This window comes from Vespa crabro, chromosome 5 (assembly GCF_910589235.1).
Source record: "Vespa crabro chromosome 5, iyVesCrab1.2, whole genome shotgun sequence".
Lineage (NCBI taxonomy): Eukaryota > Metazoa > Arthropoda > Insecta > Hymenoptera > Vespidae > Vespa > Vespa crabro.
The window spans coordinates 7529082-7601170 of NC_060959.1; the positions used below are offsets into that span (position 1 = coordinate 7529082).

At 32.4% G+C, this 72089-nt stretch overlaps 5 protein-coding genes across 9 annotated transcripts in view; 3 read left to right on the forward strand and 2 right to left on the reverse strand.

Moving 5' to 3' along the window:
* The window catches only part of LOC124424469 (homeobox protein dve-1), a 51386-nt gene extending 49013 nt beyond the window's left edge, over nt 1-2373 (forward strand). For all 4 annotated transcript variants that reach the window (XM_046963559.1, XM_046963560.1, XM_046963561.1 and 1 more), the window contains exons 6-8: nt 8-556; nt 1015-1395; nt 1856-2373. In XM_046963559.1, coding sequence (XP_046819515.1) covers nt 8-556; nt 1015-1395; nt 1856-2032 — 1107 coding nt within the window. In that variant the 3' untranslated portion in view covers nt 2033-2373. The remainder of the gene's footprint in view (nt 1-7; nt 557-1014; nt 1396-1855) is intronic.
* A 16061-nt stretch (nt 2374-18434) lies between these two features.
* On the forward strand, nt 18435-23754 carry LOC124424135 (protein artichoke). Its single transcript, XM_046962732.1, has 6 exons — nt 18435-18840; nt 18996-19299; nt 19379-19607; nt 19665-20260; nt 20348-20765; nt 20985-23754. Exons 1-6 carry the CDS (start codon nt 18655-18657, stop codon nt 21607-21609), a joined length of 2358 nt encoding a protein of 785 aa, XP_046818688.1. The 5' UTR covers nt 18435-18654; the 3' UTR covers nt 21610-23754.
* Nucleotides 22535-47010, reverse strand: LOC124424136 (protein windpipe). Its single transcript, XM_046962733.1, has 3 exons — nt 46621-47010; nt 29036-29082; nt 22535-26939 (listed from the first exon to the last, which is right to left on the reverse strand). Exon 3 carries the CDS (start codon nt 26920-26922, stop codon nt 24853-24855), a length of 2070 nt encoding a protein of 689 aa, XP_046818689.1. The 5' UTR covers nt 26923-26939; nt 29036-29082; nt 46621-47010; the 3' UTR covers nt 22535-24852.
* Nucleotides 47011-65730: 18720 nt separating this feature from the next.
* LOC124424260 (glycerate kinase-like) lies at nt 65731-69594 on the forward strand. The gene is made up of 2 exons (XM_046963042.1): nt 65731-68293; nt 68375-69594. The coding sequence occupies exon 1, from the start codon at nt 66198-66200 to the stop codon at nt 68235-68237; it is 2040 nt and encodes a 679-aa protein (XP_046818998.1). The 5' UTR covers nt 65731-66197; the 3' UTR covers nt 68238-68293; nt 68375-69594.
* A 381-nt stretch (nt 69595-69975) lies between these two features.
* LOC124424259 (KAT8 regulatory NSL complex subunit 1) overlaps nt 69976-72089 on the reverse strand; it is a 5745-nt gene continuing 3631 nt past the window's right edge. The window contains exons 5-12 of one of the 2 annotated variants that reach the window (XM_046963041.1): nt 71855-72083; nt 71648-71755; nt 71478-71553; nt 71236-71395; nt 70957-71153; nt 70725-70856; nt 70587-70596; nt 69976-70284 (exon numbers count right to left, since the gene is read on the reverse strand). In XM_046963041.1, coding sequence (XP_046818997.1) covers nt 70262-70284; nt 70587-70596; nt 70725-70856; nt 70957-71153; nt 71236-71395; nt 71478-71553; nt 71648-71755; nt 71855-72083 — 935 coding nt within the window. In that variant the 3' untranslated portion in view covers nt 69976-70261. The remainder of the gene's footprint in view (nt 70285-70586; nt 70597-70724; nt 70857-70956; nt 71154-71235; nt 71396-71477; nt 71554-71647; nt 71756-71854; nt 72084-72089) is intronic. The other variant, XM_046963040.1, reaches the window with a different exon arrangement.

The following is a 72089-nucleotide window of genomic DNA, read 5'->3' on the forward strand; positions in this document are numbered from 1 at the left end:
GCCGTAGATGACACTGTTGTCGCTCTGTAGAGGCGGCAACGATCTGTCGGAGGAGACCAAGAGGAATTTTGAGTCTTGGCTACAGCAACAACAATTGGGTCTTGGTCTGAATCCGATCGTACCATCCTCGAATCATCATCATCATCATACTCAAAGTCCTCAGCCAGATGGTAGCGGACCAATTGGCGCTGGGAGTGGTGCAATTGGGCCACCACATCCAGCCCTTTTACAATACTCTCATAAAACACGTATGAGAACTAGCTTCGATCCAGAACTCGAGTTACCACGACTTCAACGTTGGTTCGGTGAGAATCAGCATCCAACACGACAACAAATACAACATTACGTGACGGAATTAAATTCGTTGGAGTCACGACGGGGTAGAAAACCATTGGACGTGAACAACGTCGTTTATTGGTTTAAAAACGCAAGGGCTGCTCAAAAGAGAGCTGAGACTAGGGGTGTCAACGGTTACAGTCCACCAGGACTGAGTCCAAGAGGCGCCAGTATTGTTAGTGAAGATTGTTCCGACGAGGAGGAAGACTCTAGGCATCAGGTATAATATTCTAATTAACTTTTATATAAGGGATCATAAAAGCTGAACAAATTATTTTTACTCTTTTAGGACATATGTGTGTATAATGATATATATAGATATCGTCAGATATAATAAATAATTTTAATATAACCATTTGATCGATATTCACTCTTTAAATCAATCTAATTAAACGAAGAAAATTTATTTCCAAATTGATTCACTCTTATTTATTCATAATTATTTAGACATCTTTGTTTCTTATGATTATCGTGTATCACTATAACCTCACGGTCGGTAAACGTGGTTTATTTCTTTTCTTTCCTGAGCTCGTAGTTAACAATCCTTAGCTTCTATAATGAATTAGCTCGGCCCAAGTCTGGTCGGTTGCTTTTGAAACGATGAATTTACGATCATTTCGAATAGCCTCTATTAAAAGTCGGCTTCTCAGACACTCTCGTCTCGTCCATTTGCTTCAGTCGACGTCACCATCGCCCTGCCCACCTAGTAGCCCACCGGTCGGTCCATTGTCCTTGACTACACGACCAGAGGATCAACAACCGCCACCTTCGACGCCATCTTTGGTCAAACAAGAGGACACCAGAGTATCATCTGGTTCCGAGGACGAAGAGGCTAGACCGACTGGTCCTCTTCCACCAGGATTTTCATTAGTACCCAGTCCAATGTTTGGACACGGCATTATGTACATGTCACATTATTTGCCACCACGTGGACCAGCTGGATGTCCGACGAGTATGCTCGACGAAAGGAGAAAGAGAAATCGGACATTCATTGATCCCGTGACGGAAGTACCCAGGCTCGAGACTTGGTTCACTCACAATACTCATCCGAGCCATGCGGTACGTTTCATTTTATTATGATCGATGATATTGACATATATTTTTCACATTCAAAAATAATACGAATCTCTAAACGTTTGGTTGATTAAATTTAGTTAAAACGGCAGGTTATATTTTTGTAACAATTCATTCATTTCGAGCAACTCAAACAAATTGTTACATTGGAACGATCTTTCATTAATTGAATCGAAAATTTGAAAAATTCTCAGAGCAATTTAAACACTTTTAACATTGTTGTTGGATTTCATCTGAAGAACTAGAATCAATTTATAATATTTAATTTTAATCGAAGTATACGTTAACGTTTAATAATTTGAAAATAATCCAATTAACATAATTAATTAATGCGTCTTTATATCTTCATATAAAATTAATAAATGATATATTAAAGAGGGATATCTCAAATTTGTAAAAATGTTTGAATGTGATTTTAAAAGAGTATATTATGATCGATTCGCAGCTCATTCTCAAGTACACGGAGGAATTAAATCGAATGCCCTATCGTCAGAAATTTCCACGATTGGAGCCGAAGAACGTGCAGTTTTGGTTCAAGAATCGTAGGGCCAAATGTAAGCGATTGAAGATGGCCTTATTCGAAGGAGAGTCACCTCAACAACATCCATACCACGCAGATTAGTTCCTTTTACCTTAATCGCATTAAACTAGAGACACTCAGCTCAACTCTACTGAAGAAGAAGCAGAAGAAGAAGAAAAAGAAGGAGGAGAAAGAGGAGGATAAGGAGGAGGAAGAGGAGGACGAGAAAGGATTCGTGAAGAAACTCAAACGAATGCGAATCGTGTTGTTATAAGAAAAAAAAAAAAAAAGCCGAATACTCGAATGCACTATTACTTTGATCGTGTCGACACGCTGTCGGCCATCTTTATTGTAATTATATCGCGTAATGATTAATATAATTAACATGGAATTTGATCAATGTAAATACGAGAACGATGTCGAATAAATCTGTATGTCACGATCGATCGTCTACTTTCAGTGACATCTTTATCATATATTCCATTAAAGAATTTCCATCACATGCTGGAGGTTCAACGATTATATAGAGTAAGTATGTATATCATTAGAAAAAATAATTACATTTTATTAAGTTACTTCACGAGATGAATATTCAATTGATAATATTCAAATGTTATTTTCGATTGAAAATTGCAATAAGTAAATTATATAAATCAAATATTGTTTCTTCTTTCATGTTTAAACTTTAAATATCACATTTATATATCTGTCTCTTTCAAAAAATATTCTTAATTCGACATAATTTTTAACTATCAAACAAGATACAGAGATAATAATAAAAAACGATGAAAGACAATCGATAAATATATAGACCTGTTCTTACAACAGATAATTATCAAAGTCGATAAATTGTTAAGGTTCCTCTCATAAGAGTTATTATATTTGTTTAATTTTGAACCAACGCGAAGAAGAGAGACGTATGCACATATTATATATATATATATACGTATGTACGTATGCATACATATATCTTTACACAAATAGGTACGTGTCGATACCGTCTTCAAGTTTGTCCTCGCACAAAGGACAACCACCGACCGAAATCTCGTCCCTAAGAGATAAGACAACGGAGCTGTCATCGAAACAACCCTAACTCAAGCGTCACGACGATCAATGAATACTTCTCTACAAATGAGAATCAGAGAATGTTTCTATCGATGTAACCACGTTCAACTTATTACATATACACATAGTACGAGAATTTCACGATAATAAGAGACTACTATTTTCTACGTTGCTTTGTTGTATCACTTTAAATTCTCCAATATTTTCCCATTTATAAATATTACATTAATACTTAAACATTTCAATAAAATAAAGAATAATAAAGAAAAGAAGAAAAAGAAATATTTAAAAGAGATCAGTGAAAATTTATTTCTATTGAAATAATTCAATATTATAAGATACGAATAGGATTATACAAATGACCTATTTATTTAAATTTCAATAAATCGATAATAATCGACGTATTATTTTTGTTAACTTTATTTTTGTACTTTGCCGATATCGTTAAATTTCAGATATTACTACATTTTCAATGATCTTCTCGTAAATAGGAAGACAAGATAGAGGACAAAATAAATCTCGTTCTTATCTGTCAATAGACGAACACAGGTACGTTCTATCTTTTCACTTCGTTCAAGTGGGTAGTGACGCACAAAGATGACGAAAGGGATATCGTCGTCAACGACGACTATGATATATATACTCAGAGAGGATAGGTCCTTCTGGATGCCAGTTGAGAGCGTCCCAGATTTAATGAACGTAGGAGGATTTGTCCAATTAAAACGTCTTACAAGGATCCATTTGGAACCGAGGCTCGTTCCGTTCGCAAAACATCGAATCACGACTTTGCCACGACCCGCCTCTTCTTATCCCTCGACTATGCAGGTATTATATATAATACATTTGACGGTTATCCCCCTTGTTATCGTTATCGAGTCTCCGCCTTTCGTAGAAACCAAGAATATTATCGAGAGGAACGAAAGAATCGTTTCCATGAAAATATATAGAAACGTTTATGAAAACGAGACTCTCATTAGATATTTCGATTTTTATCTTCACTCCTTTCATTTTTCTTTCTTTTTTTCTCTCCCCTCCCCTCTCTCTTTCTCTTTCATTTCATCGCATTTATATTATCACTAATTGCACCTTCATAAATAAATTCCTCCAATCTTCCTCACGAATTCGTTAAATATAAAAATATAATAAGTTAATCGTAATCTTGATATCATATATTCATGAAAGTCCATTCTTTTGCAATACGAATTAAAATAAATATATATATATATATATAAGTATATCAAACATTTAATGAAGAAAATCTTATCTGTGAATTCTTAAAAAACGAAAATCACGTGATTCAACTCTGACAGGTAATCGCGAAGAAAAAAATAAAAAAAAAAAAAAAATAAAAAAAGGAAAGGAAAAGAAAACCGAGAGACAGTGAAATCTTAATCCCATCGAAATAAGGGGCGGGAGAAGGAGAGAAAAGAAAGGTAAAAAAAAAAGAAATAGAAGAAAAAGGGTAGAAGAAGCATCGAGGAGTGGTCGAATGGATAAGCAAAAATGAGAGCAACGTCGAAAAGGAGTGTATAAGGCGAATCATGACGAAGAAAAGCGAAAAGATCGTCGTACTCGTCGTCATCGTCGTCGTAGTCGTCGTCGTCGTTGTAGTCGTCGAAGAAGAAGAAGAAGAAGAGGAGGAAGTGGTAGAAGAGGACGAAAAAGTGGCGAGAAGGGAAGAGGAGTGAAAGGGAAGCGGGAGTGATGATGGAGGAGGGGCTTCTCATGCAAAATCTAAAAGTCAGCAACCTCGAGGATCATCCCTCTATCTGATCTTAATTTGTCAGCCGTTACGAGCATTTTCGAGCGCGTTCACGCAGATGATAAATCGGCACGACGTATAAACGGTTCGCCTTTTCTTCCTCGTAAAAGTGTCGTCTCTTACGGGCTGGCCTCTATTGGGAAACGAATTAATTAGCGAGAATATAAGAAAGAAAGAAAGAAAAAAAAAATGAAGGAGTAGGAGAAGGAGTTGGAGAAGGGAGAAGGTAGAAGAGAAGTAGGAGAATAAAGAAAAAAAGATGAGAGTGGAGTGGGAATAGGAGGAGTCAATTCTTATCGGCGTATTTCGCGAGTTCAAACTCTCTCTTTCTCTCTCTCTCTCTTTCTCTCTCTCTTTCTCTCGAGAAATTTTCGGTGGATACGATATGCGAACGGGAAGAGATAGAAAGAGATAGATAGATAGATAGAGAGAAAGAAAGAGAGAGAGAAAGGCAGAGAAAGAGAGAGAGAGAGAGAGAGAGAGAGAGAGAGAGAGAGAGAGTACGTCTCGTTCGTAAGGGAGCATTGTGTGCGCTTCGGCATTCATAGGACGTTCTTATCTTCCTATCCGGAGAGCTGTCAGCAAAGTTCCTGAATAATAATGGAGCGTGAGAGACAGAAGAAGAAAGAGAGAGAAAGAGAGAGAGAGAGAGAGAGAGAAAATGCGTCGAAAGAGAAGAAGAGGAAGAGCTCGCGGCGTTCTCTCCTATCAGCCGGCTAGGATATGCCTAACTATTCTGTTTCAAAACGCTTGCCGGACGTTTCGCCATAGATAATGTTGTCCAGGATGGTTAGATTGTTGGATACGACCGATAAGACGACCAAAAAACTATCTCAACGTAGCTGTTACGAACAAGAGCGAGTCGATTACGTCGAAACTCGCTTCAGATTGTTACTTTACGAGGAATACCTATGCCTTTTGAAGTTTCACATCAAACGAATATGCCAGATATTATTATGACTAAGAGAAAGAGGAAACAAAAGAGATAGAGAGAGAGAGAGAGAGAGATATGAGAAAAATTTTGAAAATTATAAATATGAATAAATTCAAATAATAATTTAAAATATCTCTCTCTCTCTTTCTCTTTTTTCTAAAAATGAACAAAATTATATCTTATATAAAGAAAATTTGTTCTAATCAAAATGTATATATACATATATTCAATTTTATTAGATATTTTATTAAACTATACGAATCCATATATCGCGTTTTTTCTTTTGTTATTTAAAGGACTATTAGGGATTATTAAATTTATAAGGACTATTAAATTTATAACATAAGAAAATTTCATCCGCACACTCACGAACATATAGATCGATGAATTTTCGAAAAATTAAAAAAATGATAAAAATCGAAAAGGCTAACAGGTTCGTCGATAAAATTCCAATTTCCGGCTATCACAGCGACTTATAAAAAGATTTATAATATATTGTACTCCCTTGCGAAATTTCAAGCTAAATAAAAGATAGGTAAAGGTTGAGAACGTTATCACGAAGGGTCGCCGAGAAGGCAAAGAAAACAACGAGGATGAAAGAGAGGGAGTCCAGGGAGAGTTAAGAGACTGAATCACGAAGGAGTACGAGAAATCGGGAGTTCGCAAATTAGCCGCAGGATTGGCCTCATAATCCTTGAGGGATGCGAAGCGTTTATTTCTCTCTTTCTCTCTCCCTCCCTCTCCCTCTCTCTCTTTCTCTCTTTCTCTCTCTCTCTCTCTCTCTCTTTCTCTCTATCTATTTCTCTCTCACTCACTCTTTTTCTTTTCGCCTCCCTTCAGCTTTTTTCCTCAAGGGTGGTAGATGAGGTCGTATAAACGGACTCACTTCATGGCCCTATCTTACCTCTCTCTTTCTCTCTCGCACTCTTTCTCGTTCTTTCATTCTTTAATCCCTCCCTCCTCGAATTACTAGCAACGACCGTAGTAAAAATTATGATCACCGAGAAAAGGATCGGACGAGGAGATCAACGATTGAAAGTAATGAGCCGTGTGATAGGAGAGAAGAACCCAAGAGAAGAAGAGAGAGAAAAAGAGCAGACCGTTTAATCCATAAGTTGGGACTAATTAATCCCGTTAATTTAACACTACCGTCCGAGGTATCCCTTGAACAGGAACATTTACGTCAATTTCACGTACGACGATACGTGGCTCGTATTACATATTTCGGAAAGGAACGAGTAAGAAGATAAACCAATCAGAAGGTTAAATGCCCTCGAATACGTACGAGGAGATGCCTTAATTGATCTATAGCGAAAGATTAAATGGATTAGACGTTCATGGTTAAGCCTAAATGGTAAGACGGCTATGATTTATAAGACAAAATAACTTTAACAACGTTTTCTTATTTCGATACTAAAAACAAATGATTGGCTTACTAAAAAATACTATAAAATAGATAATCAGAAATAAGATAATAAGAATATTGTCGTTTGATTGTTTTTCTATGATCTAAATAGATACCTTATATATCTACTTATGAAGAAACGAAAAAGAAAAAAAAAGCCAAGAATATACTTGAGATCATGGTTAAAGAATAGGGGGATCCCTTAATTGATCTACGGCTAAATATTACACGATCGAGCGCAACGTTAAGCTCAGTAAAGTGGTCACTTCTTAATCGGTCATTCGGCACGATCTATCGTAGAAGTAGAGAAAGAGAAGGATCATACCACTTAGCTCGTTCACTCTTGCCAAAGAGTAGATAGATAGGTAGGTAGGTGGGTAGGTAGGTAGGTAGGTAGGTAGGTAGGTAGGTATAGAGAAGGTCTTTTCGCGACCGTAAATAAAAGAAATCCTTGTAATGGCTTTTGCCGAAGAACCTCCTCCTTCATTCGTCCATCTCACTCTCTTTCTCATGGACCGGTTATTAAGCCCTAAGGCAGGAAGAGAGAGAGAGAGAGAGAGAGAGAGAGAGAGAGAGAGGCATTCAAGTACTCACCCTACTACTATGGCCCTGAAGGGTGAAACGTATCGAAGGTTCACGTTGGTAGGCTCGCAACGCTCTCTCGTCCACTTGCCGGCAGCAAGCTCGCTTAATTCCTTAACCCTTATAGACTTTGAGAAAATTTAGGGAGCTCCGTTCTTGGCGAGCCGATGTGGGACGCGTATAAACTGCCGCGGGTAGGAAGTGGAAGAACGAAGAGAGACAAAGATAGAGAGATATAGGGATAGAGGGAAAGAGAGAGGAAGAGATAAATAGAGAGACAGAGAGAGAGAGAATGAAGGAGAAGCAGGAATACCAGGTGCTCCTGGGATCTTGGCGGCATCTTACGCCCGGACGATACATAATTTATGTCGCGCTCTGCCGGGCTTAAGACAGTATTAAGATCGAGCGAGCACCGACGCGAGTCCTTTACCTCTCTCTCCCACTCCATACAGGATTCAAGCTTTCTTTTTCTTCTGCTTTTTTCCGGATCCTTCAAAATCGAGTTAAGTTATCTCTTTCTTAAATCAAAATTGGATAATCCCGATTTTTAAAAATGGATAATCCCGAATTTTTCTGTGAGCAAGTCGAACGATTTTTCTTTTTTTCTTTTTTTTTTTTTTTTTTTTTATATCCATTACGATTGATTTCATTTTTCTTTGATCATAGTCGAATGAACGAAATCGTTTGCTGCGTTTCTTTATATCGACGAGATTTAAAATGTTATAGAAGGAAGATTTTTCTTTCTTTCATTTAATTAAAGCTTAATTGCATTTGGAACAAATATAAATTTGTTCGTTAAAATGATAAAATAAAAGAATTTCGATCGATCATTCGATAAACCACCGTAAGAATTATCGTAAGATATCGACAAATATTTTCTATTTCATGAGTCCGTAATCGCGAACGAATTTCGAGATATCACTTTTTAGTCCTTTTCATTGGAGATCAGAAGAAATTCCATAGGGCTTAAGGTCGGTGCCGAAAGGAGATCAGGATTCGAAGGAAAAGCCGTGCTGATACGATAGCACTGGCCTCTTAGCCTTTTTATGGTCTGCCAAACAGAATCCTTCTTCCTACTTCGCGTACATCGTCGTGTCCTTTTGATCCGATACACGCGTACCTTTTGCGGGAAGGGAGAAAGAGAGAAATAGAAAGAGAGAGAAAGAGAGAGAGAGAGAGAGAGAAAAGATGAAAAGCTCGAAGTCGTCGTAACCTCGTACACGCCGAATCGTGGAAGGATCAGGGATATTACGGACATATTTCCTCTTGGGTAGACTCGACTCGATCTTTCTTAGCGGCATGTTTATTCAACGTGGGATTTAAAGCCGGCAAGCATAATAATATCCATCTCACGTTATCACCGAGAACGTTAAATTAACTTTACGATCGTCCTGCGAGTTCGTAAAATTATTATCAAAACGGAACGTTTACGACCATTTTCTCTTAATGCTAAGAAACATCTTCGTATGTATGACAAAATAAATGTACATAAATATATATATATATATATATATATATATATATATATATATATATATGTATATATGTATATATACATGTGTATATATAAAAATAAATAAATATATATATATAATGCCTATGTATATACGTATATGTGTGTGTGTGTGTATAGATATATTATATAAAAATATCTAGATCTTTCGTAAAATTTGACGAGAACAGACGGCCAAGAAAGACCCCCTATAGGATTATCGAAGAGAATTCTGTCGGTAAGGATTCTCGTCCAACGAGGAAGAAAAAAATAAAAATAAAAAAGGAGGAAAAATACAAATAAAAAACGAAGGAAAAGAGAAGGAGGAAAAGAAGAGGAAGAAGAAGAAGAAGAAGAAGAAGAAGAAGGAGGAGGAGGAGGAGGAGGAGAAAAAGAAGAAAGAGGAGAAAGAGGAAGGTAGAAAAAATAATTGAAAATTTTCAAACGGTCAGAGAGAACTTTTGTGGGATGGGAGGGAGGAAGGGAGCGGTGGGGGTTGTGCAGGGGGCGGGGGGGGGAGGGTAAAACCGGCAAGTAGTTGGAGGAGGTAGTCTTGGCTGGGCGACTTGCGATAAAGCAAAGAACCCGCGCTAAATACTTACATAAATCTGTATTGCCTTGCGCAGCACGAGAGAAGCTTATACTACACCCACACATACGCACACGTAGACGCGTGGCAATAGAGAAGGAGAGAGAGTTGGCCGGCTACATCCCCCACCACGATGGGATTCGTTCTCTCGAGAAATTTCGATGAGTTCTATCTTAAAGGCGATTCCAATGAAATTGTCTTTCGAAACAATGATGGATCATCTTTTACCTCTCTTCTTTTATTTTCTTTTTTTTTTCCTTTTTTTTTTTTTTTTGTTTTTTCTTCTTTGCATTCCATCATAAATTCAAGATTTTCTTTCCATTTGCAAAAGATTCGTTTGATATAAAAAAAAAAAAAAAAAAAAAAAAAAAATAGAAAAACGAGAACAAAAAAAGAAAAATTTCATATGTCATAGTTTCATCAAGTTTAATATGGCTTGAAACAATTGTTAAGGAAATATAAAATAGATCATCGTTTGTTCTATCTGTATTGTAAATTGAAAGTTTTCTTCGAACTTCGAAAATTCTAAACATCATACATGATTAATCTCCATTCTAACATGACTATTACACAACTTACTCCACATATACGTCTAATATTATTTACATACACAAGAGATTCATAAATAGTAAAATCCAAAACGATCGATGACATATATACATACAGAAAGTGGAGGGTGATCGCGTTTTAGGTATGCTGATAGTAGATAGGGTCTCTTATGGGAATCGTTCGATTGATAAAAGTAAAAAAGAAATAATAAGTAAAAAATGTGAAAAACTGATATAAAAAGAAAACAAAACAAAAAAAAAAGAAAAGAAGAAAGATAAGAAAAAAAAGAAAAACTATTAAGCCTTATGGCTCTCTGTGAATAAATAAATCTTTCCGTTCACCGGCAGTTAAACGTATTAATTATTAAACCAAGCGAGAAAGGAAGATACAATGAAAGAAAAATAATATGAAGGAAAAGAAATAAATAAAAGGAAGAATAAGAAGAAGCAGAAGAAAAAGAGGGGGCGGGTGAATGTAAGGGAGTGGAGGAAAGGTCTCGCGAGGAGGAACGCGAGGATAGGAAAAGGGGGTTGGGTTTGAGGTTTTCGCAGGATTCGCGGCTGCCGGAGCAATAAATCTGCCGGGTATATCTGAGCTCATGAATGTTATTAAGATACAACCCCCCGCGTGCTGAGCGCGGGAATAGTAAGATGCACGGGTGGGTGTGTGCGTGCGCGCGCGTATTTGTGACTACGTATCCAGTGTAGGAAGATATAGAGTAGGAGAGAAAGACAGAGATAGAGAAAGGGAGAGAGAGAGAGAGAGAGAGAGAGAGAGAGAGAGAGAGATGTGAATGAAGAAGAAGAAGAAGAAGCGGGGAAAGGAAGTAGCTCGTGTAAGATCGCTAGCTCCTGGCAGGACGAGCCAGAGCAGGACTAAGGAGAAGAGTAGGGATGGGGGTTAGAGAGCAACGATGGAAGAACAGAAAAGAGTAGCGACCGGGAGAAACGGTTATGAAGAAATACCGCCACCGGTAATCCCACCATAGATCACTGCTTCTACTGGCCGCCTCTTCTGTCTTCTCCTTCTTCTTCTTTTCCTTCTTCTTCTTCTTCACCTTCTTTTTCTTCTTATTCTTTTCCTCCTTCATGTCGTAATATCGTGGACTTAACGTGCGTCGACATCGTGTAGAAAGTTCGTAAGGCGAATATCATATCGATTAGAGAAAGAATCCTCGTCAAAGATAAAAAAAAAAATAAAAAATAAAAAAAATATATATATATATAAATGTATGTGTATAACTATACGTACATGGTTATGATTCTTGATTAACCTAAGATTTAGCAACGTCTTGGAGATATGTACGTAGCTATCTCACGAGCTAGCTCTCACATTGCAGAGGGTTAATTAATTGAACTTTCTCGAAGGAAATGGACCGTGTCCTTTAACATCAAAGAAGATACTCTCGGGGTTTGTCCCTAGCTCTTTCTCTCTCTCTCTCTCTCTCACTCTCTCTCTATCTATCTATCTATCTATCTCTTAGTCTATCTGTCTGTCAAAGTTCTCGTCCTGCTTGCCAATTAATAAAGGGCCAATAATATATTTGTTCAGAATCCGTCGTCTTATTTCGTAAAGAGCAAACAAACATCGTACGTAGTTCTCATAAATCGTACACGATTTCTATTTAATCAGTGGTATAAGATATAATTATAAAGTAAAAAAATTAAATGAACGATAAATATTACGTCGATTATAAAGAAAAAAAAAAAAAAGAAAAAAAAACAAGTAATTACACGATCAAAAATATCCGGATTTCTTTTTCAAACGATCCTCCTCGTTTCCGAAGTTGGCTCGTCATCGTACGGTCCACGATAACGAGTTACAGAAGGATGAACATGAGATTGTGGTGGTAATGATAGCGATGGTAGTAGTGTAACAGAAAGGGAGGAACGACTGTATCACACAACAACATATAATGTGTAAGCCCGAAGGGTGGTTTATGTATCGCCAAGGCAAGATATCCGATGATTTAGCTGTGCTCTCGGGGCTGCTCTAGCAAAGGAAGAGGAAAGGGGGCGGAGGGGAGGGAGGAGGAAAGAAGGAGAACCAAGTCTTCTTATCTCGCGGCTGGCCGCAGTAACCGTGGTGTAATCTTTTATTAATTCGCCGACTTACGAAATTTATCGTGGCTTTTGTTTACCAGAAGACGGCACGTTGTCTTAAATCTCACGAATATAACAGAGCTCGGTTCCTCTTCTTTGCATTATCTTGAGACAATCTCTTTTGGCGAGAAACTATAAAGGGGGAAAAAAAAAAAGAAGAGAGAAAAAAGGAAGAAATAAAAAGAAAAAAGGAATTCGTTCGAGCCACTCGCAAGGTTATTTTTCTTTTGCGAAACAGGAAGAAGAAGAAGAAAGAGAAAAAAAAAGAAAAAGAAAAAGAAAGAAAGAAAAAAGAATCGTCTAAATAATTCAAAGATATTCAACTAATTCGAAGAAAGTGAAGTAAGTCGAAGCAAAGTGGTATTGTCCTTAATCGTTTGGCATTTGCCAAACGTGAATGAGGGTGAGAAAAAGGGATGGGGTTAGACGAGCTAGGTCTACGAGTCTCGCGAGACTTTTCGGTATGTACAAAATTCCATGGCATATACGCGAATTCCATATAACGGTGCCGGAATGGCGCTATATTATTATTAGAGTCCCTTAAGTCTAAGAGCCTTAAATCTGCGATAAGTTATGGGCACCCCTCGCGCTACCCCGCACACCACCGGTCTCCTCCTTACCTTCCCCTTCCGAACCCCATCCCCCTTCTCCTTCTCCTTCATCTCCATCCTTCCTCCTCTTTCCTCCTTCCGCACCTTATACCATTTCCCTGTAATATCTTAGTCTACGACGGCGCTTCTTCGGCCTTTATCTCGCATACATTATACGCCCCCGAACGGGCTGGTCTACGGTACTGAGAAAGAAGGGGTAGGAAAGGAGGTATACGGTTGAAAAGGGGGTCGAAGGGTAATTGAAAGTAACTGCTACCACAGAAGCTAACCTAATCCTGTCTATTCTAATCAAGATGAACCTATGGGGATCATCTCTTATATTTCCACTTTCATATCTACATTTTTTTTCTCACGATGACTTTATCTCTTATGGATCATCGTTCGTCGACGAATATATTCGGGAGAATGAAAAAGAAGATTTTTTTTTATTTAAGAATGAATGAAAAAAAATCTGCTTTAAAGAATATATTAAAGGATTTGTCATTTAATTTTTAATTATACGTCGGTGTATCACAATTTGGAAAAAAAGGGGAAAATTAAAAGAAAAATAGATCGCGTGTTATTATTAATTTTTCTACGAGATTAAACGATTATTAATGTTAACAGTTCATTAATATACCTTCTTTTTTATGATTGGTAATGTAATATATCAATCGATGAAACAATTAAAAAAAAAAAAAAAGAAAGAATTGCTTTTAAATACCTATAAAGAATAGTCTTGCTAATGTAACGCCTGTAACACCGTTTCACCGTGCGACATTGGAGTCGAACGATCCTCGCGGATGAGCATATTTCACGGCGCTATCTGCAAGCACTCCGTGCGCATCCGAGGTGTTCGTAAAGAGTCGAAAAGATGGCGGTCGTACGGCTTGTGGGCAACGTGCCAATCTTGCTCGATGTTTTTTACGGCCGTGATAAGCGCCACTGTCCTCTTACCCCCACCCTCAGTTCCTACCAAAGAGAAACCTACCACACAACCACAACCAGACACCAACCCCTCGCGAACGCTGAACACCACTCGAAGAAAACGGTTACGAATGTAATCTTTACCTCTGCTTCGCGCCTTAATGGACGTTTCCTCGTTGACAGCTCGAAGCCCAAGAAACGTCGAGCTCGTTCGTGTGTCTTTGACGTAGGATGCCTTCTCTCGTTTATGGCAGCGAGGAACGAAAAAGTGCGATAAGCTTTCGAGAAGGACGTTTATGTAGACGCAAATACACACATATAAATACCTATATACAATATATGTGTATACATATATATATATATACATTCGTAATATCAACTGGAATAATGGCTGCTGCTACTATCCCCACTCCACTATTCCCACTCCCTCTTGTCTACATCGACATCGAACGAGCACCGCGATTTATACTTTTCCACCTTCTCCCAAGATCAGACTATTTAAACTTGCACCATGCTTATCCTACCTCCATGTTTCCATTTCCTATCAGCTCGATTAACTTTCCTTTCCATGCGACATGTTCTAAACATTTACGAACCCTTAAGTCGCGAATACATAACATCGCCGAGACCTCGAGCCACGACAAGCTCAAGGAGCTTAAAACTTTTATCTATCTTCGTTGATGAATGTCGATCGACGTTCACTCGAGCCAAAAGCCCTAAAATAAAATCTTGATTCTCGATGATCGCGTTGAAAGAACAGCCTGTCGTTGGACTTAACTGTGAACTCGAATATGGGATTTGATCAAGACACCGAAAAAGAGACAGAGAGAGAGAGAGAGAGAGAGAGAGAGAGAGAGAGAGAGAGAGAGAGATGGATCAGGAAGGGTGTCGTAGACGAGTTGCACACGACGATTAGACAATACGACGGAAACGTGACGAGAACGCTGAGGTTTTGCCAAGCATCGAGATTCTCATCCTCTTCTGGATGCTTTGGGAGTTCCGACAGATGTGCCTGGTATCACCCGGAAAATACGCGTGCGCGCGCGAGCGCAAGCAACGAAGGCGACGCTTTATCCTTACGGGGCGCCTCCGTGTTCCTGATCTTGTTAAGGATGCACTGAACCACGAATAGCCGGTATTCATTCGCGTTTCAACGGGAGACTTACCTGTTTAAGCCATCCCCACAACGTCGGTATTATTAACGTTCAGTCAGCGTTTAGTCGGACTAACTTCGAATATTTCACGTTTTCTCCGAGAAACCTTATATATCGTTGTCTTTAGACAAGAAAATTATAAATTTTTAATTACTATTTAATAACGACAATTAACGAGCATTTACAAACTTGTTTAATATAAATTATTAAAATTCGAAAGAAAACTATAGAATCTTTTAACTGCAATTATTGTTATTTCGAATTATTTTTCAAATCAAACTAATAAAGAAAACAATTGAAAATCAAACAGGTACATTAAATTAATTGGATTATTAATTTATCGATTATCGATTAATATCTCATATTATTTTGTTTCATTTAGAACACGTTCAAAGTGCACGTTTAATAATCGTGTAAAAAAGAACTCTACGTGGTTTGTTTTATCATTTGAATAATTATCGATTATTATCTCTAATTTGACATCGTGATTTCGAGCTTTTATTTTATAATAGTTGACAAAGTTTATACTTTTAGAAAATCTTTTTTCATAAAAGCAAACATTTTGAAGGACTAATAAATTCGAACGTCGATTATTTTGATAACGCGAGCCATACTAAGTCCCATTGTGATACTACCTTAATTCAAGACAAAAGAGTACGCATGAGTAACGAAAAAGCGAAGGAGAGAGTTCATTGAATTTGATTTAGAAACATGCCAGAGCAATTACGAGTACGCATTTCGGAAGACGTTCTCTGTCTCTTTCTCTCTCGCACACAAATACACGCGATCCCTTTTCTAGAAGATATAAAAGGTGACGTAAGGGAAGGGGAGGACATACATAGGGAGCTTGATTTCGGGTTTTGTACGAGACTCCGCGATGGCGTTGAAGCCAACAAAAGATAAGCCGTTATTTATAACCCAACTTAAGGGGGTTGAGAGATCACGGGGATGGCGGCTCCAAGAAGAGAATGAAATTATTTTCGAATCTCGACTAGAGTTTCGAGTAACTCGCACACGAATTCAACATTTTCATTCTTAGAAATGATAAAAGAAGAAAGAAAAAGAAGAAAAATAAAAAGAAAGAAAGCAATAGAAAAATATTGTGTCTGACCTTCGGTTCATTTGGCAGACCAAAAGTTAAATCTCAGGAAAATGTCAATAAGAACAAAAAAAAAAAAGAAAAAAAAAAAGAAAAAGAACAGGAATATGAAGAAAAGGGAAAAAAAAGCATGATAAAGATCTTCAATGCTCGTACCTCCCGTTCTTACGAGATTCAGTGATGCATGCTCGAGAAATTTAAGAAGAACCGGAGAAAATATCGAAAGATTCACGTTCGCTGGTAAAAAGGGGTGGGGTTGAGGTGTCCCGAGTAGAAGCTCTGGCAGTGCCGCGCGCGCTTCAGCTGGTGGGGGTAGAGGATGAGGGCTGGATGAGGGTAAGAGGAGTGGGAGGTCGTCGCTGCAGAGAACGTGCATCCCCGTCAAGTTAGGTGTGGTAGTGGTGATGGTGGTGGTGGTGGTGGTGGTGGTCGTGAGCTGGCTCCTCGAACTGATCAATACCTGAAACACCGCGAGGTATCGTCCCGTTATTTCCGGTCTCCCAGCGAGACCGGAAATGAAGGCGTTAAAAATATATACCTAACTTCGTCCTATATATACATATATATATATATATATATATATATATGTATATATATGTATATATATATAGAAAGAGATATATAGAGACTGGTAGCAAGGACCAAGAATTTCTACTTGGCTACGACAGCGAACGAAGACATTATATATCCTTCCTTCGTTGCTAACGTGGCTGGCCTCAATAGTCCTGCACCGATAGAATCAGAAAGAGTAAGAGAATGGGAGGGAGGGAGAGAGAGAGAGAGAGAGAGAGAGAGAGAGAGAGAGAAGATGAGAGAATTCTAGGTCTTCTTATTGTGTTAGATGGAATCCTGACAGTATACTAGAAAATATGAAAAAAGAAAAAAAATTTTTCAATCTCAAGAGAAATTCATTTATATACAAAAATATTCCTAGGGATAACCTAAAGAAAAAATTTTTATGAATTCGATAAAATTTCAATTTGTTAGGACTTATTTCTTCGTGAAAGGAATAAAAAATTTGAGAGGAAAGAAATAAAATCATTTCCAGCTTAACTCCCACCAAGTTTTGTCGGCATAAACATCAGGAATTTGAGGGCGTGACCAAGAGTCCGGTATAGAAGTTCGGATTTGCGAAATCGTTGCGAAGGGGTTGGTTTAATATCAACAGGTAGAGCAAGCCCGTTCTCGTCCCCACCGGATAAGCTGAGGGTTAAGCGCCGGCGCTAGCTAAACCTCTGGCACCCTCCCTGGAGGGTGTGACCTACTCTTCCCATTGGCCCGAGTGGACGTGTGAAAAAGAGAGAGTTCCTGTAGTCCTGCGCGGATAAGACCTTTTTAAATCTTTTGCCTTTCATAGAGGGTGGAGCCTTTCTCTTGACAATTTTTTTTTTTTTTCTTCATATTTTCATTAATGAAACAACTTGTCTCATCGTTCAATGTTATATAACAGTGTTAATGTTATATAATAACAGAAGGAAACGAAGATTAGACTAAATCTCGATTCGATGAGTTTTAAAATAATTTAAAGAAATGAATGAATAAAACTCATTCCTTCTCTTTCGCGATTTTTCTTTCAAGCAAAAGAAAAAAAATGTCGTTGGAAATTTATCCTAATCTATGCTACACACACGTTATCGATCTAATCCTCAGAAGTAGCTATTACCTCGGAAAGGAAAAAAAAAAAAAAAGAAAAACTGGAAAAAAGAAGAGTATCGAAGTAGATGCTTCTGTCGGATCGACGTAGAAACGAAGAGGTAGGAAAAAGGAGAAGAAAAGGTCGTAATATAGCGACGGTAAAATAGTAGAAGGGGAAAATATCCGCATGGGTCAGCCAAGAGAGGCTTATACCGAAGAACCGAGCAGCCTCAATATCGGCTTTCGGAATGCTTCAGGTATTTATCTAATGTCTTATATTTTCCACAGGACTGCATCATTCGAATTTCCATTTTTAAAGGTTTTACAAACGAACCGTTTTCTGTATCAGCAGTGGAGAACTACCGGCAACGAAACGTAGGCACTCCGTTGAAGAAAAGGAAACGATCGAAAGAGTTTTTAGATTTTGTAAGTTAAGTAAATCCTTCTCAATTAGATTTTTAAAAGAAAGGCGAGAAACAGGAAAAGAGAAAAAAGGATGATTTTCATAACGCCCGCTCTTTCTATTTCTTCTTATCAGAGGGAATAATCGCGCCATTACACATTGCCTTGGTTATCTTACGGAGATATCGTAGCAACGTACCTCACTCATTACTTATCAAAGATAAGTCCTCAGTAGTTTTCAGAATTGTTCACAGAACTGTCGGGCCAGGTCAGTCATTGATCGGCTTCAATTTTCACAGAACTTTGAATAAATCTTACGACGGAAGAAAATGTGATATCTTTTGACCGATAGAAAATTATATTTCTATGGTGATAAAAGTTAACGATGGTGTCGATGAAAATTTCATTACTTTTGAACACGTGGCCGTAAGACGAAGATGGAATTCAGAAAAATGATGAGCCTATTTGTGATTCATTTCCTAGTGATTTACCACCTACAAACTTTACCACTAGCTCACGGTTTTTGCCCCGTTAAATGTTTGTGCTACTTCGGTCGACGCCCAAGAACTGTCATGTGTTCGAAACAGGGTCTGACGAAATTTCCATCGAATGTAACCGACATTGTGAGTTTTCCCTTTAAAATATAATATAATATTAATCATGATGTTAATTCATCCAATAAATTTAATTGTAGTATATAGATATAGTGAATAAAAAATAGTTTCATTTCGTTTACCACACGACATTATATTAATTTAATCGGTTCGTTATTCCGCAGGTAGAACATTTGGATTTGTCGAATAATCTGTTGACAGAGATCACGGATGATATAGAACGCTTCAAAGATCTACAATATCTAAACTTAGCTAGAAACCAATTACATTCCTTACCAAACGGTATAGGAAACTTGAATAATTTACGTAAATTAGATCTCTCAGAAAATAATATCAACGATATAATCGATATAGCAGCTATCAATCGACTACCTTCTTTGATGATCATCTACTTATCTAAAAATCCTATAACAGAATTAAAAAACTTGAATAATAGTGTCCTCCAAGCGGTAGAAGCGAGTTACTGTGGTAAAATATTTAATTACTTGCACTTGTAAACGTTATTTTACATCTGTACGTTTTCTCAAATTTTTCTTTTCTTTTTTAGCGATAAAACAGATCGACGATAAAACGTTAAAAGGATTGCCAGATTTGATGAGCCTAAGCTTAAGAGGAAATCCATTGAAAACGATTCGAAGGCCATTTAGCAAGAAGTTACGATGGTTAGACATGTCCCATTGTCTTTTGAATTATTTAAGTCCTGATACTTTCAGTGGTTTCTCAGTTCTAGAGGAATTACGTCTGAATAATAATCCTATGCTCGTTTATAGTACAAGGTAAGCATTTAATTCTGAACAATGATAAAGTCGTATCATTATTTTTAACATTCCTAGGCATTCTACTCTGCAACACTTGAATTTGAGACAACTGGATGTTTCAAATTGTAATTTGGACAGACCAGGTCTCCATGGTTTGCCATTGTTAACGCATGCGAGATTATCTCGAAATGTAATACGTCTACTTCCAAATCGAATTTTTGCAAGAAACAGACAACTAACTCATCTATTTTTAAATTCAAATGGTATAGAACATTTGAATATAAGTACCTTTGAAGGACTGGTGAAACTTCATCATCTGGATCTATCAGCGAACGCTCTTGAGTTAATCAACTCTTCAATGTTTTTTGACAATATTGAACTTAAATCGCTCAATCTCTCTTATAATAACCTGTATCAATTTCCAAATGTGACGTCGGCTTTGACGTCTTTAGATTTATCTTTCAATTTCATAGAAACTTTCGAAAGGAATTCTTTGAACCGTATGTCCAAAATAAAAAGTTTAAACCTAAGTGATAATTGGCTACAACGTTTACCCAATGGATTACAATCCTCGACTTTGACAATGCTAAATATACGAAGAAATAGACTCATGGAATTAAATAACAGTAGTTTCGTAGAATTACCTGCACTTGAAAGAATCGACGTTTCAGGTAAGTCTACAGAATGATGCAGAGAATTACTCCGAATTATTTAGATTATTTCTACTTATAATAATTATTCAATTATAATGACGCTAGGTAATCGTCTAACTGAAGCGATCGATCCAAGTATTTTTCAAAACAATATCAAATTAAAAACCATTCTACTTGAGGATAATCCATGGCGTTGCGATTGCATGCAATTATACTTAACTTTTCAATATTTGACCAATCCACCTGCAAAAACGTTGTCTTACTCTCTGATCTGTCAGAGTCCAGCAAACGTCTCCGATTACTCTTGGGAGAGTGCCTGCTATAATGTTTGGAACGGACAGCTTGTCTACAGTAATAACAGAATGTGGGGTTTTTTTTTGATATGCGTGTTCGTCCTGATTGTTTTAGTGGGTACAGTCACGTCCATCAAACATTCGATCAAAATGAAGAGACGAGCTATCGTAGAAAGACGTCGTATCGATAGAATGCAGGGCATTGAAAGACTAAGACTCTTACAACTTAGGTAACTTTCTTCTTTCCTTCCTACTTTAAATCGCGATACTGTTTTACCTACTGAGATTTTTATCCTTTTTTATCGACAGTTGATCATTATTTCCTACTTTAACTACAATTAGTAATACAGAAAACTGTCTTACCTTAGGAGTAAAACTCAAATTAACATTAATTCCTTTTAAAAATGAATTTGTCGAATGATTTTGATCGATAACGATTCAATTGACAGGAATCAAGAGAGACAGGAAATTTCGGAGCAACCACCTGAGCCAAGAATTCATCCTTTAGAATTGATCGGACCTCCAAGTTATGAGGAGGCTGTACAGATGCCAAGACTGACGCACTCATTGGATACATTAAACGAAATTTCTGTAGAGAATATTAGCTTGACTAGACTAGGCTCTGTCGATAATCTACAAAACAAGAGAAAAAGATCGAGAAGATCGAGAAAGAGAATCCAAAGCGAAGACAATTTATTGAGAAGAGAAGAGCGTAGAGTTGAAAGACTAAGAAGAGAAAGAAGTAACTCAGCTGGTAACGTTTCTGAAAACGAACAAGGACTACGAATGACGAATTCCACAAGGTCTAGGTCTTCGTCCACTCGTCGACAGAGAAGGACAAATGCTATAGAAGAACTCGATGAGTCTGGTGGTAGTAGTAAAAGTCGGCCGAGACCGCAAACACCAAGTACTAAAAAGAAAAAACGTAGAACAACGATTAGAGACGGACATTCGACGGACGATGAGGATTCCGACATCCAACAAATCGCTAAGAACAGGTCGATCGTCATTAGAGATCTACGGAGGGAGCCAAGAAGTGGATATAGGGAGGCTCAAACTGAATGTGAATCTTAAGACTCAACGAAGTTAAATGTCCATGATGTTGTAATACTTTGTATATTATTTTTATTAAAAACCTTTAAAATTCTCGACTCTGTATTTTCCTTGTTATAGATAAGAAAAAAAGGGATTACTATGGTTGAACAAAAAATTCAATATGATTTCTAAGCACTGATTTAAAATAAACCCACAGTTTAAATCCTGAGATTATAGTAGATACGAATCTCGTAGTGATACTTTAAAACTCACATAGCATACCTTAGCGTAACATCGAATTACTAGGTTAGCCGTAACGAATAGGTGTACTCGCGGAATCATAGCAATTTGTTAGTAACCTTCCGAGCTGTGTAAAATACTGCATTTCTACGATATGCGCAACTATTAATTTCAAATATAATTATATATCAAGATATCGAAGAGAGAAAGACGAGATGGTAATCAGAATGGCATTCATATAATATCCAAGATAAGATGCAAATTATTCATTTCTTCCACGTTATGATAATATTTCATAGATTAAATTCGTTATTCTTAACAAGATAATTCGATTTACAAATTGTATGTTACTTTGATATTATGTAAAACATTTATTATCAATTTTCACTAATCATTCTTCTCTTTTTCTTTTCATCTTATTTTATTATATTTTATTTTATTTTATTTTTTTTTTTTATTTTCTTCTTTTTCTTTTTATTATAGTCGGCTTATGCTAATCACAAATTAACTAATATTTTCTTTCATATTCATACCATAATTACATCTTATCGTTTTTATATACAAAAAAAAACGTATTCTAACATTCGAAGTTATATATATATATGTGTGCGTGTGCGTGTGCGTGTGTGTGTGTGTGTGTGTGTGTGTGTGTGTGTGTCTAAATGTATTTTTCTCAATGTAAACGAGACAGAACCTTTCGTTTCGTTTTATTAAACACATTAAATATAAATAAAATCTTCACATGTATTTATTGGGTCATATACTTTCATATTACTTATCGTCCGAAAGAGTCTAAAAAAGCAAATTATTCCGATGCAATTAACATGAAGGGATTATAAATCGTTCATATACATTCTTAAATTATTCATCGTTCTTTGTACGACGTTGTTCACAAAAGTAGGCACCGTATTTCTAACGAATGATTACCTATAAATTTTATATTTACGCAACCATAATACGTTCATAGAATGTATAATGCATAATAATACATAATATATAATAATTATAATTATAATTATAATTATAATAATAATAATAATAATGATAATAATAATAATAATAATAATAATAATAATAATAATAATAATAATAATAATAATAATATAATCAGCTTATTTGGCTCACATACGTAAATACAAACGATCTTTGATTGATATTATGAAATACTAATGACAAAAACTTACTTATAAACTTCACGTATAGGTAATTAATTCTGACGAACATTCGCAATTCTTAATATTTAATTGAATTAAACTAATCATTAAAATTCGCATAAAGCTCGTACCTTATAGACTCTATCGTAGATCTTTTCTATTAAATTACCTTGTAATATCGACGAATAAATAATTGTAATAGTCGACAGATAAGGGAAAGCGCGTATTGTCCATTAGCAAATAATTTTATACGTAATATTTTCTCTCTCTCTCTCTTTCTCTCTCTCTCTCTCTCTCTTTCTCTCTTTTTTCTCTCTCACTATATTATATACATATATATATATATATATATATATATATATATATATATATATATAAATAATTATAAATGGTATAAACAATAGAAGCGTGTTATAATGATTTCGATTATGATAGATATGACGCTGTCGGATAATACATACGTTTATCTAACACATCGTATACTTTAAATGTAACGAATTAGTTGTTTAACGAATATCAGATTTTATCTGAATTTCGAGTGACTGAGCTGAATCGATGGATATACGTAAATATTAAATAGATTATCATATACATCAATCGTATTGTTGTAGCTTTAATTACACAACTTGGTGAAATCTCGATGGACATTGTGATAATTAGTCTGGCAATTGATTACGGACGCGCACTCCATGCGTATTCAAGTTTATAATCGATAATAGGCCTTAGTTTATTCGTTAAATTAATCTCAACACACTTAAGAAAAAGGAAAGAGGAAAAATAAAGAAGAATATAACGGTAAGTAAAAATAAAAGAGGAAGAAGAAGTAGAAGAAGAAGAAGAACAGAATTGAAAGGTTGTATCTTATTGACAATTAAAGTTTGACAGGTTAATTATGCATCGATCGACTAGCAATTACAGTTTTGTCCATTCGCACTGATAAGAAAATCAAGAAAATTACTAACTCTAATTTAAGTTCTAATATCTAGGTCATCACGCATTTATATCAAATATCAAACGATTTGCCGTTCGTTCGATCGTTCAACGTCAAGAATTACGAATTTCTTTCGAAGCGTACGATGTAAAAAAGAAAGAAAGAGAAAAAAAAAGAAAGAAAAGGAGAAGAAGAAAAAGAAGAAGAAGAAAAAAAAAAGAATTATTATGGCAGGCTTGGAATGTACCCCCTTGACGAAAAATACGCAAGGTAAGAGCTAAAATAACGATTTCGTATGTGTCATCCCTAGTTCTAAATTCTCTCGCACTTCATCTCGAAAAGGATTTCTCAGGATACTTCGAATAGGATCTAAGATCTGTGAATGAGACTGACTGACTAGTGTACTAGTACAACTAGAACTTCTTCACAAATCTCGTATACGACAGATACGTCTGGTTTTTTCGTTTCTTTTTTCTTTTCGCTTTCTTTTTTTTTTCCTTTTCGTTCTTTTGTCCCTTCTTTTTTTGTTTTGTGTGTGCGTGTGCGTTTTTTTTTTCTTTCGTTGCAATTTATCAATATCATCGAAGAAGAGAACGAACAAAAAGAAAAAAAAAAAAAAAAAGAAAGAAAAGAAAAAGATATGTACAAGTCCTATTAATTTGTGCTCACTCTTCGTGTCCTCGTCGTGTCGTAAAATTGAAAATAGTCCCGCTAGAACGAATATTCGAGTAATATTTGTTCGGAACGTCTTATAATACGTCAACAAATTTTCGATATCTCGTCGTATTTCAAAAATGGCCCTGACACGTAGGACCTAGGAACCAACCAATCGCATTGTCCGCATACACTTCCTTGAGTCACTTGACGTTACTCGGTATTCATTATTTTTTCCATTTCTTTACGTAATTAGTCTGATCCTTCGTTAAGTGACACGATTCAATAATCTGGAAGGTCGTTTCACGGTGTCTTGACTAGATTATCACCAACGGACGTTCGCGTTATGAGTATAGGCGTTTTCGGGACGCTATCTGGATTCTCTTGAAGAGTAATTTTTACTCTCTGAGCTCCAGGACTCAAGGGTGGACCATTTGTTTCTGAAAGACGCGGACTGGTCGTTCTTGCTGATTCCACGGGACTCGTCCTCGCTGAAAATGATTCATCTTTTGAGGATATCGAATCCTGCAAAGCCTCTTGAATAGGCTTCGTTTCTTCCAGTGTACCCAATACCTTTCTTGGAGGTTTCACGGGATCCGTGTTATCTGTTTGATCCTGATGACCATTCTGACCTCTCATTCTCTCCTGAGACCCCATAGATTCTTTTGTGTCTTCGTGTTCGATCGTACTATCGACCAATGGCACATTTTCCGGATTACCGTTCGATGCTATTTTCGGTTGCACTTGATTACCCGTATCTAAAAGAGACTTCTGCATATCCTTCATCTCGGTACCATTCTCAACATCACCTCGTTTCCTTTTCTTCCTACAAAAGTCGCCCTTGTAAGCTGCGAATCCTATCAAAGCCGCAAGAATGATCAACAAAGCAGCCAAGACAACGTAAGAACCCATTCCCTTTTTAGATTGTCTGGCTGGTGATACCTCCGCTAATTCATCGTTTCTACTAGAGACTTCGGCTGGTCCGGCTGGTTCGGCACGGATCGTACCTAATTTCGACATGTCGTCGGCTTCGTTAACTTCTACCAATTCTGGACCAATTGTTGAAGAAGAGGCAGTTGGAATGGTCGCAGTTGTTGCTTTCGTTATCAACTTTGTAACGGGCACCTCTTCAGTTTCATGGAAAGTTTTCGTTGGCGATGCATCTATGAATTCTTCTTCTTCGAGGCTAGGCTCTTCCTTATTTTCGGTAGCAGTTGACCCAGTAAATACACCAAAGATCATATCGATAATGCTTTCGGTAGAAGTAGTTTTCGTCGGCGTATAAATCAATTTTTCATCGGTTTCCTCATCATTGTGAGACAGTATATCAAAACCAGAACCATCTAAACCAGAACCTTCGTCTCCCGATCCTTCAATGGGATAAAATAAACTATCCTTCACTGGCTTTTTCAATGACATTTCAGTAGTAAACTTTTGTTTCTGTTCCTCGGAATCAAAGAACAACTCGTCGGATTCCTTCACAAATTTTTCAACAGACGATTCGGTTGATACTATTGGATATAAAGTTTCATTAATAATGGGAATAATTTCTGTTGTTACCATAGATGCAGTCGTTGATGGTTCCACGCTGGACAATTGTTTTATATCCGGAACTGGGGTCTCGACCTCTTGAACTGGTATTTTTTCGGAACTTTCCACAATATCTTGAAACTCGTCATCGGCATCTGCCTCGTCAAAAACATCACCAGAACCCCCGTCTCCTGATCCTTGGTATGGTTGATCACCTAACATCTCTTTATCATCCTGCTCCTCTTTGCAAATCCTCTGTGTTTCCAATTTCAAAAGCGACGAACCTTTCCAACTATTCGGACCAACACAAATGATCTTCTTCGACAACTTGACACCTCTCGTTATCAACAAGTTTCTTGCGAGTAAAGTTGCACAATTACATTGAAGCGGATTCCCATGAATATCCAAATGTTTCAGATTCTTCAAACGTAACAATACAACTGGGAACTGAGCGATATTATTCTTTCGAAGATTCAAACTACGTAACTCGTGTAATCCCTCTAACGATGACAAGTTCAGGTGTTCCAATCTGTTATTCGATAAGTCGAGACTCTTCAAGTTGGCCAACATTCGAAAAGTATCAGGTTTTATTCTTTTCAAATCGCCATCAGACAAATCCAAATGTTTGAGATTAGTTAAATTCTTAAAAATCTCCGGATCCAAGGTGCCGTCGATCTTTGTTACTTTCAACGATTCCAATTGAAAGGCATCGATGTATTTGACGTCTTCTAATTTTTGACATTGCGCCTCCGTTTCGTTCTCCAAGTAGCACAGACAATTCGTCAAGCTCGAACTATGTAGAATAATGAGGAGGAACGAGATGAAGCTCCCTACTGTCTTCATTTTTTTGTCTGATCTATCTGCAACGAAGAAGAAATCTTCGATTACGTTCGTTTTTGGAACAGTCTTTCAAAATTACATATCGATCGTTACATACAATCAAAAACAATTGCAATGCATATAATAAGATTTTAACGTTTATATGAGTTTATGAGAAAGATGATTGATTGAATATATAATTAACTCATCGTCAAAAAGCGTAATCGTATATCATTGATAAGCTATATGAACATGATGATCTTCGTGATTCCTATCAGTGCCATGATTATCGTTGCCTGGGTGATTGTCAATATAGGTCTTGCGATAAGAGGTAATTCACTTTCATTATAACGGGATGAGAAAGTAATGCTAAGAAATTGTAGGAACGAATTATAAAGAAAGTAAAAAAAAAAAAAAAAGAAAAAAGAAGAAAAGAAATCCAAATGTGATTCATGATCGATCTTGATATTCTATCAACGAATCTCCCTTTAATCGACGAAATATCTTTTTAAGCGATGCAAAGTATCATCATTATGTCTTATTACACCTCGTGTTAAACATTTTCGTGTAGTCATCGTCGCTGAACGAGAAGAAGAAAAAAAAAAAGAGAAAAAAAAAGACTGCTTTTAGATTCGACTTGCCAGTTAAGTGCGAATCATCCTACCATACATTCCGTATATAAATGGAGCAGTTTAAAAATGCAGAAGTAATATGGAAAAAAAAAAGGTGAGATGTAAACGGAAGCTGGAGTGAAAAAAAGAAGGAAGAAAGTATGAAAATAAAACAGAGAGAAAGAGAGAGAGAGAGAGAGAGAGAGAGAGAGAGAGAGAGTGAGAGAGTGAGTGAGTGAAATCGAGGAAGGAAGAGAAGATACAAAGTATTATTTGCATCTTTTTTACATACTGTTCTCGTCCGGTCAGTGACGTCATACCGGTGATTCCCATGCAACGCATTACGAGGATATTTCGAAAAAAGACATCGCTTCACGCACGAGGAAACACGATCGTTGAACTCTCCCGATCGATCGCGCGATCCTATCGATCGTGAAATTTCCAGCAACTTTGTACATAGGCGTATATGTATCGTAAAACAGTCATATTCAATTTGAACGTTATCGAACTTTTAGAATTCTTTCCAAATGTTCATCATTATTCGAACGATATGACAATAGAAATTCATAATTACTTTAAGCAACGAATATTGCACAATGAATTATGGAAAAACCAAACGACCATGAAATTTATTATATTTTGTTTTTTTTTTGTCTTTTTTTTTGTTTTTTTTTTTTTTTTTTTGTTTTTTTCTTTATAAAAAAAATATACATATTATATATTCAAGGACTAAAAACCAATGCAATATTTTTTTTTTTTTAAATCGTAAGATTGTTTCAAGATCGTCGTAACTTTTCTTAAATTCTTGACTTCGAATCTAATAGAATAAATTGAAAAGCTCGCAAAAGAGATAATGAAATTCTCGTGCCTACGTGCAAGTAGGTAGATAGGACGGACATAGGCATACGTGGTATCACGTGTCTACGAAAAGTATTACTTAATCTCGTCGAGCCGAGCGTGTCCGTTCGATTAACGAGCTTTTCTCACCGTCCTTCGTTTTACCCACGTTCGAAGGCCTCGATTGCGTGCTCGCGTGCGCATGTACGTATGCAGTCGTAATACACGGGAACCGTGTGTACCCGTACTGTCTATTTCTACGGTTAATTTGCAAACAGACGCGTTGTTTAATAGAACTTAAGTAGGTACGAGCTACGACGCAAAGCAGTCGTAGCATTTTGCGAGAACGTGTAGGCGTTGGCAGGTCATGGCCAATAGCTTTGAGATTTCAATGCACAGCTCCGATATACGTAGGAGCATCAACCGGGAAGGATTTACTGATATTAATAAAAAAAAAATTGTCCACTGAGTAACATAATGAATAAGAGAAGAAAAAAAAGAAAAAGAAAAAAAAAGGGGAAAAAAAAAGATATATATATATATATATAGGAAAGAAGATCATTTTCATATATCATTTCGACTACGACGATAACAACGACGACGACAACAATACAGGACGAAAATTGATAAGGGGGGGGGGGTGGAGGAGGAGGAGGAAAGAAAAGAAAAAAAGCCCATAGGATACTTACGACTTATTTACTCAGACGTCACATCAACAGCATCGCATCGAAAGCATCTGCAATAAATAAAGATATATCTTCGTTAAAAGTTTATTCTCGATAAAGCTTCATACATTGGGAAGTCGTCAATGTTTAAAGCAAAAAATTCACGAGACGTGATCCACGTGTTATAGAGAAGGATCTCAAGAGATCTTAAGCGAGCGATCAGACACGCTCGGCGGACGTGGTACTTTGTAAGAAAATAAATCGTAAGATCCCGACTCCAGATACCAAGACGTTTTTATGAAAGTTTCTTTACTTCAGAATCACGCCAATAATTTTCGTTACCTTCTTCTTAACTTCTCTTAGAGTACTACTTTTTCTTTGAAAAGCCCAGCAAAGAGGATCATTATGATCTACGTCATATCAACGTTCAAGCCTCGAAAGTAGCCACTCCGAGTCTTTAATCAAGGAACAATTTTCGGTATGCCTCAACCTCCCCCCACCCCACCCACTCCCCTTCCTCGCACGCCCCCACCGTCATTATATTATATATTTTAAAAAATTCCATAGACCAACAAGAAAGTGTAATGTCCTTCCTTTCTCTCTCTCTCTCTCTCTCTCTTTCTCTCTCTAACATTCCATCGACGATTACGAGCCATTTTTTTTAATCTTTCAATTTATAGAATCTCGCAATATAGGAGAGAGCAACGTTACTTGCAAGTTCGGTATCGTGAAGTTAAATGAAGAATGAAAAAAAAAAAAGAAATAAAAAAATAAAAATAAAAATTGGCATAGAAAAAAATAATTCGCATTTAAAACTCAACTCAACGCAACCATTACGATTATTTACTAAAAGTCTTAAGTAAATGTTTGACGAAGTTCCATTAAAGCAAAGCGTCTCTGGAATTCTTGGCAATACCAGTTGTAGAATCTAATCGTTGCCTAGTCATCGTCTAAACGTGCAATCACCAATCTCTAACTAACTTTTACTAGGCCAGGTCGAACACATTACGTGCGACGAGGTAACTCATTTTTTTTTCTTTCGCCTTCTTTTTTCTTTTTCTTCGTTTTTTTTCTATTTTTTTTTTTTTTTTTTTTTTTTTTTTTTTTTTTATATATCTTTCTTCTTGCTTTTACCTCACGGTACAGGCTACGGCATATCTCATCTTTCACGAACAAGCCACATCAAAATGTCCTTCGTTCTCTTACACACATATATACTTATATAGTTATGTATATTCACGATCTATGTTGCTAACGTATATATGTATAGGTATGTATAGATATACCTATCGTATGTTTCTGTCTTTCTGAGTCTGAGGGGCAACGTACCCGATATTATCACGCTAACGCACACCTTCCTAACGCTTTATCCCACTTCGATATTCAATTGATTTTTTACTTTCAAAATGTCCATTTAATTTCTATCAAAAAGAGAACTTCTTTATCCAATACCGATTGAATCTAATTGTTAATCAGAAAAAAAAAAGAAAAGAAACAAAGGATCTATATAATCTGTTATCAATATTATCAAACGAATGAATAGAATGAATGAGAATGTGAACGAAAATGATTCAAAGTCGTAATGAGCATGACGAGAAGAAGGAACGTGTACGGCCGCTTTGGACTCGTTTTTTGCTTGTTCTCTGCTTAACGGTATCCAACACGGCCTCGTGGTCCAGTTCGTCGCACGTTACGGAAGAGTCGGCAATTCCAGAAATCATTCCGGGAGGTCGTATACCTTCCTGGAGTCTGGACAAGGAAGTTGAAAGTGACCTCGTCGAATACATACGAAAAAATCTCATTAATACGTTAAAATCGAATGATCGATCAATGACTTCGCACGATGATAATTGTGTGATATCGTTTTTTCTTTTTTCTTTTTTTTTTTGTTTTTCTATATCTATTTTGTTCATTCTTATTTGCAAATAAAATTTGTTGTTTCATTGCGAAAAAAGAAAAAAAGAAATAATATGACAAAGGTTACATTACATTTGAAAATCTTATTTTCAGATTCTTTAGAAATGTCTGATTTATCTTTACAATGTAAATAAATTTGTCGTAAAATTATATTATTATTAATTCGAGAATATCAACGAGATTATTATTTGTTAGAAGTTAAATTGTGTTTAATATTGACATTTAAAAATGTATTAAACGTATATATTATAATTTCGTTAAAATTTTATTTTCAGGTTATTTTAGGATCGATCTTTTGTAACATTTCTAAAGAATATCGTCAAAAACTTTTTGTAAAGGTGAATACACGTATCATGAATAATGATGAATAATGATTGAGCGAAGAAAATGATCGAATTCAAAATGGTTTCATATAAATAATTTTGTTTTTTTTTTTTTTTTTTTTTTTTTTTTTTAATAAAATTAACGAAATTATCAAATATAGTAAGAATTACGTAATACTCTATGTAGAAAACAAAATTTCGGTAGTCAAACATTTCTTTCCCATTTATCTCTTCTTAGGAAAAAGACGTCGTTGTGTCGAGTGTCAAGCGTAGATATTCAAACGATTCAGGTTAGCTGACAATGCGATTATTCTTGCAAAGTCGTCGAAAAGACGTCGAAGTCAGTAAATCGTCATTCATGGTGATCGTCGTACACAGTGGCTCGTTTCTCTTGCTTTCGCAAATCCACGCGTTGATCCAAACGATTAACACTTTTCATCGCTTCGAAAAAGAAAAAGAAAAAGAAAAAAATCGTAAGAATATAATCGGTCTCTCTCTCTCTCTCTCTCTCTCTCTCTCTCCCTCTCTCTCTCTCTTTAACTTTCCAACTAATGATTGATCATAATCTCGATCATAATCGCATGAATTACATCACGAAATTTCTTTGTAATTGCTGACTTTCAAAATGAAAATTTCAACTATGAATGAATGAAATCTCCGTTATTGTAAAATATGAAAAAGCAAAAAAAGAAAAAGAAAAACAGAATGAAAGAAAGAAAGAAAAAGAAAAAGTAACAAACAAAATTGATCTTATTTGAAAGATTTGAAATTTAATTTTATAATCAAGATCAAGATTTCGTCTGTAACAAAATCATTAGCAACGAAAGAAATTTCATTAACCGTCCGAAGAAACATAATAAAAATCGAAAAGAACTCCTCTTCGAGAATTGCGTTAGAAAACGAGAAGATCGCGTGAGGATTATGGGATGTATCGCAAAAAAATGAGAAAATACCGTGCTAAGTTGCAGACTGAAGACGATATCTCGGATACATAGTAGGTAAATGGAAAGTAGAAGGAGAAGAAGGAGAAAAAGGAGGAAGAGGAGGAGGGGAAAGAATGTAGGAAAGTCATTTAAAAGAACTCAAGGAACGAAAAAGGAAAGCTCGAAGAGAAGGCGAGAGCTGATGTATCTAACTAGCTGGACTGAGAGAAGTGAAGAGAAGAAAAGAGAAGAGAAGAGAATAGAAGAGAATAGAAAAGAGAATAGAAAAGCAGAGAAGAGAAGGAAAAGGGTGAGGAAAAGGGGAAGGGAGAAGCGAATAGACCACACAAGAAGGCCAGAGAGCTTGACTCGTGTCCTCAATATATACACACACATACACACACACATACGCGCGTAGATATATACATATATCGAGAGATATCGATATCGCTCGGTCGTGCGAAACGATTAGCAAAGCGTAACGCACCAGAAATCGAGCGGAAGCCACGAGTATCAACGGGCTTGAGCTGATCGAGCCAAAAAAATGGCGTATAACGTTCTTAAATAAAGCTTCTCCCTTTTTCTTTCTTTTCAATTTCTCCTTTCATTTATTCATTTATCTATCTTATCTATCTTTCCATCTATCTATCTATCTATCTATCTATCTAGTTAGCTACCGAGCTATCTATCAATCTCTATCCCTTTCTATTTTACAGAGAACGGTTTTTCGAGCTTGATGCACCGTCAGCTCGCATCTAATCCAGGAAGCGAAAGACACAGTATACGTGTACAAGGGAAACACCGATGACCGGTTGTGCAAGTTCCTTTAAGAGAAAAAAAAAAAAAGGAAGAAAAAGGAAAAAAAAACAGAAAGAACAAGGAAGGAAAAAAAAATAAAGAAGAAAAGGAAAGAAAAAGAAAGAAAACGTCACTCTTTCGCAAATCTCCTGTCTCTTTGACCTTATTTATAGCCCCTTATCGTTGCTTTTTTTCATTTTTATTTTTATCTTACAATGGCACGATTTGTATGGATGAATTCCTTTTGTTCGAATATTTTATTCTGATAATAATTATTGTGTATCCCTATGGTGACCGATAAATACGTCTAAAATAAATACGTCAAATTTTGACCATGACGGAATAAATACGTTACCAATACAATAAACATAACTTTATCAACATAATGTTTGAAACACGCACATTATCAACTTTGATATTCAAAATCTAACAGCTAATATCTGATCTTACGTTACGCTTTAAATAATATTATAAATGTTTTGTTGCTATAAAAAAAAAAAAAATAAATAAATAAATAAATAAAAAAAAATAAAAACTAATGATTCTGACTTATATTCTTTTACCCGGTGACTAAAGGTATTATATACCTGCAATAAAATTTCCTTTTTCGATATATACTCATTTAATGTTTTTATAAAATATAAATATTAATAGTAAATATATAAAAGTATTATTTAAATAAATTTTTATGCGATTAAAAAGAATTTATTTTTTTTTTTTATTTTTGTCCCGCCTATGATATTTTATAGTTTGCTTCATATAGACCTTGTAGTCCCAATAATCGCAATAAGTTATCAAGTAACACAATCAAAAGAAATAAATAAGTTGACAATAGTCAAAGTGCAAGGTTAATAAACCAGATGTGCTTTTATAACATCGGCCAAAGAACAAACACTCTTATAAGTGGGTATAAATCCATGAGGCGATCGATGCTCCTAAAATAATTCCTATTGGCAACCAATGGAAGCAATTACGATCGATATCTTCGATACAACATCGTACGATATCGTTCGATCTATCGATCGTTTCGTTTTGATCGTACATTTACGACAAATAATAGTATCTATATCGGAAATCATTAAACATGATTCGAAAGATTCACGAGATGCTGTATCTGTTCGCGGCAAGAGTAATTAGCGGAGATCGCATTCGATGATTATGGGTATAATGACTCGTTCAGAGATACATTAGAAACGAATCATCCGACAAAATCGTTAACCGATGACTAGTGCATGAGTCTAATCTGATTCCTTTCAGTTGAATCGAAACTTGCATACGGAGCTTCGTCGATTTGATCTAAAAATAGTTAACTATCGTAATGTTCTTTTAATGATTTTTTATTATTTCTTATCGCATCGCGTGGCTTCAAACTATTACCTCTTTGATTCAGTTAGTATCTATATATCTTTTTATTATAACACGTATACTTATTTCTTTTTTATATTCCTCTAGAAATATAATAGATATATATATTGTGTATATATGTGTATACGTGCGTTTTAAACTATATAAATTCCACTTGGTATACGAAATTAACGAGCAAATTAATTTAACAAACGATTACATTAAATTAAAGATAACCATACGGATTTAATCTTGATACAAAAAAAAAAAAAAGAAACAAATAAGAAAGTGTATTCGATATTACAAATTTATAAAAGTATCCTACAATTTCCAAATTGGTATAACACTTTTAAGAATCGATATGGATCAGCCAACTTAATTTACAAAGGCACAAAAAAAACTTTCGAATAGAGTCCTCGGTTCTTTCTTAAATACAAGAAACATCTCGTTATCCTTCGCTGTCGAAACAGCTCGCTCAATCTTGAAACAAATCGTACGTTCGATTCGATTCTCCATGCAATGACGACCAGTTATCCTTCGTTCTTAACATACTCGAGAAATAGCCGGAGTGCTTGCTCGATAGGTAATTTACAAATTTGCCTCTTGGCGCGAGCAACATACGTGTCTATCCGATTTACTATTGCATATTTCACTCTCTCTCTCTCTCTCTCTCTCTTTCTCTTTCTCTCCGTTTTCCTCTTTTTTATCTAATTATAATAAAAATTTATATCGTCATGTAATACCCATACAAGTATATGTATTACATACCTTTACATTTATAGTGTTACACGTATAGTGAAAAATATCGATTAATATTAATCATCATCTCCTGACTCTGATTTTTTTTTTTTTTTTTTCCTTACATAGGCATTAGTACAATATGAATGGAACGTGAGGATAAATTATTCAAGAAACTCTACATTCTTATACACGGAACGAAAAGCAAGTTCCAAAGAAACCTATGCATATTCGAAATTTCAATGGCGCCTCTCTTAACATTCTTCAACATCGAATCGCCCCAACGATTGCGAAGGTTATCAAGATTACATCGAGAGATTCAATCGATATCCGTTTTCTAAAATACAACGATGGTTTCTCTTGGTGATAGTTTCCTCATTGTATATACTTGTGCATATGTGGAAAAAAAAAAGAAATATATCTTTGCTACAAATAAATGGCAAATATATTTATAACAGAATAAACTTCCTAAGTATATGGAAGATGTATAAATAATATATTTCAAGTTGGTTCAAATAATATAGAAATTATTAAGTAAAAAATTAATTTTCAATTGATCATATCTAATGATCACGAAAAGGACCGTATAATAATTTAATTATATATAATTTTATTCATCTTTAAGAACGAGTATAATTTGCATTAACTTTCGTCGATTTCTATGCACATTTTTAATAAGATATAATAGAGAGATTCGTTTATCTTATACTTTATATATATATGTATATATATATATACATATATATATATATATATATATACATTTTTTTTTCTTTATTGCAATGAACAGAAAAATTGATGACCTTTTATTGCAGCTGTAACGAAAAAAAATTTATAAAAATATTCACCTTGGTTCTTTTTATATCGCTGTTACAATCAAAAGTCGATCCTTTTTTCTCTTTTTTAATATATCCATCATTTAATTGAAATTCAGATAAAAGAGTTCGTATATTTAAAATGGCTCACTGTATATAATAGAAAACACGATGGACTTTCACGATGTGTGTCGTGAGAAAGGTGATATAAGAAATACGCGAGCCTTTCAAGCAATAGTCTTTAAAGCTTATTCGACTTTCATCTTTGCTTCGAGGAGGAAGAGTTACTCGAACCGGATTTGGAAGCTTCACATACTTTTCGAGAGTCAGTTTCCCGTTTATTAAAATTAACGAGCTATTTTCTGATGAACTTTCACGATACGCTTGTCACCATCGATTTCCCGGAATTCTCTGAGAATGTCTTTTGATCTCTACAAAAAAAAAAAAAAGAGAAAAAATAGATAAATAAAAAAAGAAACAAAAGGAAAAAAAATGCTTAAGATTTACGAAGGTATCACAAGAAAATGAGCAAACCCCTATAACGCTCGTTAGCTTTGTTCTTGATCCTTTACTGAAGAAAGTTAATGATAGCTACTGGCAATAGATTTTCCTCATAAGGTGGCAAAGATCGTGAACATTGATTTCAACGTGAATAAATCTAGAACAAACGGTTCCTCTCTTTCTTTCTCTCTCTCTCTCTCTCTCTCTCTCTCTCTCTCTCTCTCTCTTTATCTGTATTTCTCCCTCTTAATTATACCAGGATAGTTCAGATGCGATAAGAATTATTTCGTCAAACATTTTCAACAATATATTATCCATTATTTGAAACTAAGTTTCTAAATACATTAAAATCAATTCATTGGCAGAACTCAGTCGATCTGATAAAAATCTATAACTATTAAAAAAAAAAAAAAGAAAAGATTAGAATTATTAACATTAACTATTATAATTTTAAGACTAATGGCATAAAAAATTATTTCTCAAATTTCACTTTCAACCATCTTATTATTTAAATCGTATACAATACTTCTTAAGGAAATGCTTCACAAAAAGTCTTTACTAAGACGTCAATTAAATCGACAAAATCATTGAACGGACTTTCTACATTCGACCAAGGGAAAAAAATATATATGGCTATGAAGAAATTAACGAAAGGTATCGTTATCTCGCAAATATCCAAGGTACCGCCTTTTGAAATCGTTCAAGTGGCCAAGGTTCTTGATTTTCGCGAGACACAGAGGCAACGTACGCGTTGCGTAAGCCATAGCATTGCCATGTTACGTCATAATTTCTCCAGTGTAACCCGAGGACCTCCACGATGTAACGATTCGTTCTCATTTACACACATACATACATACATACATACACACATACACACATAGACACACACATATGAACTGGATAAATATCATGTATTCATAGTCTTGTTTATGTATAATAAGATACAATAAATAATAGTATACATGTGAGTATACTTGTTTTCTTTTTCTTTTTTTTTTCTTTTTCCACACATTCACGTTTTTTCCATTGTTCCTATAATAATAACTGTATCATTACGTAATCGTAACTATACAGTTATTACATATTACATACTATTACATAGAAATATAATTTAAAATTGTACATTCAAAAAAAAAAAATTATATATATATATATATATATATATATATATATATATATATATATACACACATAAGATTACGAACGCGTCGATTGAGAATCGTCAATAAATATCGCACGAATTAAATGTACTATACAATTTTTTTTCTTTTTTTTTTGTTTTTGTTTTTTTATATCTATTAAAATTACATTATCATCAACGGCCACTTTGTAAACTATTAAAGAGATATTTAATTTTGTTATTTGATAATTTTTAAATGAATTAAAAAAAAAATGAAATGTGATATGTGAAACGAATGAACAATAATGATAAATCGACTTGATTACGTTCAAAGAAAAAGAAAGGAGAAACAATTTTAAAAATTTATCTCGGACGATATTAATAAGGAAAAGAAAAAGAAAAAAAAAAAAAAGGAAAAAGAATTAATTATCTGTCATAAAAAATTATTTTAAAATTACCGCTGACTCATAATGACTCGTGAAAAAGGAAAAAAAAGAAAAGAAGAAAAAAAGGAACGAAAAAATACCATCACTCGATATTATTGCTTTTCACTGTACTTATATATATATATATATATATATATATATATATATATATATATATCTGTGCGGTAACTATATGTAATGTACGATACATAACATATATACGTGGACGTCGGCGAAGAGAGAAGGACGAAAAAGAGAGAAGATAAAATATATACGAGGAGGTCATAGGTCATCTCTGACCGTCTCTTAGGCATCAGCATTGCTAATGTTGTAGCCAGTGACGTCCTTCTTTGCTCGGGCACCCGACTATACTAAAAATCGACCCTAATCGTCTTCTCTATCTCTATCTCTATCTTTATCTCTATCTCTATCTTTCTCTCTCTCTCTCTCTCACACACACACACACATACACACACGCATGTATCAACTCGCTTGTACCTTCTTTCTCGAAGCACCTCACCCTCGCTCATTCCTCTCTGTCACCGCAAAAGGCACGCGACCTTTCCTAGTAATACCTATACAGGGCGTAAGATACACGAGGGTGAACCAAGAGGTTAAACAGTTATCTCTAAACGTACGATTTACATAATTGCATTAATCGAAACAAACAGATCATTTATATCTGATACCTGTATGCTATAATCATTCTTAAAATTAAAAAGGAAAAAGAAAAATCAGAAAAATTTATTACAAATCGTCCATATCTTCACGATTTATCCAAATCAAAAGTAATACGATAATGTAAAATAATTATTATTTAAAGAAAAAAATGTAAATATTAAAAATAAAAAAAAAATAAATAAAAAAGAAAAAAAAGAAAACAGAAGAAAAACAATATGATTCTAATGTAGCATAAATAAACATATGGAGAATAATTCTACATACCATTATATGAACATTTTCACAAAAGTTTCATTTTCATATCGGATATATTTCTATTCACGCTACTTAAACGAGGAAGAACGCATAATAATATTCTTGAAGTACATCGAAAATATACATTAATGTATATACATACGTACGTATGTACATATAATACATACACAGTGTGACGTCAGAATCACATGTAGATAAAATAGCATTTGTTTAACGCTCGCACACGTTACGCTATCGCACATCGATGATAACAGCTAACGATAAAAAAAAAAAAAGGAACAGAAAAAAAAAATGAAAAAAAAAAAGAAAAAGAAAAAGAAAAACTCAAGTCTGTTCGTAAGATCTTCAATGGAGGAGACATGGTGAAAGAAAATAAATAAATAAAAGGAAGAAGTCGAGATCTTGATTTTTATACGAAACAAATATTGAGATAACATATCAAGCTATATTTTTTCTCTTTCGTCTTTTTTCCTTTACTTTGCTGTTCTTTTTTTTTCTTCTTTTTTTTTTTTTTGTTGGCACGAGCTCGCTCTGGAAAGTTTTATTTGAAAAAATAAAAAGTTGATTATTATAGTCGAATGGAGTCGAGCGAATCAGAAGTTAAAAGAAAATCAATGATCGAGTTCGAACGTCGCTAAGGCACGAAGAGTCTCTACCTGAAGAAACGACTGAAAAGGTAATGGCCGGTTTGATGACGTTGCGTAGTCGTAAACACCTGGAAACTCGTTATCGTATCAATATAGGCGAGAATCGTATAGCAAGCATTTGAAATCTATGCGATTCTACTAGACGAATGGATCCAACAAATCGAACATACACGATCTCAGTAAATGTGATAACAAAACTAATAACAATGATTTCAATCGAAATGTAACTGGCAATATATACAGAACTTATAATATATTCACATATAATATATGCAACTTGAAAGAAACAGGAAAAGTCGATTAATCGTCATAATAAATATGCATTGCCTACCTATAAAATATATATTAATGCTGATTCATATTAATAACAGATAATCTATCGATTATCAATATTTATACTCTAATAAATTATATATTTTCTAATTTATCATTCTCTTCTTTTTTATCATATTATATTTTTGATATTAAATATATTTCTTTATTATTCATTAATATTAATGATATTAATTACGTATATATATATATACGTAATATCTGTATATATATATATACAGATATTACCTATATATATATATATATACGTATAATCTAATGACATGAGGATCGTAAAGGAAAAATACGATCAATTAATCATTATTATCGGATTATAATACTTTCAATATAAATTCACACATACACAGTAGTTTTGTAAGACTGAATCGCAATGTGGATCGTTCCTTGATTTACGTATGTATATAAAAAGACTCCACTAGTGAAACAACGCGTGGTGGTGATCGTTGGTTTAACCGACTTAGGGATACGTAGTACGTTCACCGTAGCTACGATAACGTCGCTATGAGTATAATCAATGACGAACAATAAAGAAGAAAAAAAAAATAAATTATGAAGAAAGACTTTGAACTCACTTTGTAGAGATACATACATACCTACAGCGACTTATAATCTTTCTCTTTCTACCCAGCTTAATAACCCTGCCTATCTGGCAGTCGAGTAACGATCGAAATTAATTAAGAACAAGTTAAACAAGCCTATCTGCCATCGTAACGCAAACTAGTCATGCTCTTGTGATAAGCTTCAAAGGAATGTCTTCTTTCTCTGCTTTCTCGTGATTTCTCTCTCTCTCTCTCTCTCTCTTTCTCTCTATCTACCTATATAACTTTTTTATCGCTTCTCAAAGTTACACTAACTGCTACATATATAAATGCATATATATGAACCATACCATTTAAATTCGCACATTCGTGCAACAAAAGCACATTGATGATTCGTATGTTTCCTTTAATAGCGAACGCTCTTACATTTCTTATCAAATTTTGCGGTAACATTTGACACGTCGAACGTTAAGCTAAACGCTTCAATAAATTAATACTTTCATCTAATATTCTCGATCATTTATTTTCCAATGAAAATATTCCTCTAGATATTGTCAATGAAAATTCGAAGGAGAAAAATTTCATTGAGAAATGATCATGATGGTGATAAATTTTAAACGAAATATTCGAAGAGATTTCTCTCGCTTATTAGATTTTTTTAATATTATTTTATTTATAAAACGTTGAACCTATTATTTAGTAATATGTTTTCTTTTTTTTTCCATTTCAGTAAAAAAATATTGGGAAATATTTTAAATGGAGTTTATACAATCTTTATGCTAATAATACTTATAACAGTCAGCTTGTAAATTGGCTCGTAAACAAAGTACTAAAGCAATGGACAATTTTTAACAAGGCACGTTAAATTACGTATATTTCGGTACACAGTTGACATGCAATGTATAAAATATACCACAAAAAATACTTCCGCATTCGCATTGATATGAAAATAATGACGTCAATTTTTTACCTTATTGTTAGATAACTCAACATGCTTTTCAATTATTTTAGAAAAATTTAGTTCACTTGTTCGATGGCAACAACAAGTCTCTTTTTCCACGTTTTATATGCTAATTCTTGACACAACACCTTTTATCTTATACTTTTTTATCTTGACATATTCGAAACACGATTTAGATCTTTAGTTATACCAAACAGTAATATCATTGTTTTATCGACCAGGAAAAAACAGATTACTATTATTATTATCATTAATACATAAAAAAAGAAAAGTTTCCATGCTAAATATATCCTACAATATACCAAACGTAAAAAGAAATTAAATATCATAAAATTATTACCTTTTATCGTTATTTATACTTCTGACATTTTAATAACTTGTGTAGAATTATAAATGATTAAGTACTAAATCAATAAAAAGAAGAGAAAAAAAATATATATATATATATATGTGTGTGTATATATATATATATATAAATTTTCAAGTATTCAAAATATTTTAGTAAAAATGCAAATTAATTCAAAATATAATTTTACAAAATATGATATTTTTAAGAAATTTCATTGGAATATTATAAATCTTAATTTTAATCATATTACGATAAAAATCTAAAAATATAATGAAAGAGAGAAAGAGAGAAAGATCGATGTCTCTTTGGAAAGGGATCCCCAATTGATAGAAAGAGTTGAGTCGAGTCAGCGTCAGTTTGGAAAGACAAGAGGACAAGAGTAGAGTACGAACGAAGAGTAAGAGACAGTACAAAGAGAATGTTCCAAGTTATAATCGATTGGTCCCAATTCCGGCCAATTATTGTCCCATCACTGTCAACACCGGTTCACTTATTGTCGGACGCTTTTTCTATGTTGGCAAGGCACATACTTGTTCACTCTCCACGCATATATATATATATATATATATATATATATATATATATATATATATATATATACATATATATAAATATACACATACACACACACACACATATATAATCAGATACGAGGACGGCCCATATGTCGAGCTCGATTCTTAAGCACTCAAGGTCGTAGCTTCCTTCTTCTCATCATCTTCCTCCTCCTCCTCCTCCTCCTCCACCACCTCCACTTCTTCATTCTCTTTCTGCTTCTCTTTCTGCCTCTTCATCTCATCCTCGTCCACTTGAGAATTTCTTATACAAAGATTTCAAAGCCGAGGCACGCGCTCGGATTTAGCAAAGCTCCGAAACGATGGATTACCTGTCTCTTCGCGCGATTGGTTACGATTGCGTGAAAGAGACACCGAAAGAAGACCCGCTGCATACGAGAGAGATAGAGTGAAAGAAAGAGAAAAGTACGAATGAAAAAATGAGAGAAAGAGAGTGAGAGAGAGATAGAGAGAGAGAAAGAAACTGACAGAGACAGAGAACTGACACGAGGCCACGCACCTAATCCCAAGCGAAAGATCTTGAGTCATGAGCTTTGAATGCTAGACAGACGCAACCTTCCTTTCGCTTAAGATCGAAGAAGAAATTTGTTTTAAAAGAAAAAAAAAAAAAAAGAAAGAAAAAGGTAGACAAACGAATCTACCTCAATACTCGAAATATTGACCGATTTTCAAATAAAAAATTAATACTATTTTTATAAAAATTTTTATCTTTATATCGTCTCTTAAAATTTGATTTCTTACAATCTTTCCGATATCAATCGTCTTTATCTTTTTTTGTTTTTTTTTCTCTTTCGTATATTTTTTTCAAACAAAAATAGTTTCTTATTTCTGTGATACAGAGGATATGTTAGTTCTGACATAAGATAAAATAAAAAGATCTTTTTTTACTTCTATACTGATATATTACATTGTGTGTAATAAATCGAAATTCGAAAGGCATTTTTATAGATACGAGTGTAAAAGTTCGATTGTAAAATAAAATTATTTTCTAAACGATGAATCATTAATTAAAATGACATAAATGAATTTTATCCTAAAATTTTTGATCATTCTTGTCGCCATGAACAGAATAAAAAAAAATCTATCGAAAGACAATATTTTCTTGTTTTTTCTTAAAAACGAGATTTGAGATTTAAAAAAAAAAAATCTAAAGGGAAAGCAATAAAATAATATCGTAAGAGATTCTCAATTTCGATTCGATATTCAAAATATTGAACGTTCGAAGTAGACTCAGTCCTCTCGATGGTTTTTACAAAATTTTTTGGTAAAGACAAACTTGCCATTGACGTCATCGAGAAGCAAACGAGTCATCGAGCGTAAAACTTTTAAGGTATTATTCAACGAGCAATAAAGTTGATTAAATGACTACATTCAATAATAATTCTTAGCAATACGAAATGACCTTAAAATAGTTTAATATCTGTTATTTTTATCGGAGTTACGTATACTGGACAATCGAATCAAGGCGATAAGAAACTTTCAAAGCTGTAAAACAAATTATATTATATTTATCTTTTTCATTTTTATTCAATTTTATTTTATTTTTTTCATTTTTATTCAATTTTATTTTATTTTTTTGTTTTTCTTCATGTCTAATCAATATACAAAATATTATACGTGTATCATATTCAAATTTTTTTTTGTCATAATTGAAATTACCTTAGCATCTCATATTTATTCAATTATTTTTATATGTGTTTACAACAAACGATTACAGTAAATATACAAAAAATTATAGTTAGCGTCGGACGTCATTGGAAAAATATAAGAATAGTAAATAAGTTAGTTTACGACGAACGTTAGTGGCAGGAGTCATACGAGAAATAACCGATGACGTAGTTAAGAATGGAGTAGGGATATTCATGAATGAAGCTTCAGGAGAAACGCCACACGAGACGTGAAACACTAAATTTTTTTCTCGTAATACAAGACATTCGTTCCGCGTATGTATGTAAAAGATAACAGATCGATCTACGTAGAAATAGAAACAATCATGTGTAGTCATTCGATCAGCTTAGTAATTGTCTTCTGTGAAAATACCTGTACTGAAAGCAACATTATATCTTCAAAAAAAAAAAAAAAAAAAAAAGAATGAGAAAATTACAATGGAAAAATAAGGCAAAAGAATGCACACAGTTAATGATCAAATTCTAAAACTATTTCATTTCGAAATTTTATCTACTTAAGCTTATTATCTAAGAATTAATGTAAAATGTTTGAAAAAAGAAAAAAAAAAAAGAGTAATTGACTTTTAAATACATTCGGGAAATCTTTGATCTATTCTGTTTACTATTGTAAATATATAAAATAATTTTCTAACGAATCAATTTCTAATCTTTCACGTTGAACAATTAACTCTACATATCTCCAACAGTTCCAAGTATACGACATGTATATATTTACAATAAAATAAGTTTGTGAAAAAGAAACTTAAGCTAACTCATACACAGACACATATACATATACATATACATATACATATACATATATATATATATATATATATATATATATATATATATATACTTAGTTAGACTACGATCCAGGTATAGATTTCCTTAGAACGATTAAACGAGACAGTCGTCGTCGGTCATAAGAACGGAGAAGCTAGATATACCGCAGACTTCGTCTTCGTTTCACTGGAAAGTATACAAACGAGATACATCGAGGTGTCTTTACGCAGCTGTCGATATCGAGAATCCAAAGACAGTAAAACGATAGCAAGGTGATACGATCGATAAATCGTTTCGGTGATCCTTGAGAATTTAGTTCAGAAAAAATTATTCTCTCATTTTGTCCTCTTCAAGTATCTATCTACTTTGTAAGAAGATTAAAACAAAAAGATGTAAATGGAATTGAATGAATGAATGAATGAATGAATGAATGAACAAACGAACGATTCGAAGATTCTCGGATCGTGACAATGAACGCGTTGTAAATCGTATCTCTTCGAGCTTATACCTCCCGGTTAAACAATAGAATGAAACCATTCTGTGAGACTGAGAAAAAGTTAGAAAAGAATAAGAAGAAAGTACGAATCTCGAGATAAGTCCTCTCTTCGAACGAAGCGATTTAAAATGTAGAAACTAAGCAGAGAGAATCCTATCACACAGTGCTTCGTAACAAAGCGATCGCCACCCGCCGTTTTGACCCTGACTACTACCACGCTGCCTCCTGCTATTTGATTTCCAGCATTTCATTCTAATTTTAGTCAAACCTTCTCCTCTCTTTATCTCTCTCTCTCTCTTTCTCTCTCTCTCCCTCTCTCTTTCTCTCTTTTATTTCTCTTTCGTCAGACCGAAACCGGAAAATTTGTGACTACGCGGAACCAAAATGAAATTCAAAGACGTTCCTAGTACATTAACGAAATGTAAATATACATTATCGTGTGTCTTCGAATGAACTTGGAATCCATATATAATTTAATATAAATTAACGAGAACCCATTTATAAATTTTATCGTGAATACCCATCGCTGATTCATTTTCGAAAATCTGTCTACTTAAGTAGTCTTTTTTTTTTTTTTTTTTTTTTTTTTTTTTTTTTTTTTTTTTTTTATCGCAAGGGAATAAAAATGCCATGTATTCATTTTTCTTTTACTTATGTATTACTTTTTCTTTTTTTTTTTCTTCTTCTTTTTCTTTTTTTTCTTTTTCCTTTTTTATCTTTCAATTCTAATTCAGAGCATAATCCATCTGAGGAATTATATTTTTAACCTTTGCTCGCGTCCCGAACATAATGAGCAACCTAATGAGTGTCTACTGTTTCGACGACAGAAAAGAAGAAACTTAAAATGATATTATAAAGTTAAAAAAGAAAAAAAAAGAGTTAAAAAAAAAAGAATATGATAATGAAACGGTAATGTTCATTGAATTATTGATAACGAAAAAAAAAAAAAAAACAAACAAAAAAGCAAATAACCGATCGTACACAGTCTTTGCCTCGTAGGAAAAAAAAAGGAATTATTTCACAAGAGAACGATTTCCTACGATGTTTATGTTGGGAAAAAAGAAAAAAGAAAAAGAAGAAAAAACGATCTATCTACCCGTGACGACTTCGTTACGACTTTTTTATTAGAAAATTTATATTTATATTTCTTTTATCAAAAGTAGACAAAAAAAAGGAGAATTAATTAAACATTGAAAAAAGAAACCAAGAAATAAAGGAATCAGAAAGAAAGAAAAAAATCAGATCAAATCAAATCAAATTGAATGTTTAAAACATTAGAAGTAAATTAAAAAAGAAAAAAAAAAGAAGAAGAAGGAAGAAAAAGAAAAAAAGAAAAAAAAGAAAATTGCTGATTATCCTTATAACGAAGAATTTATCCTTTTAACAGACTTGTATTGAGATTGAAATTGGACTCACCTCCAGGTGATCGAGATTCGATGAGAATAGATCCTTTTATTGGCTCAAGTTCACTTTATCCCGAATTTTCTTTCCACAGAAAAATAAATGAACACAATAGAAAATGTAGAATGAGGAGGAACAGAAGAATAAGGAGAAACGGAAGGAGGTGAAAGAAGAAGGAGAAGAAGAAACGGAAGTGAAAGAAAACGAAGAAAAAGAAGAAGTAGAAGAAATGACGGAAATAAAGTTCGAAGGGCAGAAAGGATCGTGTCGTAGGACCGATCGCGAAGGTTCGCGCGAGACTGGCTGGAGCCGCGTTCTTCGATCAGATCGAAGCCACCGAAAGAGAGAAAGATACACGTTCTATCGTAGCCTGAGGCCAACTTAGGACTGTGGACTCTGACAGTACACCGCGAGTCCTCCTCTCGCTCTTTTTCTCGCTCCTCCTCCTCCTCCTCCTCCTCCTCCACCTCCTCCACCTCCTCTTCTTTCCAACTGCTCGCTCGGTAACTCTCCTTCTCTTTCTCTCTCTCTCTCTCTCTCTCTCTCTCTCTCTCTATCTTTCTCTTTCTCTTTCTCTCTGTCTCTGTCTCTGTCTCTCACGCACACACACACTTTTTCTTTCTTTCTCTTTTACACCAACGAACCAACCAACTCTCCTCACCACGTCTCTCTGTCTCTAACTCCCCACCATGTCTACCATACCGTGGTACACCAAGCTTGGTAGCACCAAGAGATCGGGATAGGTGTACAAGATCGTTTCTACTGAACCAGAGAAACCATTCGCAATCGAGACACGCAGGATTCTCTCTTCGTTATTCTTTTTCGTTTTGTTATCAATTACACTGATTTTATGATATATGTATGTTTCTTTGATATTTCTAATATTTCTATTCCTATCTATGAAATAGATACTAGTTTTGTTCTAATAATAACGTTCAATAAATCGATCTAACAATTATTTTTAACGTAATTCTTTAATCGACGAATATACATATGTGTATACATATCTACATATATATATATATGCATTTTATCATTTTATATATATATATATACATATTATATATATATATATTATTATATATATATATATATATGTATATATATAATGATAAAAAGTAATTGAAAAATAGTTAATCAAATTATAATCGTCGGTTACTCGATTTGATAATATTTCACAGTTAATTATTACTTCTTGATTGAAATATGATTTATTTCGATAATATTGTCTACGAAGAGCTAAAAATGATAAATGCATAAGAAATATATATTCAGATAACGATTAAAACTTCGTAATAATTATAAGAACGACTATATTTAATTATGATAAATCGAATGAAATAAAATTTAACGAATATATTTAATAACTTACACACGTCTTCTTTCTTAAAGATATCAATTAGATCTGTGTAGATTCAGTATGTACGTACATATGATCTTTCAAGTCATACATGTACATTCTTTGACCCATAATATTTACAAATCTATTTTATAAATTATTTACAATGTTCGATCTCAATGTATTGAAACTCGTGTTATTATTAGGACAAACGAGAAAAATACCGACTAGTTTACCGAAAGACTATTATATGTTTCTCTTATCTTCGAACGAAGAGTGGGGGGGGGAAAGTTTAAGTAAAGCGTTTTAGATTATTTTCAATAACGTTACAAACAGTCAAGGTGAAAGGATCAACGACACGTCACGATCTATCACGACACGACTCGTTTCGTTTATTCTCCGTTAGTTGATTTTCTATCTTTCGCGATCGTTAGTCTTACGTGGACAACGACGAAGATGACGAAGATGACGAAGACGAAGAAGAAGAGGAAGACGAGGACAACTCTCGACCGGCTTCACGTATTCTCCGTTACTATAATAATCATAGCTCGAGTCCTTCCAAGTCAAAGTGTCCTTCGTCTTTACAACAGACCTAGTTATTAAATATTTTTAATGCAAATCTTACAGGAAATGAATGTCATTCATTTCGAACAATAGAAAGTAATATAGTAATAATGACGATATTTTTCTAGGTGCGACATACGTAACATCGAATATCTAGGTTAATTACTATTTAAAAATAGACACAATCTATCTTTTATATCTCTAATAAAATATATGTAAGTATATATGTATGTATTAATTTTGCGTACGCGAAAAGAATTAAACATTAGTTTTATATAATAATTGTTTCTACGTTGTAAGAAATCTTTCGAGTAAAACACATACATATATATATATATATATATATATATATATCCGAGCTGATAAATAAATATTTAAAAAAGTGTATATATATATATATATAATATGATATCCTTATTACAAACATTTATATTATAATCATACATACATACTGAATTCTTAATATATGCTATAAATTATGGAGATGATATTGTTTGGAAATAATTACTTTCTACTTCTTAAGTTCATAAATCTTTAAGTATTTCAATTAATTATCTCTATAATTAGACTCGTAATTAATGTATAATATTTTATAATTAATTTATAATAGTATATATGGCGTAGTTATATTTAAACGAGCTACAACAAGATATCATTTTTCAAATAGTAATATAAACAAGTTTGGTTAAAAGGGAGATTGATAATAGAATGTTAATAATTCATCGATTTTTATTATTCGAATTGTCATTCGTTTCACGACGTTTTTGAATCGAAAGGAAACGATCTAACAGTACGTATGTTATGCCCTATAAAAATTCTATACGTAAGTATACATGTACATACTATGTAATGATTTATTAATCAGGAAGCATATACTTAAACTTCCGATTAATCAAGGAACCGCTGCTTTCCGTTTAACGTAACATAGAAGGGACTACTATTTCACTAAAGTTCAATGCGTCTTTCCTTATTGGGATTTCCTCTTTACCTTTTCATTCTTATTACATGTTCCTGTTACGAATGTAAAATGCATAGTTACAGGTGTGTCGAGCACGAGCGTCCTGTCGAGAAACGAATGCTATTTATTGTTTCGACGAAGAACGCGACTGACGTGTCCTACAAAATAATTCTACATCAGAAGTTTCAACAGTCGGAGTTTTCTAAACCTTACGTATGTATGTAGATCATTATGTGATTGAAATTATAATATTTTTCTTAATGCATATACGTATATATATTTTTGTATTACTTGTTATACATATCGAAAGCAGAATAACCAGTTAAACACGTTTATTATAATGCATTACTTAATTTATTACATAAAATAATAGACAGAAATTAATATTTTTATGTATATTATATGATAATAACATAGGTATACGTAGAAATATAAAGAGAAGATGAGATACACACACACACACACACACACATATATATATATATATGTATATATATGTATATAATTTAAATGGCTCATTTCTTATAAAATTATTATTCGATATAACACATTAAGAAAGAGATTAACGAAATCATTTGTATGTATAAATACGAAACTACTGTGAAAATGTCCCGGATACTTCCCGGTTATCTTCTAATCCGACCTTGATATACTGATGCGTTACTATGTAATATCATGAATGTACTTCGCTCGGCACTTTTCTTACGAGCTGGGACGAATTTATACATAAGGAAGCGCAGCAGTCTCTTCCTAGTAGATACAAGTTTCCTCCTTTCTATATATTCGATGATATTTTGTACGATCGACGTTGCACGTTACTATTCCTCGTGGGACATTAGTATCATGTAACAGAAAACTCGTATGCACTTACGTAGAATCTCTTTGGTTAACTTATACATTATAATTCAAATCGATTTTCTTCTAAATTAGTATTACATTTTATTTGGAAGAAAAATTTTGAACTTTTCTATGAATAGACGAATAATAATTTATCGATCGTGAAAATTTAGTCGAATAGAGAAAAATTAATCGATATTAATTTAATACGAGATAAGGGTCATATGAAATTTTAATGATATAATTTTTTGATTATTTTATTTAAACACTATGAAAATGATAATATTAATATCTATATATGCAAATTTGTAAATAGAATATCAAAATTTCTAACATTATTCATTAATATTTTTCCCTATAGAATATTAAATGAAATTTATCGATCTACATACATACATATAATATCTTTGCCATCTTTCAGGAAATTATTTGATTAGATTTATAACGAATCGTAAGATTTAAAATTGTTACAAAAATAATCTATACACAGGGTATATAGACTTTTATAATATTTTTTATTTTATTCTTCGAAATAACATATTAACGATTGATAAAAGTAAACAATGTTTATGTGTCTTCTTATGTATAGATTATTAGTAAGTCATTCTTCGACGAGGAAGTAAAGTACAAGAGGATTAATTTGAAACAATATAAAATGTTTTATTTTACCACTCAACGTGTTCGACCGGAACAAAGATGAAACAAGACATGGAATGGCAAACGTTGTAATTGCGAAACGCTTGATATACGCAGCCATTAACGCGAAAGCCGTTCTTATCGACTTCAAAGTTATTCCTCTATCCCTCTCGATGTGACTACCCGCATACCAACTAAATATTAAAAAAAAAAAAAAGAAAAATACAAAAAAAATAAAGAGAGAGAGAGAGACTTAGGTATCGACAATTATTTATAGGATATATTAAATATAATTTCATATATATATATATATATATATATATATATATATATATATATGTGTGTGTGTGTGTACGAGTAAACGTTTGATTAGAAACTTCAAATAATTACTATTTAATTTTATTTAATTTTCAGAATTATTTTCTTTTTCTAATCATTTAGTTGTTCGACCGTTCACTTAACGTCAAGTAGAGATTGTTCTAGTTATTTTCTTAACGCTCATTATGGTTAGACTCGATCACCAGTGCAAGGTGACTTCCGACGTATAGTTGTCATTGTCGTCGTCGTTGACGTAAGTAGTTGGACCCAAGTCCACGTCGTATATTTTCTGACCCAGAAAGAGATTCTCTCTCCCTCTCTCTTTATATCTATACACGCATATCTTTGATGTGAAGTCCTATGATGTGGAGGGGGCTGCTCGCGACAAGTAAAGCTGAGAAACGACTCCTCGAGGCGCGCTTATTGCTTCAGAGACGATAAATGAGTCAACGATTAAGACCATCGTCATCGTCAAGTAGCCGTCACATCTTTTTGGATCTAGATTATCCAAAAAGATATACATACATATAGATATGGATCTTACACTTGTATTAAAGAAATATAGGACGTTTTCGTTTATGTCTTTTTTTTTAAGTTTGAAATTTCTCTTTTATATAAGAAACAATGAAATATATCAAGTAGAAATTATAAAATTAGACTTTAAGAATAAATTCAATTCTACTTTCTTTTGTAAATTATTTTTAATATCGTCGTTAAGCGGCCGATGATTGCGTAAGTGACAGTGAGTAATTGTAGATCATATATATTTTTTTCATTTTGAGGTATTACATACTTTAATGACGTAAAATCAATTTAAGATAAGATAAGCGATAAATACAAATTCTCTGTCAGATTTTTCACTTTCTTAATTAACGTCGAATTGAGTAATATTTATATATATATATATATATATATATATATATATATATATATATCATATATTTGTTATGTAATAATTAATGAGCGTAATATATTTGTTTGGTTTTTAAGAATAATATGCAAATGAACGTTTTCTTCGACGTTTTCTCAAATTCGTTTTTTAAGAATTTCAAAAATTATTGTATCGTTTAGCATCAAGTAAATTACACAAATACCCTTTCCTATTCGACTTCCCTAACATGCGTAGGTACATGGAGTTTCCGCGTGGAACATCCAATTTTATCGGGCAAGTCATCGGTGAGCTGAACGAACTGGTTGCGAAACGGGACACCTTGTAGATGGTAGCAAAGCCGTCGACACCTGCCGTTAATAATCCCGCCGTCCACTTTCCTCTGCCATCAGCTCGCTCGCTTGCATCTTCGAATTCTCTTTCTCTCAAGCGTTTCTTTATCTTCAATTTATAATTGCTAAGACTCTATTAGTCACGCCGTATCTTTGACGACAAAATTGTACAAACTTTAGATCAGATCTCATCGGATAAAGTCGAAACATTAAAAATTTTTCGATATCTATCGGTATCTTCGAATTTATCAATCTTATATTAATATCGATAAATCTATTGCTCAGTATCATTAAAAGGAACCAAACTAATGAAAAAGTAATCTCAAGATCGGTTAATTTACGAATCTCTTGAGATCTATACACGTTATTAACGGTAAAAGGTAATAGCAAGATAATTAATTGAGATTTCGATTGAAATTTTAATTAAGATAAGTCAGTCCTCATTAAATGATTAAGTAAGTGTAGTTTATAAATAATATAAATGTAAAATTGTACTATATAAATATTTCAAAATACATATATACATGAAAACATTATCGAACTATTCCTTGCAATAAATTCGAAAAATTTTTTCAATGAAATAAAAGAAGAGAAAGAAGACGTAGGAAAAGAAGAAGAAAAAGAAAGAAGACGTTATGCTTTAATCCAGCGAATCGAAGATCAAAGGATTCACCGGTTCCGTAAGACTCTCACCATAGACTTCACATTGCTATCGTATCGATTCACGCGTTATCAAAGCGCTTTAATCGGCTACGATTCTTACAAGGCGTAACCACCTTGATTCTATGGAAAAGCGTTTCTCCTAACCGTTATTTGAACCGATAAGAAGAACTTCTTTTTCTAACGGTCGACATTGTTCAAGATAACTAAAAACAGGAAAGGCAAACTGGTCGTCATAATCTATGCGCTCAATTCGATTCTTTATAGGAAATGAAGATTATCTTCGTAAAGCTTACAAATAGAAAAAAATATCATATTTTGAAAAATCTCATAATGATAATATAGAAATTTCAAGAACGTTTCTGTTTTATTTTTATGAAAAAAAGATACATACACGCATACACATATATATATATATATATTTTTAATCGTCCTCGTAGCCGTGAGAAATTAAATATTTGATCAAGAAAGATTCGCATGATCGATCGTTTTCGGTACAACGAACTGAGCACTGAGTAAAATGAGAAAGGGATATTAATTAAAAGAAATATTTCAAGGCGATTTTTTTAATACGTTCGATAAACTGTACATTTAAATATAAGATCGATTTTTTTCGAACAATCGCAATATTGTTAAAAGTCGATAAATTCGAAAAACTCATTATCGCAACATTGTAATCACTGTAACATAATTGTCAAAACAATAGATCCTATCTTATTTCTGTTGATAGCTTTGAAGAAGAATCACCGAGAATGTAAATATAGATAAAAATAAGAGTAAATTCATTAATTAGATGTCATAAATGATCACTTGAAATAACTATTAATATACATTATCATTCTTAAAATATTACGAACGTATTATCACATGTAAATAACTCTTTTTTACGCGCTAAATTTAAATTACGATTCTTAACTGATCCTATTTTTAAATATCATACGATATAACCGATATCGTTATTATAAATTAAAAAAACATAATATTTTTATATAAAGTAAAATAATTCCAATGGTATAATTAAGTGAGAAAATAAAAAATTACATTTTATCGAAGAAATAGAATGAGAAAGAGAAGTGTCTAGAATAGCAAGCGATTGCGAGCAAAGCATCTTAATCGGGCATCTTAGATAAGAGAGGAGGAGAAAGAGGAGGAGGAGGAGGTCTAGGAGAAGAGAAGTCACTTAGGTAGAAGAGTAACTCTATAACATAAACGTGCCAGTTGGTGGCAAATTTGCGGATGCATGCAATTGGCATTGCCTGCTGCTCTGCTAGCTCTACACTAGCTCTACTTGCTCTTACCTACGTTCGTTTGAACATATGTACCGATACATGTTGCACATACATATATATGTACCTATACACACATAGATACATATGTGTATATATATAAGATATATAAGATATATATATATACATATATATATATATATATATATATCGGTTGATAACACGTAGAACGAACATGGAGGACAAATCGGCAACTATGAAGCAGTTAACTTAATATAGGTTGGCTCGCGCGAGCGCAAACATAGAACCGCGAGGAATATATGCCATCGACGACCTCGGAACCTTCCCTAGGTCAGTGTTAATTCCCTGGAACGCCATCGCCTCTTCCGAATATCCGATTGACCTTCGAGACGACGAAGACAACGAAGAAGAGGGAAAAATCTCGTTCCACGTCAAAGAGAGTTTCCACGTTTTTCTTTTTTTCTTTTCTCCTCGTTCGTTTCTTCCCGAAACATTTAATGTGATTGGATTGATAAGATATCTTTCCTTCGACTAGTCGTCTATCTTTCCTTTTTCTTTGATTGTTTTTTCTTTTTTTTTTTTTTTCTTTTTTTCATTCCTCGAAAAACTTTCTGCGAGATGTCTTATATAAGGTAAATCACTTTTTATGAACTTTTCCTATCTACGTTTGATATTTTGTTAAAATACAAACCGGTGATCCAATGAAACTCTAGCCTAACTCGTATACATCGAAATTTTCAATATTTATATTGTATTATTATATTATTTATATTTATATTTATATATTTTAATTATTTTATAAACAATATCGGTATAAGTGTTATTCTGACATTGGATACTTATTAACATATTAAGAGAGTATAATATGGTAGGATAAGATAATATAACGAGTTGTGATAGTATAGTATAATATTGGAAAAAGTGATCGAATTGAAATTAATTTTGAAGGAAATGATTAATTATCTCTTCGTTTCTCTCTCTCTCTCTCTCTCCCTCTCTCTCTCTCTCTCTCTCTCTCTCTTGAGTGTGAAACTTCAAGAAGACCGCGAACATGGTGCAAAATTTTAAGTTCTTCTTAATAATGACTCATGACAAATACATAAGTATTGCTTATAGATATCTCCTATCTCTTATTCTTTTTTAACTCTACTTGTAATCTCATGGTCATACATTCGATTTATGTATTACTTATATATGTCTTATCTCTCGTCGATCGCAAAAAATATTTCACTTCATTGAAACAAACGCTTGATAAAGTGAAATCATTTGGAACGTTACCATCGCCAATAATTTAATAATTTTCAAAAATATCAATAATTTCTTTGATCGTAACGATGCAAAATGATCATATATTGATGCATTGTTGTAAGTTATTAAAATACTTTTTTCTTTTTTTTTTTTTCTATAAGAGCATGAAACCACAAACGAAATCGTAAATTTCTTAAGAAATAAAAATGTTAAATACTAATGATCATAGAAATGATTAGAAAGATATTGATTTTGAAATAATTATCATTCATATTACTTAATTTTAAATGGTCCAATCTGTAAAGATTAAAGAAAAACTTTATATATATATATTGTGAAATATTGATTTTTATTTTTGCTTGTAGAACCATCTCCCTTCTTATATTTTTTCTTTCTTTCTTTTTTTTCTTTTTTTTTTCATTTCATTTCTATTATTTTCTTCTCCTTTCTTTTCCTTCATATTCGATCGATTTGAACCATGCACACGTGGAATGCCATAATGATACCGAGCATGGTATATAATGTTGCAACTATGAATATACCATGTAACGGAGAAAGTACGTTTGTAAGAAACTATTAAGTTTGAAGAAATCAGAGTGGCTTCATCGAACGCCAATAAAGATATTACTTAACTGATAAACACGCTCCGATTTTCGTTTGGCGAATTCGCAAGCGAATTTGTTTATATTTCTTATTGCAAGCATACCGATCAAAATCTATAACGATCGTTTTGTTCGATTAAAATGATGCATTGATATTACTTCGACAATGTTACAATATATAATCGAATTATTATTTAAACTATAAAAAAAAAAAAAAAAAAAAAAAGTAAGTAATTTTATAAATATTAAAATTAATTCATCTTGATCACGTTTTAATGTGATATATAACGTTTTAATGTGATAATAAATCACATTAAAATGTTAAAATATCAATCATTTTACTCAGTAAAGGAATATTGTTATTTTCTTTCTCTATAATGATTTTTCACAAATAGGTTAATATCCATCTTCGTGGCACCCTATTTATTAGACGATCTAAACTCTCACGTTTGGTCTTACTTTTGAATAATAGTTCCCCCTATACTCGAGACGATTGCACTGGATATCTTGTTGCTACGACTAAACCCTTAACTGCTAAAGTGTGAGTCAATTTAAGAGTGCCGGACATTATTATTTTGTAGAGAGCCGTTAACTGGTTTATATAACGCGGGAAATGACATTAAAAAATTAACGTAACTTAATAAAGAGTAAATTTCGATATTTCTTACATCGTCCAACGTCAAACGAGCAAAAAATTTTAAATTCGTTTTTACGTGCTTGTAAAGTGATCGTGAAAAAAATTAAAAAAAAGTATATATATATATGTATATAATTTTAAATAATACATAAGAGATAGTATTAATACGATAAAAAAAAAATAAAATAATACAATATAAAAAAAAACAAGAATAATTATTGAAATAAAGAAATAAATAGAAGAAAAATGTTCCCGTTACATAATTTGATATAATTGCAAAGTTAATAAATACTTCGATTCATTAAATATACATACATATATAATGAAAGTGATACACATCGGTCTTACATTAATTATGTTATTAAACTCGTATATTATATACCGTTATTAATAAAACTCAGTAATTATATGTACATATGTATGTATTCTTAATAATAATGTCCATATACTTATACTAATCGTCCTCTCACTTTCTTTTCACATATATATATACACACACACACATATATATATATATATATATATATATATATATATATAAATATATATTGGAGATTTACAGTGTTCAATTACGTACAACGCGTGTAGTGTGTAAATGATCGCCTTGCAACCCACGTAATGATTGTGTATTCTGAACCATATACGACAAGCGTACGACAAGCGTCAAGTCGATCATTAAAGAGATAGAAAGAAACAGCGAAAAGTTGCGTTCGATGACGCGAAAGGAACAACCAGCTCCTTCCTGCGTATCTTTAAGTCGTCCTTCGAGATGAAATGGATCTTGAAGATCGAACGATACTAACATTCTACCGAGTAGTAAGATCTCAAATAATTTTGATTCTAAGTCAATCAATTAAAAATGAAATTTTACAAATATATAAATATAATAAATAAGTTTGAATTATTTTTAAGCATATACATAATTTATCTATATTTTTACCTTTCAATCTATTTTAATTATACCTGCAAATTATTTGAAATAGTAAAGTGCAATATATATATTTTATATTGTATTTTTATATTTGTAAAGATTGCTAAATTTTCAAAAAAAAAAAAAAGGGAAAGGAAAACAAGTTAAAAATTATATCAAGGAAAAGCTAAAAATTATAAACGTAAGACTTTGATCGACTTTAAATGAAACCTTGATAAAAGTTAAAATAATTTTACGATGTTTCAATACGAAATATTCGAAACGAAGAATTTCCTTGCATCTTAATTCCAATGCTCCAAATATGTGCATCCGATTCAAATATATCATTCACAGTATCATAGAAGCCAGAGAGATAATCTCTGTTACATACTAAAGACACGTTGAAATCGTTACGTAACAGAGACCGTGTTTTATTCAGCTTCATCTGATAGAGATCCATTAGTGACGAGAAATAGAGAGAGAAGAAAGATACAATGCAGACTTTTCCATCGTCGTAAATGATAATAGCCAGCCGATTAATAAATAAAACATTTGACTTTTTCTTAACGACACTCGACAAATAATCCGCTATAGACCCTGAATTCTTCAAATGATTATTATTAATTGTTCGACAGATGGATCGAATTTTTCAAATATATTAATAATAATTCTCTCATTTATATCATTCCAAATGAAATTCATAATCAGCAATCTCTTAATAAAACTTTCTCGAGATAAAAAAATAACTCGACCGAAAAATTAATAGAAAGGTTTATGTAACAGAAAGAAACAAGAAAGAAAGAAAAAAAAAAAAAAGGAAACTAATTAACTTTCTCCTTCACATAAAAGTATCGTTCTAAGATAAATAATTAATTTTAAAAAGAGGTACATAAAAGAAGCTACAATGATTAGATAATAATAAAAGAGAAACATATAAATTTAATTTGAAAAATAACATTCAAAATAAATTTCTTTTCTAATTGACCCGTTTCTTTTACTTTTTCTTTTTTTTTTTTTTCATTTTTTTTTTTTTTCTAAAAATATTCAGAATAAATAGTTGTAATTAGAAATGGGTGTATATAAAAGAAAAATTAGAAAATACAAAAATTAACGGGAATTTATATTTCTAATTAAAGTAATATAAATTGTTAAAGTTAATCCTCGCATCCTTAATGTGTATTTCCTACGAAAAATGAAATTTTATTATTAAATTGGAAAGCTTAGCGTGACAATGATTAACTTCTTAAACACTTTTGCCGAATCAAGTGATATTGAAAATGTGGCATGATAAAGTGATGGTACCGCGCAAAGGTATTACCTTACGCCCACATAGTGTCGTATATGTACATTACACAGGCGTTGCCACGAGAATGTTAAGCGTTAATGGTTCAACTTCCCGGACACGACGAGTTTCGACGAGCGTAACGCGAATCACCGACTGACAATGACATTGCTATCTGTCATACGTATGTAAGTACATCAATAATAGCTAACATCGATATCGATTTTTCATTCTGACTAATCATCGAGATTTAACGAATCCAAAGCAGTATCTATATATAAATATATGTATTCTATTAATTTTATGGATGCATATATAATTATTTATATATCGTTTTAATTACATTAATTAACAAGAGAGATTCACTCCATATAATATCAATAAAAACGAACATTCGATTGACTTTAAATATATTGAAAAAAAATTAAAATAATCTTAATCTAAAATTTCAGTACTCAAAAATTTTAATCTGACAAACGTTGACAATATGTAATTTAATAAAAAAAAAAACAGATTTTTTACCAACTTTGACAATTACCGAATCAGTTCTCGTTCGCATTCGGACGAGTAAACATCGAAATTCTCTCTTTTCAAATGTGAGAAATTAAAAATTAATACGTTTCTAAAATTCTTTGTTTCTAATTCTAACTAAGCACTAAAGTTTAACTTAAATTTTACATTGCTAATCATACTCCAATATGATTCAGATAAATAGATTAAATAGAATTGTAAAATAATTTCTTAGATTAATGCATTGAAACATTCTAATTTCTTTATTATTCTTATTTGTTTTTATTTAAAGCTAATAAAGCTGAATAAATAAGCTTCAACTATTAATAATAAATTAATTAATATCTAATATTTAATGTTTAATATCTACATTGTAATGATTTCATAAATTTTTAGATCATGTTTTTATTTTATCAATATAAAAAGTAAACTGTTTTACTATCATTCGGTGAAAAGAGAAACAATAATGAATGCATCAATGAGAAACCATAAATAAAATGTTTATCCTTCATGATTAAGACGATTATTTCTCCTTTGTCGTTTTTTTTTAACGAATAAGATCTCGCATATTTCTATCGCATAAACATGAGCACTTTGCCTTCAGATTTCTTGTTTATCTTCTTCTTCGAAAAAAGACGATGATCTCACTGAAAAAAAAAAAGCACTTTGTATAATTCGTTGATCCTTCAAGTTTTTACGTCATTGAAGGTCAATCATTGAAAAGATCATCAGTGCATATACTTAACTTCTTTTAAATTAATTGTAAATAATATAAATAAATTCATCGATTAAATCATAAAAATTATTTGTATGATTTAATCATTTAAAATTAACTTTACTGTAAAGCGATATGTAATTTTTCATATTTTTCTTTTTTTAATTTAATTTAAAATATACAAAAATATTGTTTCGTTAAAATTCTAATATTTAATATCATCTTTTAATGATATTTAGATTATTTATTAATATCTATTATATAAATTATTTATTATAATTACGCTTTATATATACTGTCAGTTATCACAAGAAAGTTACCTTGTGGCACTAAACGAGCATAAAATAACGAGCGAAACACTTTCGCTTGCTCGAAACAAAAAGTAAGTCGACCTATAACCCCCACTCATTTTCGCCGACCTAAATAATAACCGATTCTAGCCAATCCGCCAATTCGTCGTGTTACGATCTAACGCTCTTAACAAGCATACGTATATACATAAAGTATATTCGTGGCTGCAACGCGATGCAGTGAACCACAATAACACGAACACTTCTCAGAAATTTAACTCGTACAATCGATCTTATCGTTACTAATTTCATCATTTATTTCTATTTCATACTATTATACATGATTTTCTTCTGATGATAGGATCAAGGATAATGTAATCGAAAACATTTTTAAGTATTTTACCAAGTAGATTTATTCAATTTTATTACAGAGGATGGATCTGCAATTTTTTAAATCAATTTACTCTTTTTCGAGAATATTAAAAGTAACTTATTTTATATGTAAAAGTACAAGCCTAACTAAAGGCTTAAGAAGTTTTATTGATATTAAAAATCACTTTTTGGTACTTTTGTTACCAAGTGTATCATATATTATATAAATTTCATATCAATAGATTTTTATCAATGAAAAATCTTAAATTAGAAGAAAATGAAACAAAGAAAAAAAGAAACAGACAGGAAATTATATGTGGAAGATAATATATGGAAATATTAAAATAAAAGAATATTAATTATCGCAATGAAAATTTATTTATAATACATAATATAAAATTAATTCGAAGAAGCTTAGAAATGATATTTAATCATTGTAATTAATGAATTATCAATCAAAACAACACTGAATAGAAACATGAGAAAATAGAATGATCTCGACTAACACGTTACACTCGATCTGCCTGCGGTAAAACGACGATGATGACACCGACAGGTGTTCGAAAGAAAGCAAAGTCATATCTTCGGCGAACCGATCTACTCGCACCTGCTCGTGAAAACTTCGACTTTCTTATCGAGCATAAAAATTTACTTTCTTATGGACAGAGTACGAATGATTATATTATGATCTATATATTTTCAATATTTAAAATATATTCGTAATATTTCATTGTAAAGAGTAGACCAAAATGATTAGAATAGACCAGATGATTCTTTTACAAATTACTTTTCTTCGAGACTTTTTAAGCTAATTTCTTTTTCCTTTTTATGTTTTTTTTTTTTCTTTTCGATATATCTCGTAAAACTACAAATTCAGAAACTTTTGAAATCCATCCTGTAACTTCTTTCATTCTTTTATCTACTTATTTTTTATTTATCTATCTATCTATCTTTTTTCTTTTTTCTTTTTTTAGATTCATTGTTCAAGTATCTATAATTTATCAATAAATTTTTCTTAATTTGAATCAGCTGAAAGATTTCGATAAGATTCCGATGTACTCGGGAATTCAATTAAAATTAGTTTTTTTTTTAATGACGAACTTGTGTAAGGATTTATTTCTTGCTGGCCTTGGATGACTCATACGAAATGACTTTCGATTACGTACAATGAACCTTATAAAATGCATCGATTATTTTCCCGATGACGATAAGACAACTCAAATACCAACACGCGTGTATAAGTAATAAGAAAAAAAGAAAGGATATGGAATAGATATAAAAAAAAAAAATATATTCAGAGTGACATTATCGATAGACGATTTCAAAATAATATCAATCTCTTAACTCCTACTACAAAGTAGTCACATGCATAAGGGTATCAACGAGTAGTGATCGTTTAATATACGAGAGCCCACGTGCATATATAAAAGGTGTTAAGAAATCATTCGAGAAATGATTCAATCTTTTTTTTATATAAGTAAACGGCAAACCCCAGAGAAAGGGAACAGAGAAAAAGAAAAGAAAAAAAAATTACACGAGTATAGAATTTTTCACTCTTTATCCGATCATCGAATACATTCTACATTACGATCCTTTTTGATCTATACCTGGAAATGTTGGAAAAAGAAAACTAATCTTGAAAGGAGCTTCGTAAATCGAAATAATCGTTTCTTCGAGATCAATTATTTTCTTCTTTGGCTATTCTTTCATATAATCGAAAACTAACGAAGAATTTGAAAAACTTTTCTTATTTATTTTAATTCCTTTGATAAAATCTAAATTGATGATTACTCTTTAAAATGATTTCATAATTTAATCCTAGATTTAAATAAGATATTTCAATTCTTACTTAAATTCTATGTCACAATATAATTAATATTAAAGAATAGTAAAAATTATATACATATACATATATATATATATATAAAATATATATATAATAAAATAATATATATAACATACTATAATAAAATGAATTAACAAAATTATTTAAATATTAATTTAATTCAAATGTATTTGTAAATGATTATTCTACTAATTGAAGCAAATACCAAATAACTTTGTTAAATAGCAATATATCTATACTAAAATAGGTATACATCTACGTATATATATATATATATATATGTAACGAGGCGCATAATTCACCGATGAACTGATAACCGATCGATACAGATATATCGGTTTAGAAGTATTAATTAAATTCACTTCGTGGTCTAACTTTCGCCCGGATTTTGTTCAACGAAAGACTTTGATTTCAACTCTCGATCTTCGAGGAAAGAAAATAAGAAAGAGAGAGAGAAAGAGAGAGAAAGCATTATACCCGGAGTACAATTCTCCGCGATAAGAAGTTGGCGCGAACTCGACCACGAGGAGAGACACAGTACCGCGATATTATGTAATAAAGCATTACGAAAGCGGGGTCAGGCTAACGAGAGACTTGCATTAGCATTACAACTGCGGCATCGCTTCGTATTATAAGCCGCGGAACGCGTTACATCCTCGGCTACTTCTCTCTTTCTCTGACTCTCTCTCCCTCTCTCTCTCTTTCTCTCTCATTTCCTATATCTACATATATATGTATGTATCTATGTATCTACTATACCTGCTCCAATTAATATAGCCCTTCTTATTTGTACAACTGAATTCAACCGTAATTATCTTCTCGATATCTTGCTTTATTAAAAAAAAAAAAAAAAAAAAAAAAAAAAAAAGAAAAGGAACAAGAATTTCGAAAAATTTTCTTGTCGCAATTCCCAAAATATTTTCTTGGATAAATGTAATCGAATTACATTTTTTTTCTTTTTTTTTTTTTTTTTTTGTTTGCAACTTAAATGCAAACATAAATATATTCATGTAAACTATACTTCCTACTTTAGATAGAATTATTAACAGGAATAATTTTATCGAAATATTTCCGATTCAAGAAATGTTCTTCCTCTAATACGACGAATGGAATAATAAAAGAAAAAAAAGAAAAAAAAAAAAAAGAAAAAAGAAAGAAAAAAAAAAGAAAAAAAATAGAAAAGTATAAAACTTTTTGATTCACTTTCAGAACTCGTGGGATTCTCCCATAGGAACTCAAGATGATCACTAGAAGGCAATCTTCTTGGAATCATAAATAAACGCGTGGTGTCATTGGACGTTGAACGATGATCGTTGGAGCTACCACTCTCGCTAGCACTTCGTCTCTTTTCTTTCGACTTTTCTTCTTCCTTCTATCGTTCGAAAAGCAATACCCAACTGCAACATCTAACAGCACGCGTTCGACGGTAAACTACTCTCATTGACATTCTTAACGCATTTTACACAACAGGATCTTCTTATTCCTCTTGGAGACGATAAAGAAGGAAGTTGTTTCGCCATTATCACGATAATTGTTTCTCGTTCGTTTTCATGTCGAATAGTAATAAAAGGTTTACTTAGATCGTGAAATACACCATTAAATAGAATGTATTCCTTAATAACAAACGTTGTAATTGCATATCTGTCTGTCTATATATTATTATTAGATAAACATATCTGTAAGAACGTACGTAAAAAGATAATCGCGGTTTTCGATCCAAAGCGAAAGCAAAGGAAGCGTAACTTTGAAAAGAACCGATAAAGACAGTTGAATCGAATTTTATCCGACATCAAATCGAGGTCTTGGTAAAGCTTGTCATCTCGAATTATGGTTTAGAAACGTGGATATTACCAGCCAAGCGAGATATTAGTTTCATTAATGTGCATTGGACAACTGTGATCGTTGAATGAGCATTAACACGTAATGATTTATGAAAACGCATCGATGATCACAAGTATTATTGTAAAATGATATACCATATATCCGTAACTTATATCTTGTTAGAAAGAAACTAGATTGAATGATTATGATTGACCACACGCTCGTAAAGAATCTTTCATTGTTGTTTAATCGGCCAGATTAAGGGAAAAAAGAACACGAAAGTTGAAATAATTTTCAAACTGCACGATGAAACCAATAATAAATGTTGAGGCGCCAATGCGAACTTTGTTATCTGATAAGAGCCTTCGATATAAGATATCACGTACAAATGAGATAAACTCTTTTACGCTTTGTCACTATGCTAGAAAAATATTCAAGTACACTCGTCCTTTGATTAACGCGATACTTTTTATACGTAGATTCTTTTTCCTTTTTTACACAATAAATTATATCACCATTTACACGATACTTTTATACGCGATTTTTTTTTTTTCTTTACGCAATCTAATTTTACGCGATCAAAAAATATATTCATTTATAATCTTTAATTGGAGTTTACTGTGATACTATTTTTGTTAAAATAAATTCATAAAAAAAAAAAAAACATTAATTTTTATATATCACTCTACAGATTTCTACTATATCGATATTTCAAATCAAAGTTCATTGTCTTCAGGTTTCTACTATACCGATCTTTCAAAACAAAGTTCATTGACTTCAGGTTTCTACTATACCGATCTTTCAGGATAATTTTTCGTTAAGGCTATTCATTACCTTCTGTTCGCATACAATGAATTACGAATCACAAGCAAAGAACGCTGTCCCCAACATACGTCTATATAATAAAATAACCAAACAAATTTATACATCGATACGATAGACGTTAAATGGTACAGCGTTTCCCGCTTATATTCGTAGTTCATATTTTGTCCATACCTGTCGCTGTAGTCACACATTCTTCGAAGAAAATGTAATGAACAATCTTAAATCTATACTATATTTTTTCTATGATATAATTTTCATCCCCACTTTTAAATTAGTATGCAATCTGATCGCGACTTTGACGGTACGTCATTTATCAATATGTAAAGTAGTATTTTATATTTTCATCTGCCAATGAAATGAAACTAATGAATCTAGGAACGTAACACAGTGTATTTGTGATTTATTAAAAGAACAAATGTTGGGCAAAATTTTTGGTTAAATGTGAAATGTTATAAATATATATAGAAGTATATAGAATATTTTTTTAAATTTATAACAAGTAATCCAGATAAAACTAATAATTTAATGTAATAGTGTAAAATGATGTCATTAAAAAGCAGTGATTAGAAAAGTGTACCTTTTTCAATCAGTCATTACAACATCACGAAGATCAACAAACATGGTTAATGCAACACATATTCATAATATTTAAAAAGTTTACAAATTAATTTAAAATTTGTATTTCTTTCATTATTTGTTATTCGTTTTATTGTTATAATTTTTGCTTACGACAAATTTATAAGTGAAATAAAATATGGCCACCAAAATATTATTGAATGAAGTAAGATCTAATTTGAAAGCAATTTTTCTTACCGCAATAAAAACTGTTTCTCCAAAACAAATAATAAAGGATAAGGTGAAATTAGAAAATAAAACTTTATACATTGAGAATAATAAATTTCCTATAGGGGAAAAAGTTTATTTAGTAGGTTTTGGCAAAGCTGTAATGAATATGGCTATAGAATTAGAAAATATACTTGGCAATCGTTTAATCAAAGGTATAGTTAGCATACCTGGAATATTAAAAAATTCTATATGGACATTCGATGAAACATCTAGTTTTCCCAAACAAAAAACTACTGTACTTCAATTTCAAGAAGGCACTGTACATAATCAACCAGATAATAGATCATTAAAGACAACGCACGATATTATAGATCTAGTTGAATCATTAACTGAGACAGATACTTTAATTGTATTGGTATCAGGTGGAGGATCTGCATTACTTTATATGCCAAGACCTACGATAGATTCTGAAGATAAAATACGTTTATGTAAAGAATTACAAAATTCTGGCGCCGATATAAAAGAAGTTAATGTAGTAAGACGAAAGTTATCTATGGTTAAAGGTGGTGGTCTTGCTAGAATGGCTTATCCAGCTTCTATTATTTCTTTAATAATATCTGACATCATAGATGATCCCATCGATTTGATTGCTAGTGGTCCAACCGTTTATAATCCCAAATCACCAGAAGAAGTTATTGCCGTTTTAAAGAAATATAATTTATTTCAAACTGTGGAAAATGATTTAAAAGATATTATTACATCTACAGAAACTTTTAATGATGCACCTTTATTAGATTCTGAAAAGAAATTCAAGCACGTCAATAACATCATTTTAGCGAATAATATGACAGCAATTGAAGGTGCAAGATTAGAAGCTTTACGTAAAAATCTTGTACCAATAATATTACAAAATAATATTAAAGGTGATGTTCATGACATTAGCTTAGCATATGTACATGTGACAAACCTGATATGTCTTGCATTGAACAAGACATTAACTATGGAAAATTTTATTACAAGTGTTAATAAATCAGAAATCATTTCTTTAAAAGCTGAGAAAGTAAAAGAAATTTATTCTGTGATTGAAAATGTTAACAAAAATGGTGTAGTTTTAATAGGTGCTGGAGAACCAACTGTTAAAGTTACTGGTACAGGGAAGGGTGGAAGAAATCAAGAATTAGCATTATATTTCTCTTTAGATTGGTTAGCAAAGGTGAAAACTAATCCAGTGCTAGCAGCTTATGATGTAGTAATATTTAGTGGTGGTACGGATGGCCAAGATGGACCAACAGATGCAGCAGGTGCATTTGGTTATCCTGCTTTTGCACCAATGGTATATGAATTACTTGCAATTTTAAAATCAAAAAGAATCTTAGAGCTAGCAGCATCTCAATCAAAAAAAACTGATAAAATTACTGATGAAGTAATGCCTCAAGATCCGTGCAAACGATACGTATTCAGTGATTATCTAAAACCAAAATCTATTGAATTAACAAATCAAGAATCAAATGTTGAAATAGTCGAGGAAATAGATGATACTGAATTACTTGATAAAGATGAATATGAAAAGAAATATAAAACAGAATTAATGATGATGGAAGTGGAACGTATGATACCTGAAAATGCCTTAACAGAGAATGATTCATACAATTTTTTTTCCCGTTTCATGAAAGGTGAAAATTTAATTAAAACTGGTTTAACTGGTACGAACGTCATGGATTTACATTTTATTTATATAAAAAAACGTGATTGCACGTGTGAACTTAATCCAAAGGAAGAAGATTTAACATTTACAAGTTTAGATGATCATGACTTACATATTGATCCAGCAACCATTGAACGACATAAATCTTTACGCAAAAGTGCCTTCTTAAAAAAAGATATTCTGGATGAGCCAATAACTGATAAAATTGATATAGAAAAACTAAATATAAAAATAATAGATGAAAATTTACGTGATCCATGTTGTAACAAGCAACGAAAATTTCAAGTGATTAAAAAAGAATAGTTACAAAAGAAAACATATTCCAAAATAGGTGTATAAATGAATAGCAGATAATCTTGGTATGTAATATTAAATCTAATAATTTAACTTACCTCACACAATTAATTTATCTAATATCGACATTGCATTTCTTTTTTTAGATAATGTATATAATTAGATTTATTATTATTACAAATATTCAATAGAATAAATTTTTTATTAATAACATTTGGTATTTTTGATATAAGTATATAAAAACAAAAAAGTGTATAGTAAATATTAGGCACATGAAAGTGTTATTACCTAACTTTATTTCTCAACATAGTTTACAAATTTAAATGCATATTTGTTGATAATCTCCACTAAAATAAAGAATTTATTAAGTAGTATCACAGATTGATTAAAAGAAGCAAAATCACAGTGACAAATCTATAATTATTTATTACTTAATGCCTCGTAAATTGTACACAGAATTAAAGAGTAGTAGTCAGTACGCAGATTATTTTTTGATTATAAGATGGATGGTTTTTTTTTTTTTTCTTTTTTATATATATCTGCAATTACATTTTATTTACAATTTTATGAAGAAAGTAAGATAACATTATATGTTAACAAAATAAAAAAGTTTTTTATGATCATATTTTGCTTTTTAACCCAAGCTTTGCTTATATTCATTAATACAAAAATAGATGTAATTGAAGGGTAAATTTGCAAAATCTACCATGGATCATATTTTATCATTTTAAAAACAAAATGAGAAAGTTTATAAATATTTTTCATTATTTACTAACATACACTTTGGTAGTGAAATTATATGATCGAAAAAAATATGTTATGTTTATATACTATCATTTAAGTATAATAATGACAATAATCGATCATATATGATACTTATAAAGAATTATTTTTATGTGGCATAAATAAAACCAAACATCGATTTTACATATCGAATATAACTTATGCACATATATTCTTATAATACTTGTAAGTTATAGCGAATGTTATCAATTATTCCAATGTGTAGATTAAAAAAAAAAAAAAAAAAAAAAAAAAAAAAAAAAGAAAGAAAGAAAGAAAGAAAGAAAAGCTATATCTTGCAAAACTACCCTTTAATTATTATTAATGATATACTTTATTGAAGGAAAAAAAAAAAGATATGAGAATAAGTTAATTGATTAAGTTTTCACCCACAGTACTACAAATTAAAAATTCATTTTTACAAAAGAAGTATGAGACAGTCCTTTGAGAAAAAAAAAAAAAAACTGCCATGGACTGTAACATACAAAGTCTAAAAACATTCGCAAAAATTATAACTACAAATAATGACGATGAATACACAGTAGTACGTAAAGATAATAAAGCAAGGGCACAGTGATCATATCCTTAACAAATAATTCTTGCTATCTTTAAAGCAAATTCTCTCCTTTCACTCAAAGTAAAAAAAAGAAGACAATATTGTCCACGCATAACAGAAATATTTCAATCGTCTTTAGTTAACGTTATAAATTTCATATGATATAAATATACGTCCGTCAGTGTGAAACTGATTCATCTCATGAGATTCTAACTTTAAAAAGTCTAAATGAGACATAACATCCTAATGAAGATTACACGCGCATATATTCTTTTTTTTTTTTTTTTTCTTTTTTCTTTTTTCTTTACTAAAGCAAATTACATTCGTACAATTCTAACACTTTGGACAAAATAGTTATATTTGAAAACAAAAATAAACATTGAGGTTTTTCCATTGATTTAAGCAAAATGAAGTTATAAAATTTATATTTATAATACACTTTACAGATTCGTAATACCATTAACTTAAGGTGCATATTACATGACCGGCAGGTATATATAACAATTGACAGGTAGCTTCTGTATATATTAACGACAATATAGACATACTGTACTTATTAAAACCTTTATCCTATCTTTTAGCAGTCGGACGTATTCTTTCCTTTTCAGTATCCCTATTGTCAGCTACCGTCCATTCAGGATCATTAGGATCCTCCCCTTCTATGTCACAACAAGCAGATTCTGTTGAATCAGATTCAGGAGATTCCAATTCCCCATCCTAGAAATAAAATATAGAAAATCTATCTAAATATTCTTTAGAATTTAAACTGGCGTATAATAGGCAATTAGAATAAAAAAAAAAAAGATCTTTTTCAACTGATATATATATAATATATGGCAGCAGCAAAAAAAAAATAATTGATATAAATGAAGATAACTAAATAATTCTAACATTGAGAAATACAATAATATATTATTTAAACGCTATTCTTTTATATAATTACTAAAATCTATAATACGTATTAAAAGAAAATGTATTACATTTAAAAATATTAGAAAGCATCAATTGAAACTGCTTACCAGAAGTAGCCTTGAGGAGCCATGAAATTTGGCTCAAAGTTATATTAATAATCACAATGCGAATACTCGAATATTAATTTATCAAAAAGAATTTAATTAATGTCTCATGTGAAATTCTTTTTAAAACGATATACATACATCGTCTTTATCTTCGTCTCGAGGACACAGAGATACCGATGAAGTTTGCCAATGTCCGTCTGGCATTGCTTCGACCATCTTGTCATAAACTTCCTCAGATAGTGGAAATACTCGTGGTTCATACGGTAAAATCTATATTTAAATATTTGCGTTAATAAATATCATAACGAAGTTGTTATATGACAAACGTAATGAATTAATTTCTTTAAGAATAGAAGAAAAAAATTTTTACCTCATTCTCATCTTCATTATAAGAAGTTCCAACGTCATCTTTTCCTATCCTTAAAACGGATATCGCACGACGTCGATTTGAATCCAAGTTTTGTTGTTGATGTTCTGTCTCCTGTACTTGTAAAGGAGTTGCAGGTGGAGATGTGATTGGGGACATTACATCTCCACCAAAGTCACTTGCATGTGGAGACATGGGATCTAAAAATAGAAACAAAAAATATTCCATTAGCATACTTAAATTAATAAATTAATTTCACAAGTTTTATTTGACAAAGCACACCTGGTGTATTCGCACCACTATCTGCTCTACTGTCAGTACGACGATTGTGACGAATACGTGTTTGATGAGGCATATTGAGGTACGTCATGAAACGTTTATTTTCTTCGCGTTCACTTCGTTCATGTCTTAAAGCAATTGTTTCATCTGATATATCCTCAAACTATTAATAACATACAAAATATCATTTAATATATCATAATAATAATAATATTTAAATAATTCCCTTTCAAAATAGTACTTACATCACTGTCTTGACTAGGCCTATGCATAATACCATTTTTTACGTCAGTTTTTGGTCGATTTTCGCACAGTCGCCATCTATAAAATAATAATCAATTTACATATCTTTTATAATTTTAATATATAAACATTTTTGATATATATATATATATATGTATATGTATATATATACTTTGGAGTTAAAATTTCTTTATATTGTAATTTTTCAAGCCTTGTTGAAGCTGCTACACTATATGGGATGACAATATTGTCTATATCGTACGAGTTCTGTCGCATACGCCTGAAACATTTTATTTAACGTTAATTGCATTACTTAGATACCAAATATAACACATACGAAACGACGAATATATTAAATATTTTCTGTTTTTCATCTTACCCATGCGAAGTTGAATTCCTTTCTTTTATTGAATTTTTTTCCAGTGTAGTATTGGTATGTTGTAATGGAGAAGGCACTGGAGATGAATGTTTACTGGAACTAGAAAGCGCATTAACATCCTCATCATCCTCAGTTGGCAACTTTGGTACTCTTTTCCTGCTTAAACCATTTGCGTTTCTTTCATGTCCTAATCTATTTCTCTTTCCTTTTAGCATCTTCCTCTTAATCCCTATAT

What these genes read in the sequence shown, in the direction of transcription:
- LOC124424135 (XM_046962732.1), top strand. Translation starts at nt 18,655, where the DNA reads ATGGAATTCAGAAAAATGATGAGCCTATTTGTGATTCATTTCCTAGTG. An exon ending in GGTAGAAGCGAGTTACTGTG is followed by an intron (nt 19,300 to 19,378) that starts GTAAAATATTTA and finishes TTTCTTTTTTAG; the next exon opens with CGATAAAACAGATCGACGAT. An exon ending in ATGCTCGTTTATAGTACAAG is followed by an intron (nt 19,608 to 19,664) that starts GTAAGCATTTAA and finishes TAACATTCCTAG; the next exon opens with GCATTCTACTCTGCAACACT.
- LOC124424260 (XM_046963042.1), top strand. Translation starts at nt 66,198, where the DNA reads ATGGCCACCAAAATATTATTGAATGAAGTAAGATCTAATTTGAAAGCA.
- LOC124424136 (XM_046962733.1), bottom strand. Translation starts at nt 26,922, where the DNA reads ATGAAGACAGTAGGGAGCTTCATCTCGTTCCTCCTCATTATTCTACAT.